Here is a 72,089-nt window from a genome sequence, read left to right on the forward strand (position 1 = left end):
TGGCGAATAGCAACAATTGTTCAAATCTAAACATAAACCATTCCTAAGCACTAAAGAATACACTCCAATCTTGGTCATAGGTGACGATCTTCTATTCCCCATGATTAGATTTATTCTTCCATGCTCCACATCCCTATTTCTTCTTAGTCCCTGCAATTCAGAACAAATATGGTAACCACAACCGGTATCAAGGACCCAAGAAATAGACTGAGATGAATCGTTAGATTTAATTGTATAAATACCTGCGAAAGACGGCTTGATCTTTCCTTCCCTTATAGCTTGCAGGTACTCTGGGCAGCTTCTCTTCCAATGTTCTATTTTGTGGCAGTGGTGGCACTCTGCCTCCTTTGGGTTAGGGTTAGGCTTAGCGGGATCAACTTTGGTCCCACTAGAAGAGGAACCATCTCGGGACTTTCCCTTGAGGTGGCTCTTAGATGGAGCCTTCCTCTTCTTGCCTCTTCCTTGCCCAATGGCCAAAACAGGAGCAGCGGGTGGATTGGGAGTGGGTGCAACAGACTTGTCCTTGAGGTTGCTCTCGGCAACCCTAAGGAGACCTTGGAGCTTTCTTATGGTGACCTCTTCCTTGTTCATGTGGTAGGTCATCCTAAATTGGTTGTAACACGGAGGCAAGGAGTGAAGCACCATGTCGATCGCCAAGTCTTCCCCAAAGTCAACATTCAACTTGCGAAGACGATCGACATACCTTTGCATCTTTTGCAGGTGCACGGTTAGAGATTCACTATGACCCATTTTGGTAGAGATCATGTTAGTGAAGATCTCGTAACGTTCCTGCCTTGCGTTTTGGTGGTATCTCTCCAACAAGTCTTGGTGCATTTCGTACGGATACATGTCCTCATAGGACTTTTGGAATTCGGCATTCATGGTGGCTATCATAATGCAATGTACCTTCGTTGAATTACGCTCGTGAGTTTCAAAAGCAGCCATTTCAGCCGGAGTGGCGATTTTTGGGTTGATCTTCTCGAGCTTCTCATCGAGTACATACTCCTTGTCCTCATAGTGAGCAATTGTGCGAATGTATCTTATCCATTCGCTAAATTTCGTCCCATCGAAAGTGACCTCTTGACAAAGGCTCATCAATGTGAACGAGCTAGCAGCAGCATTGCTCGCATTCGACATCTACAAATAGAAAGGACAAAGATAGATTAGAATTTGAATCCCTAATTATTACCCAATAAGAAAAATTAGGGCTAGGATCCAACAACAATATTTACATATTAGAAAAGGGATGCCGTAATCTAACATGCAAACAATTTGAAGGTAAGTGAATGACGATTCACTAATACTCCACCATAAAACATAACTTTAAGTCTAAATGTATTGAGAATTCCTAGGTTTAGATGAGATTCATTGAAACTTTTCAATGGCATGTTTAAATCTCGATATTCCCCTCTCGTTTGTGACTGGGATACCGAGGATCACAAAGTGGGTGTGAATTACCATGAAAATTCACATGGTGCCTTCATTGTAACAATCACCTATTCGACGTGCCGGTAAACCACACACGCTCCATCGAACTATGATAAACAATGAATCACCCTTTGCCTCCTTTGCTTAGAACCAATTAGTGTGCCGGTAAACCACACACGCTCCACTAACTTCTTAGCAAGGGTGCAAAGTGTAATTTCATGGGATTGCATCAATTCACTTTTCCTAAAGTAACTAGGATTGGGAATTTTTGAAAAAACATGTAGTTACTTTATAGGTTCATTATACTTATTAATGAGGAGAGAGAGTTGCCCTATCATACCCGTTCGGCTAACGACCCTCCACCAATCAAGCAAGCGGTGGGTGTGAGTGTACACCCATTAAGCGCCATTTTATAGGCGGCAACCTTATACCCACCTTATAGACCGGCTTCGTGAATGAGGCCTACTAACGGTAAGACTAGCATTTTAATCATACATACATACATACATATATATATATATATATATATATATATATATATATATATATATATATATTAATCTTGTAATATTATACTAGTATAGGATTGGATTTTAAACTTGTAAAATTCTAGGGTTTGAAATTTAAATTGTCTAAATTAAACTTTTAATCACAAAACATAAATTTCAAAACTTGAGGGCAAGTTTTAAACTTTTCAAAACATGGGGGATCAAATAACAAATAATCTAAATTAACATTTAATCACATAATTATCCATATTTGATTTATTTAATTATTTCTTGCAAAACAATTTACCAATCTAATTAAAATAATTATTCAATTATCACATAAGGAAATTAATATTTAATTAATTGATAAATATTTTCAATTAGGTCAAGAATATACTCAAATATATCTCAAAATCATATTTATATTGACCTAACATGATTAAGGTAAGTTTCCAATAGATAAACAGCAAGAAATCCTGAAATTAGCTCTTTCTGACACTCGAACTCGCCGAGTACCACAATGGACTCGCCGAGTTGAGCCTACTCGCCGAGTCCACTATGGGACTCGCCGTGTTCATCAGGCAGAATGACAAAACTCGAATTTTGCAAGCAACAAACAAGCAATCAATGCATCAATTCAATAGGAACCAATCTAGGCTCTGATACCACTGATGGGATTTAGCCATATGAACATTCCTATGTGCACATACAAACCCTAATGCTTGGATCTAGGTTTCTCTAATTGAACATGCATTGAATCCAAGACTTCTAATGGTAATTCTAGCATAATAACAATAAGAAATCAAAGTTATAAGTTTACCTTGAATCACTTGCTTGATCTTCTTATCCTTGGAGCTTTAGAGTCACAATTGTCACTCCTCTAATGGCTTACAAACACCAACTAGCAAGAGGATGATTATAGAGAGAGGAGAGGGGAGGAAGAAATCGGCCAGGGTTTCTTCTTAAGCATAGTTGCTGATTTTCCTTGACCCCTAGGGTCTATTTATACTAATGAGGCTCTCAGGGTTTCACCCTTAAACTCTAATTGGATAACTTAGGCCCTAAGCAATCCAATACCCTAATGATAAGCCTTGGACGAATTCTAGGCCTATCCTAAGTCCTCAAAACCATCCACCCCTTATCCATAAGGGATTATAGCCCAAAGTACAACTATCATACAATTGACAGTTTATGCCCTTCTATTTAATTAATCTCCTTAAGTCACCAAATTAATTCCTAATTAATTTATAACTTATATTAATCAAATAACAATATTATAATTCCTCATATTATTCTTATAATATATTAATAATATTCCTTCTCTCATTATAAATCATCCTATCAAGTTGCTATGGTGAAGGCAACCTAAAAGGACAATGCACAACCGGGTCAAATACTTGCCTAATATAGTTGCAGCCTTAGACACTATTCCAACAGTTGCGTGCATGTGTTATGGATTTCGGAGGAAGTTGGGACACTTATTTACGTTTGGATGAGTTTTCTTACAACAACAGCTATCATTCAAGTATTGGTATGCCTCCCTTTGAGCTTCTTTGTGGGAGAAAGTGTCGGAATTGCATTTGTTGGGGAGAAGTGGGGCAGCAATTGATAGGTGGCACTGAGATATTGCTGAAGACGATTGAGCAGATATAGCAGGTCAGACAGAGGTTACTAACGGTCCAGAGTCACCAGAAGAGTTATACAGATAGGGGACGATCCGAGCTAGAGTTCCAGGTCGGAGATTTTGTACTCCTGAAGGTATCCTCTTGGAAAGGGGTGATCTGATTCAGGAAACGGGGAAAGCTGGGGCCCCAATACATCGGTCCTTTCAGGGTAACCGCCAGAGTGGGTAAGGTAGTGTACCATTTGGAGCTACCTACGGAGTTGAGTCAGATTCATAACACCTTCCATGTGTCTCATATGAGGAAGTGTGTAGCCGGTGAGACAGCAGTGGTACCACTAGAGGACATTCAGGTGGATACGAGCCTTAAATACATTGAAAGACCGATTTCGATCATGGATTGAAAGGTGAAGGTTCAGAGGAACAATGAGGTACCCTTGGTTCTGGTCCAGTGGCAACATTGGAGAGGGTCCGAGTTGACGTGGGCGCCAGAGTCCAAGATGCGAGAGCAGTATCCAAAGTTATTTTCAGATCATGACTTCAGTAGCGAAGTCTGATACTAGTGTGGAAAATTGTAACATCCGAACTTCCATGTATTTTATTTTTTATTTATTTATTAATTTAACTCTTGAGCTACTCGACGAGTCAGTTCTCCAACTCGTCATGTAGAGTCGCGATATGCCAAGTGGGTTTAATGACCTACTCGACAAGTCCGAAGAGCTGACTCGCCAAGTAGGCTCTGGGATGAGAAACCCTAAATCCCCAGGTTTCGAGCCTATTTAAAGGCACTTATAGCCTCATTTGCGGGTACGCTTCCTTGAGAGAAAACCATAAATGGCCATTGAGCTTAGAGAGAGTGTGATTTGCTAATTGTGAGCGTTTGGTGCATCTTGTGAAGAGAAGAGAAGAATTCTGTGCCAAGGGACAAGAAGGTACTGCTAGATCTGAGGTTGTTTCACTTCAGAGCTTCTGGGAAAGGTATAAAGCTTGCACCTTTCTAATTATTTGGTATAGATCTCATGATTTTGTGAATCTAGGGTTTTTCCACCCAAATATGAGTACCTTGAGTGTTTTATGTTCATTGAGAGGGTTGAACTTCAGATGTGGACCATGTGAGGTCCGTAGATTCCGAAAGTCGCTGCTTTATCCAACCATAATAGTAATCTTGAGTGAAAAAACCCTTTTTGAGGTGTGGTTTGGCATTTTAAGATAAAAATGTCATGCATGAACGTAAAGCTTGTGACTTTACGTGATAGATGATCCTTGGGAGTGTAGATCTAGAGTTTGGGAAGGTTCTCTTCCTTGAAATCGACTGAATGAGATATGAGTCTAAATTGACTCGCCAAGTCAACGATCCGACTCGACGAATCGGATGGGGTTGGCCGGTGGTTTTGATCGTGCAGCAACTCAGCGAGTTGATGGGTCAACTCGATGAGTTGAGCCAGACTTTTGAGTGATTCTGTGGATGGCAAGCAGACTCGTCGAGTCCCATAAGTGCACTCGACGAGTAGGGTCAACATGGAATGTTGACTCGAGTTCGAATTCTGTTGACTTAGGGTCTGGTCAACCTTGTCTTTGGGAAACCATGGAGGTGACCCTGGTTCAGGTCTAGTGGCAACATCAGAAAGGGTCCGAGCTGACTTAGGAGCCGGAGGTGGAGATGCGGGAGCAGCACCCAGAGTTGTTTGCATAATGAGACTTCGATGGCGAAGTCTAATTCTAGTGGGGGAGAACTGTAAAATCCGGATTTCCATAAGGTGTTTCCAGCAAGAGAAGGTCAAGGGGATTGTGATTGTGTGGTTTTCAAGCTTAGGTCTTCATTGTTGAGATAGAAAATCGATCCCTTCTTCTGTTTTGTACAAATCCTTGAATCTAGGGTTTTCTATACCCCCTTTGTTGGCTTGAATTGATGCATATGTTGTCCCTTTTAGTGTTAGACTTTGGATCTGGACCTTTAGAGGTCCAAAGAGCATTATCTATCCAGCTTTATGTTGTTCCATGGAGGAAATGAACCTAGGATACCATTTTAGAAGCCATTTCACAAAAAGAAGCTTTGGATGCATTGCATAAGTGTCATTTGACCTGTATCTGATTATTGGACATGGGGAAGTCAGATCTATAGGTTAGAGAAGCAGATCTAACCTCAGAAGGTCGATTGGGTGATTGTCATGGAAGAAACTCATCAAGTCCATAAGGGGACTCGACGAGTCGAGTCGGGTTGCCCCGCGACTCGTGACCGGTTGTAGCCCATCGAGTGGAAGGTTCACTCGACAAGTCGAGTGATGTTTAGAAAGATCCAGAAGGCACGCTTGGACTCGCCGTGTCACTTATGTGCACTCGACGAGTCTGGTCAAATTTTGACCATTGACTTTTAGGGTTAGGTCAACACTTGGACTTTTGGGCCATTAGAAGGGTAAAATAGTCTTTTAGCCTTCTGAGAGAACATTGGAACGAACTAGTCTAGCCTGGAGAGCCGTTATTGATTTGAGATGATTGCTTATATGTTTAGGCGGGGTTAGGTCATTGTTACGAGGTTCTGGGATACCGAGCACGTGAGTTACTAGACAACATAGGAGGTGAGTCTTCTCACTATACTTTACCTAGAGTGGTAACTATGTGTGACCGTAAGGTCTTATATGCTATGCAGAGTATGTGATATGTTTTGCTATGTGATATGTATGTGCTATGCTATGTCATGAGTACCATGATATAGACTGGAAGGTCAACATTGTATGGACCGGAAGGTCAAGATGATGAGGACCGGAAGGTCAAGATGATGAGGACCGGAAGGTCAAGATGATGAGGACTGGAAGGTCATACGAGTAGGTCCGGATGGTCTACCAAAGTTGGGATGGAAGTCCCCTGAGACACATGGATCAGAAGATCCCATAGATTAATGGCCTTGAGTGGCGTATGTGTTGTATGTGGTATTTTGGGGAACTCACTAAGCATTTATGCTTACAATGTTATGTGTTATGTGTTTCAGGTACTAGCGATGATCGCAGGAAGGCACCGGCATGATCCATACACACTAGCAGGAGATTTATTTTATGATCTTGGGATATGTTTTTATCATAATGACATTTGTTAAACTTGAGAATTGAGAATATCGAATGAGTGTTATGTTATTTGAAAAACGAAAAATTGTTTTGATAATTCACGTTCTTATACATAAAGCCATTAATAGAGGATGTGTACAGTCATGCCTTCGCCTTCCGGTGATCATTAGAAGTACGTAAAACAATAAAGTAAAAATCGTAAGCCAATGCTTAGTGATTTCCCCCAATGTTCCACCAGATAGAACACATAACATAAATGAAGATGCATGTTGGGTCTAATAAGTCATCGAACTGGAATACCCCTGGGTCCATAGCCATCGGTCTGGATTACCCTTGGTTCAATCAGTCGTCTTACTGGAATGTCAATATACATCGGGTCCACTCAGTCATCAGACTGGAATACCCTCAGGCCCTCAGTACAATTTTGGCAAACCAACTGGGCCTCAGCCCGTATAAGTCTGGCATGCCAATCAATCCTCAACTCATATTCTGGAATGCTCCCGGATATGTTGACTACAACACAAAGCAGTACAACCTTAACCCCATACAATATGTCGACATGTAACAGATAACAATATAATCAATAGATAGATAATCATGCAATCAGAAATCACGCTTAGTCCAATAGGTCTATCGGTCCACGCATATTAGCAACCAGCATATAATCATATAGATATATCCCATACTCAACATATCAATGGATAGAAGGATATCAATCCAGTGGGTCGGCCTTGGTGCCTTCAACCCATAAATACAATGAGGAAAACTCACCTCACAGCCTGACGAAAAACTGGTTAATACTCTGATCCCAAGTACTAGCCCACTTAAATCCTAAATGTCCAAACGTTTACCATTAATAAAATAATCACAATTTCCTAAATTACTCTTGGTCAAACGTGGTAAAAGCTAACAAGTCAACTGAGTCAACCTATCCAAGTCGACATAGCCGAGTCGACACAAAACGCATACACGGGGCATACTCCAGAGGTACTCGGTGCATACACTAGCTTGAATATGATCAGGGTTGTTGACCGAGTATGCTCGGCGAACATATATGTATGCACGGCATACTCACAAAACTTCTCTTTTTCACATTAAGAGCTTAATACATCAACTTAATGCATCCAATTGAATATCCAAGGCCAAAATATCACTAAGAGTCATAAAGTTTCAACCTGTATGACTTTGCATGTCCAATAAGTGCTTAACTCAACATCTTAACGCATTAAGACCTTCTAAAGAATTCATGAAACAAAACCAACCATCAAGACCACATTTTTGTGACTTAATACACATCCTAAGATCTAAAAGGATGACTTAATGGGTCAAGAACAAGCCATGCTCAAGAATCATCATTTTTGGACAAATAGTGCCTTAAAGGAGTGAAATATCTGGATCTACGAGATGGAGTGCTCAAGATGGAAACTTAATACCTCCTGGAGGTTCCAAACAAGAAGGGAATCTCATATCCAAAGTGCTTTCAAGCTCCGGGTTCTTCTCGCCACCTTCTTCTTCTTCATATACACCTCCGAAACACTCCTATGGGCTAAAATATGGACTGGTATCACTTAGGGTTGCTTGAAGATGTTTTACATAGAGGGAGGCTACTGAGGATATGAAGCATGAAGTTATAATGGTGTTTATATATCGCCCAAACCCTAAAAATTAGGGTTTGGACATCGTGAGTGTGACATCCCCAAATTCACAGTCATTTTAAAATTTTGTTTATGCTTATGAAAAATCAGAGTATCCATTTTAAAGAAATACGTTGTGGAATTGTTCCCAGAAAATATTGATAAATATATTATCAAAGCATTTCCAAAGAAATATATTTTGTTTATATTAAAACTTTGGGATGTCATTGTCAATACAGAAACATAACCATAAACATAGTTTACATTTATATACACTAATGATTTACATCTCCTTTAATCTCTCAGTGTAATGTGTCCTCTTATCGATACCTATCATACAAATAATCTGAGTGGATCAGGTTAGGAAACTTGGTGAGTACATAGGGATTTCAATCCCACAATGTTATAATATATATATATATATATATATATATATATATATATATATATATATATATATATATATATTGTTGGATTAGTGTCTAAGTCCATAACTATAATTGGTATATACTTGACCTAACCCAACATTGTCCATTTGGGTTACATGGTATCGGAACATTTGGGTAGACCTTTTAATGAGAAGAAGATATTTGTGACATATTAATATATTATAAGTTCTAATATATTAATATGAAATCATATTATTTAATTAGTATTGATCAAGAATTAATTTGGAATTAATTTAGTGATCAAAAAGAGACTAATTAAATATATGGAGATTAATTTTGTAAATCACTTATTCTTATATATGTGGGCTTATGATCCATGATTCCTTTTGTTGGGTTTAACCCATGTGATGGCCCATGGATACTCCATGGAGGTTAAAACCCATGGAGCATAAGGAATGGGTAAAGTCATAGGTTACATGGTGTAACGCTAATGTGCACACTATATAAAGACCCCATTGGTTGGTGAAATTGGCACTAGTGCATAATATGGAGGACAAGAAAGTTTCTATGAACTCATATCTTCTCTCATGGTTATTCCAAATGTTCATGGTGTTATGTGAACCATTTGAGGTGTCACATTTGGGGCACTAGGCTCTTGAGCTCCATGGAATCAAGTACCAACCAAGAGGTATGTAATTCTACGAGAATTTATATTATGTGTACTTTATATTATGTTAGTTAGAACAATACCTTGGAAATTGATATTTTTCATGTATAATAGAGAAAACATAGATCCAAGGTATTTAGGGTTTCATGTACACCATAGGAGTGTTAGAATGCTCAAAACTCAATAATGGTATCAGAGCCTAGGCTTGTTTTCACTTTTATTTGATGCAAACTGCTTAAAATCAAAGTTTTGTGTTGTCTAGACAGGGGACTCGATGAGCCCATGAAGGGACTTGACGAGTCCAAGGAAAAATGCATCCAACACGTCGAGTTGGTTCATGCACTCGACGAGTTGGACTCCCAAACAGCATATCTTTGAGTTTTGGTGTTGGAATTGGTCTAGAATCATTACCTTTGACTTTTTTGGACTTATAAAACCTGTTTTTAATTTGGTAATGATTATGTTAAACCAATTTCAATGATATATTCAAAGTTTCAAGTTTTATATGTGTTTATGTAATTCTTAAAAATTGTTGATTATGAATGTTCATGCTTATGAGTTTTGGTAGATCATAGGAATTATGTGCAAATTGTTTTGTTAGTATAATTCTTGATTTTAATGAAACTGTATGAACTCCATAACTTGTCCTCAAGTTATGGATTACCAAAAGTTTTATGTTTCCTTGATTTATGAGTTAGTTTAGATTAATGAAAAAAATTGTGTTTTTGTTGTTTTCAATCCATATTGATCTAAAAGAAGTTCATAAAATATGTTTTTGTAACTTGTCTTCAAGTTATATGAAAAGTCATATTTATGAATCTTAAAACTCATAAAAGTTTCATAGGTAACATAAAAAATGAAGAGTCTTTTTCATTAAATAGTATTATGACTCCATAACTTGTCCTCAAGTTATGGATGTTAAAGAGTCAATTCTTTAAAAGATGTTATTAACGAATAAGGAGTTACATAAAATGAAGAGTCTTCATTTTAATGTACATTAAGCTCATAAGTTATGAATATGAAAGGTTTTGAATAGATTCAAAACTTGCCCTCAAGTTTTGGAATTTGTAAAGTCTTATATCCTAATACTTTAATTCTAAATTAAAACCTTAGAATTTTAAGGGTTTAAAATTCAACCCTTGTACTTTTATAATATTAAGAGTTTAATTATTAGATATATGAATAAGACAAAGTCAATCTTACCATTAGTGCGCCTCATTCACGAAGCCCGTCTATAAGGGCGGTATAAGGTTACTACCTATAAAATGGTAGTTTAATGGGTGTCCACTCTCACCCACCGCTTCCTTGACTGGTGGAGGGTCGTTAGCCGAACGGGTAGGAAAGGACTATAATTCTCCCTTCATTAAAAATATAATGATAAATACTAAGTAACTAAACACTTATAAATTCCCGATCTTAGTTACTTAGGAAAATGTGAAAAGGTGCTAACCCATGAAATTACACTTTGTACCTTACCATGTCGTTAGTGGAGCGTGTGTGGTTAACCGGCACACTAATAAGGACTAGTAAGAGTGGCAAAGGGTAACTTGACTTTATTATAGATCGGTGGAGCATGTATGGTTAACCGGCACATCGATTAGGTAATATAGTTAAGGGTACCAAGTCAATTTACATGGTTATTCACATTTTGTTTGTGATCCTCGACATCCCAGTCACAAACTTGAGAGGGAACATTCAAGATTCAAACATGCCATTGAAAGTTCAATGTATCTCAAAAGATCTAGGAGTTTCAACTCCATTTAAAACTTAATTATATTTCGTTTTTAATGGTGGAAATTGGTAAATCATCATTTACCTTCCTTTAACTATTTTATAACTCGGATTACAGCATCCCTGTTCCAGTTATAAGTAGGTTGTTGGGTCCTAGCCTTAATATTTCATATTGGGTGTTGTGACAACCCGAAATTTCTATTCTGAACAAACCATATCAAGCCAATAGATGTAGAACAGTTACAGTGAAAACTCAGATTTCGAGTATAAGTTTGGCAGTTTTCAGGATTTTACACATAAGGAGATATTAGGAGAGTGGATGCACTAGGGTTTTGTGCAACACTGTTATTCCAATACTCTAGGACATTAGAGTGCGTTCCAGGAATAAAAATATTTTCTGCCAAAAATATCTCAGGACTATAAATAGAATTCTGAACCAAATTGGTTCATTTATTGAATTCCATTTAGAGAAAAGTCAAAATTCTCTCTCACGGATCTTCGGGTTTTTATCCCAAATTGTGAGTACTTCGATCTAGTTATGTTAATAGCTTAGATTGTGTTTCGAAACACCAATTTCATACCAAATCTGTGAGATTCGGGAGTTTACCGCCCAAGAACGTTCTTGGAGAGTAAACTCCGATAAGTGGCTTAAATGCTACCTAGTCCTTTCCCCGTGATGTACAACTGCCTTAGACTTGTATGCTAGTGTGTATATGACTAGAAAACATCAAAATCGTATTAATAACCCAAGATTTGGGAGTTTACCGCCCAAGAACACTTGGGGAGTAAACTCCATTTTAAGGTCCTAAAGGGTTCCAATGACCCTCAAAGCTTTAGAACTCGAACTAGAAGCCTTCATTTCATATTTAGGACACCAAAATCATGTAGAAACAATGATGAAAGTGAGTTCACGGCCAAGGAGCTTCTTGGGCCGTGAACTCCATGTTTAAGTGCCCAAAATGCCCTAAATACCTTCATTTAGCCAAGAGACTAGCCTAGCACATTACCTTGATGTGTCTAATACCCAAAAAAATCAAAATACCAACACCTAGGGGTGTTCAAGGCCGCAAACACATGGCTAATTGGTTCATGGGCCGAAAACTCTAGATTAGGGGTGTTTTGATGCCACAAACACTACCTAAGGCTTAGACTTGATTTTAGACATGTACCCTAAAGTGTTTAAAGCCTAGAAAACACAAGGAATCACATGAGTTAAGGAGTTTACGGCCAAGACATGCTCTTGGGCCGTAAACACCTATAAAGGGGTCAAATGACACCCTAACTCCTTCCTTATGCCTAGAACCCAACATAGATCATTACCATGAAATGTTTGAGACTTGAAAACACCATAATCAGCCTCCCAAGGGATTTTACAGCCGTAAACTCCAAGGGAATATGGTCCCAAGGCCGTAAACTCCTTAAAGGAGTTAATATGGCACCCAAACACTTGATTTAGCCTTGAAACAATTCACCACATGAGTTGTAAAGTTGTTAGACTTCATTTAGAGGCTTTGTTGAGAGTTTACGGCTAGGAGTTTACTCCCCTGGGCCGTAAACTCCAAGACATATGGTCTTTAGACCATAAACTCCCATTAGGGGCATTGTACTCCTTTGTTGCAACCCATTAGCCTCCTAGCACTTGACCAAGAGTGTTTTCCTCGCGTTTAAATGTTTATACTTGTATAATTAGTGTGTTAATCACTAATTATTTATATACATATGTCTTCATATGTAATTACGATCATTGTGTGTGTCTAAAGCCTTCACTTGACACCAAGCACTTGTCCGATCCTTCCTTACGATAACAGTCCGTTCAATTCCAGTCACTTACTGCAGGTGAGTTCATACGCCTTAAATAATGTTTTAAACTATTTTTAAATGTTTTATGGGTGGGATATATGTAGAATCATGCTAGTTATTATACCAATCACATGTGATTAATAAGTAGATTTATGCTAGTTATTATATCAATCACATGTGATTAATATGCAGCATTCAAATGATTTACTACACATTAGTCGTTTTACCTAACAAGTTTCCTTCAAATGATTTTTATAAACATTTTATGTGTTTTAAACTCCTTATTACGCTGTTCATTTTACTCTGTATATTACATTTCAAACTTATTTACAATTGTGTTTCAAACAACTGTTTCCTTATACTTAAACTGTTTTATCAAACCCATGCCTTCAAACTGTTTTATAGATTGACATCAAGTCGATCTTTTATGAAGATAATAATTATGTTCAAATGTTTTTACAAAACTTATTTATGCTTTTATATTATAAATTGCATGCCTCTATATGTATGGTTATATAAGAAATGTTTAAAAGACTTAGGAAGGCTATCCACCCTATTTCCTTTTCGCGCTTGAGATGTGGTCTGGTGGGATATCGGGTACTCGTCCGAAAGTCGTTTAAATATTAGTTATATATCATGTGTACATATATAGTCATAAAAGGTCCTTCCAGTTCATCCCATGCCCTTGGGTAGCAAGGGTATATATACATGTCCATACGTACCAGTTAGATTACTAGTAAACTACCATATGGGTAGTTTAGGAAGATACTAGAACTATTACTAGAACGCGATATCATACTATGAGTCAGTTCATTCATGAGTCAATACTTACTACTAGAAGAACATATACAACTATACTAGAGAAGAACATATATAACTATACTAGAAAGAGAACATATACAACGATACTAGAACGATTACATTACTATACTTGCTAGGTAGAGAGCACGTACATTATAGCTAGAACAGTTCATTACATTACACTTACATGAATACGTCAATAATTGTGATCCACTGTATCGGAGCATGCCTTAAATATCATGGCCCGAGTTGTAGCCAGAATTCTCTTGTAGGGAGAGCGTGAGTTTGCGTATAAATCTATACTGGATTGACTATCCTACACCTTGCTGCTAGCTACAGCCGGACCTGCAGGTCTGCGGGTGCCAAATGTCATTCCGTTATTACGACCATTCGTATGTCGTTGTTACCAGTCGATAGTATGGTGAAATTTATCACATGATGCCTTAATATAAATCCAGTTTAAGGTAGTTAGTACAGCAGTAGTTCCTATAATACAACACTACAGTACTACATTTATTTTCCCTTGCATATATTTAGTGATTATTTCACTTAAACATTTAATATAAAAACTATATTTTGATAATGATAGTTACACTTGGGAAAATTACACACGTTTACAAGAAACGAACATTAGAACAGTTAAGTCTTGGTTAAAGGCTACATAGAGAATAGTTAAGTCTTGGTAGAAGACACCTTTATATAAGGTAGGAATCATAGGGATTTCTAGGTTTTTCAAACATTTACAGTTCATTTACAAACATTTTCATACTTACAGTTCATAAACATTTTCAATACTTACAATTCGTTTACATACAAATACCTACATTTCAAATACATATAAGTATTTACATACAAATTAAGACACTAAAATACTTATGATCTCACCAGCTTCAAAGCTGATACTCGCTTTCAAAATTACTTGTATCCTCAGGTCATCATAGACAGGTACCGATGCAAGGAGAAAGGAAGATGGAGCTTGTTCAAGACTCATCTTTCATTTTGATATATGCTTTAGTGTTTATCAAAATTTTACAGAACACATTTGTATAATAATTATATTATTAATGCAATGGATGATGTTGTTGCTTGTTTACTACTTTACATTGTTGTGATATTATACATGACGTCCTCCGCCCCAGAACGTTTCCGCCGTTCTTGGTTTTGGGGTGTGACAGGTGTTCTATTAAGGACTTTAAATAAACTAAACTTGAATTTCTCCCATTATAGATGTCTAGTTTAGACAGCTATGAGTTTCCCAAATCTTTAGGAACAAGCTTTCCTAATAAAGATGATATCCTATATGGCAATCAAAGTGAAAGATTAATCCCTTGATGAGCATTAATGGGACTGGAAATCATACTTCACTTCCTCCACCTCCTCCAATTATTCTCCCTATCCCACAAGTTCTTGAAAATTTCAAGTTCACTCAATCCCTATTAGCAAGTCGGGAGAGTCTGGTGTCGAAGTCTCGAGGTAGCTGGCTGTTGACTTGGTTCTTCAGTCACTCCCTGATGACAGATCAAGACATGACCCTTAGTGATCTTATCTATTTGCTTAATGATGCTAAATCAGCAACGATTTAGGGCATTGGTAAAGCAAATTAGATTGGAAGATTTACTTCCCAAACTTCCATGGACATTGGCAATGGTAACCTTAGAAGTCAAGAAAAGCTTTCTCTTCCCAATAGAAATAGATCGGCCATGGTCAAGTCGTTTGACTCGATGGTAAAGAGAAAGGCTAAGTCTAAGACAATCAAGTGTACCATTTGCAAAAAGTCCATATGATTCTTTTGCCAAAAGAAGGGGCATTGGTTGCGAAGCTGCCGAATTTACCTGAAAGTTCATAAGGATGGTAAAAGTCAAAAAGTTTCACTTTGCTTCAGGTTAACGTCCATTATCTAATTCTATTAAGCCTCTTTTGGAGATTCTTAATACATAATCTAATCTAATTACATTTTGATGTTTTGTAGAATCAAAGGAAGCTTAAGAAAAGGAGTATGCTGATTCTGATCACGAAGATGGATTTCGATCGCATGGTTCGATGATCAGAATTTTGAGTTGCTGCATAAGAGTTATGATATATATTGCTTAGGAATAGACAAAAAAAATGCTTTTCATATGTATTTGCATTGTAAGGATATGTTTTTCCGCAATTTTTAAAATAAAAGGAAAAATGTTGTTTTATTTATTTTTAATCATCCTTACAATGGCATTTGTGAAAAATTGTTGTTTATATGTTTCCATTGATAAGCAATATTGGAAAATGGATTTGATTATGTTATTTATGGTAGTGTCATAATTTACCGAATAAGGAAAGATTCGCATCTCCCAAGTTTTAGTTGGATAGAAACTTGGAATCATGCAAATTGTATTATAATATGAATGAGGTTTTTCATCTTTGGGAAATTAAGACTAAGTCCTTGTTCACATGTATGTGTGATTCAAGTAAAGGATTGTGTACACTTGGTTGTGTACTGGTCAGGTCCACCACAAAGGTTGATAAGATTATTCATTATGATTTACTAAAGTTTAGTAAACATGGTTATACTTACAAGCTTAAGTGTAATTCTGAAACATTGGAAAAGTTTCAATGTATTATAGAACGGATGAGAAGAATCAAATAAGGCAGAAAGATTAAAGTTTCTCCAATCTGAAGATATGGGAGAGTACTTGAGTATCTTGTTTTGTGATCATCTTATTGATTATGCAAAATCATATCACAATTGATCCTCTAAGGACACCTTAGTACATTTGTTTTCCTTAGGAGGGGAATCATGAATTTTTGAAATGGTTAAATCAAAAGATAAATCATACTTCGTTCCAAAGTTAAATCTTAGAGTCATACTCCAAGATTGAGCTTTGAGTGACATAATCTTAAGAAAGGTTTAAAACACTTGTCAAATGTAGAGTAAAATGTTTTCTTACTCTTGTACATTTGAAATTGGTAAGTTGTGATGTTTTGGATAAAACAAAGACCAACTAAGTCTAATTGTGTGAAGTGTTTAAACTGATAAGAATCTACACTAACTCCTAGATATTTGTTTTGTCAAGGATTGGTTCTTGAAAAAGAGAATCTTATATGTCAAGAGGACAGTGGGAGTCTTGAGATAGTTTCAAGAACTAATCAAGAGCATTAGTAATCACTAGCCCACGACTTGAGGCTTGTAACCTATCGTGTTGACATTTTCTTGTTTCTGGTCTATTCCAGTTTATGTTGACCATAAATGTGAGTTCTAAGAGTTCCCAGTTGTTTGCATAACAACCTAGAAGCAATGGTAGGCCCTTGAGCTACCAAGTGGCAAGAAGATAAGACTGCACAAGTTTAAGTCCATATGAGTCTGGATTTGTCACTAACCTTGTCTTGTGATTATGGTTATGACAAATTCACATAGATAGGAACACTTACACCATAAAATATACGTGTCATAAGGTTTCTCTCCGATTCATGAAAATGATGGTGAGGAAACTTTTTCACTACGTAGATTTTCAGTAGATAGCAAATATGATATTTGCATTCTCAAAGTCATTAGTGGAGCGTGTGTGTTTAACCGGCACACTAACTTGGACTAGTGAGAATGACAAAAGGTCTAAACATTATGATTACATCATCCCTCTTCATAATTGTTTAGACACACATGTGAGCTATCTAAGGAAAGGTGTATGATTTTGATAAAGTCTTATCAAAGCAATCTCGTATCATAAATCTAAACTTTGGTAGGAAAATCAATAAAATATTGATTTCTAGAAGTCCAGTTCATTTTTTTGATACATGTCAAAGCTAATGGGAGCATAAGTGTTATCCTAGTAAGATAATAATCATTATGCTAGTGGGAGCATGATTATTATGTTACATGTTGCAAGTTAGCAATGTTAATTATAGGATACAAAATTTTCTATTCACTTTGAAAAGTTGTTTTCCTATAATTAAGGGAGAGGATTTTAGACGTCATTCCAATTCTACAAGCTTACATTGAGATTTTAATCAACTTTAGTCAAGAATATATTTGAATGTTATGTTGGAATGGTTCAACATAAGGAAATTCTATATATGTTGCGTTCTCAAAATTCGATTATGATTACGGCATCCCTCTTCATAGTTCAAAATATGAGAACATGGAAAACAAAAATTTTATAGCATGAATCGTGTCCCATATGCTTTGGGTATAGGATCGATTACATGTGCTATAATATTTATCCATTCTAAATTTTTCCAAATGCATAGAAAATTAAGAGGGAAAAGAGAATAGAACTGGACATGACTAAATTGATTAAGCAATTGTCATGGACAATTGGAAGTATATAGTTAGGACCATATTGACATGTTCTGAAAAGAGGCATTTCTTGTTCAGAATTGATAGTCAAAATGGTAATATGGAATTGTTTCCATTGGTGGAAGTTATTATTTGAATCTGTATAAGATTAGAAAAACTTAATGCAAAGAAGGATATTCAAAGGAGTGTACTTTAAATTTGAGACTTCATTTTCATGAAATTGCTTTCCATTAGAGTACTCTGTAAGGTCTGTTGCCAAGTCTTTGTGACTTCTATGCATAGTCATTACAAGGGGATCATTGCATATAAGTTTAGAATCTAACAGATTATAGTAAATGCCAAGAGTTTGGTATTCTTACATTTACAAAAAGGATTTGGGATTGTGAAATGACAATCATTGAAATTATGTTTAAATTGGTCTATTTCACAAAGTAAAGACAAACATAGTGTGCATACTTGAAGTATGGCATAACTATTGTTTGGAAAACATAGTGTACATGCTTGGAGCATCGGACAACTAGTATTTGAATTTAAGTATAAAGTTGATAAATTGAAACAATGAATAATGAGTAATCAATATGGTGCTTAAATAAAAGGGTTTTTATTTACACTCAAGAGTTTGGGACAATATAGGATTAGTATTATTCTTGTGTTTCAATTTGCATGTTTTGACTTCCAGAATAGCTAGGTCGTTCTTCCTGAAAGACTAAGTAATTCAAACTCTCCACAGTCAATCATACTTTGGAAGTAGGTATTGATTTAAGACTGTCATGAATTCGGCTTGTATGATTTGTCTATGTGCATTAGACATAGCAATGGTTCCTGCAACATTCATGAGTACTCATAAGTTCTGAGTATTGGATTAAACCCACGCTTATTTGAATCACCTCATAGATATTATCACGAGTGAGTCATGAGATGATAATATCTTATATTCTTCAAACCTAGAGATATGAGTTATTGACTATGAGTTGGTTATACATTGATTGCACGAAAACGCATTGGTAACTTGATGTTACAAAACGTGCCTTTGTGTATGATTCGACAAGTAGTTAGTACAAGCATATGAGTCGAAGTTTTTCCATTCCCTTTACCTTCAGGATAAAAGCGATATCTGTGGGCTCCTTGATGATTTAGTGATGACACCCATAAGTGCTTGGCCAAGCCTGGACTGATTTGATTTATTCAACTAGTCGGTCATCATAAATCGGAAATTGGGAAACAACAAATGGACAGAGAGAATGATTATAATCCATGTCTCAGTCCATATGATATCTAGAATGGAGGAATATATTATCACTTATCTAATGGACGCGTCATTGATTTGTTCAAATTTCGGTAGCATCTTTTAAGAGTTACGATTGCTGGTTAGGTTGTGAAGTTATACTTTTAATAATAGTTATTAGACTTATCCAAGTGGGAGACTATTCGATTAGTGTCTAAGTCCATAACTATAATTGGTATATACTTGACCCGACCCGGCATGGTCCATTTGAGTTGCATGGCATCAGAACCTTTGGGTAGACCTTTTAATGAGAAAAAGATATTTGTGACATATTAATATATTATAAATTCTAATATATTAATATGAAATCATATTATTTAATTAGTATTGATCAAGAATTAATTTGGAATTAATTTAGTGATCAAAAAGAGACTAATTAAATATATGGGGATTGATTGTGTAAATCATTGATTCTTATATATGTGGGCTTATGATCCACAATTCCTTATGTTGGGTTTAACCCATGTGGTGGCCCATGGATACTCCATGGAGGTTAAAACCCATGGATCATAAGGAATGGGTAAAGTCATAGGTTACATGGTGTAACCCTAATGTGCACACTATATAAAGACCTCCTTGGTTGGTGAAATTGGCACTAGTGCATAATATGGAGGACAAGCCAATTTCTATGAACTCATATCTTCTCTCATGGTTATTCCAAATGTTCATGGTGTTGTGTGAACCATTTGAGGTGTCACATTTGGGGCACTAGGCTCTTGAACTCCATGGAATTAAGCACCAACCAAGAGGTATGTAATTCTACTAGAATTTTTATTATGTGTACTTTATATTATGTTAGTTAGAACAATACCTTGGAAATTGATATTTTGCATGTATAATAGAGAAAACATAGATCCAATGTATTTAGGGTTGCATGTACACCATAGGAGTGTTAGAATGCTCAAAACCCAACATATATGTGTGTGTGTGTGTTTTAGAACTCACAATATATATAATTTCACCTCATATAAGCAATTTTACCGCACCCCAACGATCCTCACGACAACACGATCTATAATCTCGGATCTAAAATTAACCTCTTTACCTAATACATACTCCCGGATCAGGTATTTCTAATCCATGCTCTCGAATCAATAACTATGCCCATTCCATAATCCCAGACTAAGGACAATTGACTATGTCTGATCCATACTCCTGGATTGATGACAAATATTTTTGTCCTCTCCATACTCTCAGAGTATGGACAAATTACTATCTATAATCCATGCTCTTGGATCAATGACAAATATTAAAGTTCGACCCTCCATGTCTATCGTACCCACACTAATAAGGAGATACTACCCGATATCCACCTCAATTAATTTAGGTTTGTTATGTATCGTAAATCATCATATATTATCAGATATGCTCTTAACACGTATCTCAGCTAATAAAAAAATATTTTCATACACAAACATATATTTAATACTTTAATCAATACTTACATTAAAATCATGTTCATGAAGGGGACTATGCACTCACTTGTTAAAGTAATGACTCAAAATTCGGACAATGCTTGGCTTCTAACAATCGTCTTTTCCTTCAACGAAACCTAACATTATTATTTCTAAGTTTTAGTCAAATATTTATTGCGAATAACTAACTCAAATTATACGAGCGTTTTTCTTTTATATGTTTTAAACAATACTTTTCAACTACTATGTACAGACAAGGGTTAGACATGAAACACCGGAGGGCATGACCATTTTGGCATTTAAGTTGTTCTGAAATCCAACAACTCTATGCAGCCTTTTAAACCAGATTCCCAGTACCACGAGCAGTTAAAAGGTATTTTAATAACACTTTTTTATAATATATACTTAACACAAATATTTCTTATAGGTTCATAATAAAAATAATAAACTTAAATATAAGTTATACTTAAAGAAATGTAAGCATAACTCACTTACTAGGAGGTTTGGCTAGGAACCGGGCACTATGGGGGCATAACTTCCAAGCCGAAAGCTCTTTTTCTCGGAGCCTTCTGGCGCTCTGGGACTCGCCTCTTAGAACTTGAGAAGTACTAGGGATTGGGAGGAGTTTAAAGAGATGTTTGAGAAAGAAAGAAAGGTTGTGGTGTGAAGAAATGGGAGAAACCTCGCAACTATTTATAGTAGCTGGCTTCGGACTACGTTGGGCATATTCCTCGGGGTATGCTACGCATACAAGGCTATGTTGCATGTACGAAGGGGCAGCTATTGGTCATCCGAAGCGAGGCCGTAGGGAGGAAGCATGGGCTGAGATTAAGCCACATCACCCTCCTTCACATAAGCCTATTCCTGACTTCTAAACTTCATAACTTTCGCATATGAGCTCTGTTTTTGATGTTAATTATATTCACACGTAGGTGGCGACATATTCTACAACTTTTTTTAGACTCCGTTGCCTAATTTTGACTTTATTTTTAAAGTTATATTTTTAACAGGCTTAGACATGTAAAGTCCATTAAAAATTCATAACTTTGCATCCGACTTCCTTTTCATCTGTCTTTATATCATTTAGATCCTATCAACGAGATCTTCAATTCTCGTTCAGATTGTGTTGGCTAAAAATCGATTGATCTAATATTCGAGTTTTAGGTTGTGCAATACTATGTTGAATCTTAGAAAAATCATAACTTCCTCATACGAAGTCAGATTTGGACATTCTTTTTATGTAAGTTATGGATTTAACATATACTACGACTTTCGTTTAGGTTGATAAGGCTAAAAAGTAATTTATCAAAAATTCACTTTTTACATTACGCGGTGTAGTGCTAGTTTAGCCGTAAAACTTCAACGAGTCATAACTTTTCATTATAACTCGGATTTCTGCGTTCTTTATATGTATGGAACCCTTGTGAAATATACTATATCTTGGTTATGATTATTTATTCTAAAGAATATTCTATGAAAAAGTCATTTTTGACATTTATTGTCTCTAAATTAACTAGCCCGAATCTGCGGGAGTTACAATTATCTCCTCCTTAGGATGATTACGTCCCAACGTCGTCAACGAAACATGGTTTTCATATTGAATCCATACATTATCTTTTCATCCTAGGTAATAACCGTAACTATGACGTCTTTTCTAACAAGTTTCCAACTCTTGGACTTCTTCACTGTTGGCGATGCTCAATCTTGCACCCGCTCTTTAACCTATGTTTGACTTTCAATTGTAACCTTCGTGTTACAAATCAATCCTTATTGGAGACTCCTTCTTCTTTTTCTTAACAGAATTAAGATAAGTCCTGAACTCTCATCGTATGATGCAATGCTTAGAATCGAGTCTTTTAGAGTTAAATTCCAGAATGGAAGTTTACTTCCTTCATGTTCTAATATGATATAATCATATTCTAGCATGTAGCACTTCTAGCTACAAGCTCTTACAACGATCACAATACTTCTATTTATCGCTTCGATTATCTTTCACTTCAATCATCTGGCTTAAGTCAGATGCTACATCATTCTTGGTTCTCTAAACCAAGTAACATACTCGTCTTAGTCGGAATCGATTTGATATGACCATTAGGGTCGGAATAAAAATCTTCTTCTTAGTCATTACCGAAATGATGGTAATGAAATACATGAATAAAACGTAATCTATTACTAGAGCCTTGGTAACCTTGTGACTTTTTCTGATCCAAGTATGAGTCCTATGCTTCTGGTAGTATAGGCCTCTACTACCTTTCATACCTACTCATACTCATCCCAAGTATTGTATTGCAGTTCTCCAAGTCACCATACAAGTATTTCACATAGTCATTTAACACATCGGGTAACATTACAAAGGTTTATATCATTTCTTGAAACGATTACATAGATGTTCAATTTCACCCTACACTAGGCCTCTTATAATAGGCTACACCACATGATACTATCAATATGGCTACTTCATATCCCAATCTTTGGATATATAGATCCTTACTCCTAAACTATTACATTGTCACCTGCTTCGTCAAGGATCATCTTGTGACATCCCCAAAATCTCGGCCAGAAAAGACCGATTTCATTTATGCTTTTTAAAACATTTTCAGAGTAAATCCGTTTGATTTTAAAAGAGATGCGGAATTTGTTCCCAAAAACAAAACATGATAAAATAGATATTTATCAAAACATTTCATATAGAAATATGATTTCATTTCATAATCAAAAGTCGGGATGTCATGTTCCGATATAGATCATAAAGCATAAACGATAACATTACAAGTCGTTCAACAAATATATACATATACAGACTTGTAAACAAAAACAACTTGATGATTCGCCCATCTTAAGCTCTTGCGCCACTTCCTGTAATACAAATCAACTGAGTGGGTCAGGCTTGGGAGCCTGGTGAGCATATAGGGTTTTCAAACCCACAATAATTATATTTAATTTCATCAATCAACAATAAACCCGATTACCCATTCCCGTTATCCTCACCTTACGTTCCTAAAAATAACGTCTATTATAAGGAACTTATATTCAGGATTTTCATCGGGACGGACATTACTGCAGAGGGGCTTCCTCAACAATAAGTGTCCTAAAGGCAACCATGTGGGGGATAGAGTACACCGGTGAACACGTCGTTCACAACACCTACAGGTAATGAGCCTGCTAGTGTTCCACAGGACAGTCTAGAATAGTCTGTGGTCGTCATCCATACTCTGCTGAATGACTAGAATAACACCAATAACACCGAGGCCTCTCATCTGTTTATTTCACACCAATTATCTACCCATGTTCTACCCAACATATTAGTAGACAAAAATATATACATTTTTATACATTATTTATAAAACCTGTATAGCATGCTTTAACCAATACATATTCCACATAACAGATGAGGCATACACACATAACACGTATTTCATAGAGAATATATCAGATCTATGAGATAGAAGAGAGTGAATATACATTCACACATATAACCACAAAATATATACACGTAGCACGTATTTTATATTAAATACTTCATAATATTGCGTATTGAAAAGGGACTATACACTCACTTGATCAGAAGATGATCCGACAGCACTACGGCTTATAGAAGTAGCGTCTCTCCGTAGATCTGGAAGATCTTCACAAAAACCGGCTCTTCGCGGGCAGGGCTTCGGCTCGGGAATAACGCTCTTCGGGATCCTCGGGGCTTCGGATCTTGCTTCGGGGCTCGGGAATGATACCGGGGCTTCGGGATATGATTGGCACGCAAATCGAGGCAAAACTTAGAGAGAGGGAAGAGTTTGAACAAGAGAAAATGGCTGATTTCGAGTTCTATTTATAGGCTGAGGGTCTGGGATTACGCGGGGCGTAATCTCAAATTACGCAGGGCGTACTCAGTACGCGGGGCATACTCGGTTACGCGGGGCGTACTTTGACATCACTGCATGCGTCGATCTGTGGCACTCGAGTATTGGTCAGACAAGTTGCATCCGACTGAGTACGCGGGGCGTACTCAATTACGCGGGGCGTAATTGACTCGTCGAACTTCTAAATTGCGTAACTTTCGCATACGAGCTCCGTTTTCGACGTTCTTTATATCCACGCGAAGGTCAGACCATACTCTACAACTTTCATTTAGACTCCATCGGCTAATTTTGACTTTTATTTTTATTATTTATTTTTAGAAGGCCGAGACAGAAAAACTTCGTTATAAATTCATAACTTCTTCATTTGACGTCCGTTCTCGCCTAACTTTTCATCGTTTCGCTACTAACAACGAGATCTTCGATTCTCATTCAGATTGTTTCGGCTAAAAACCGCTCGATCTCAAATCGAGTATTTGGGCTGCATACTGCTAAGTCGAAACTTAGAAAAATCATAACTTCCTCATTCGAAGACAGATTTGGGCGTTCCTTTTATGCACGCTCTCGGTTTAACGAAATCTATGACTTTCGTTTAGATCGCTAAGGCTAAATATCGCTCTATCTTAAATTCATATTTTACGTCACTCGACGTCGTGCCGGTTCCGTCACGAAACTTCGACAGGTCATAACTTCTTCGTTATAACTCGGATTTTGGCATTCCTTATATCTCCGGAATCCTTGTTTCAACCACTACAACTTTATGTAAAGATATCGAGCTTATCTCACACTTAAATTTTGACGCTTATTTTATTCTTAATTCATTAAATAAGAAAATAAACACATAAATCACATAATTCACAAATAATACATTTTATTATTTCAAATTGGGGTTACAATGGTTAACCTAGACTATTACATTGCTAAAATGGCAAGCCTAGAAACACGGGCGTTACACATCTGAGATGCTTTAGCCTTTGGAGGCGCATTCGCTCTTGCTGCTTCATTTTTCTTCGAGAAGTCCCTAGATATATGCCCTTCTCATTACATTCGTAACACACCTTCTTGTTAAATGTACACTCATTGGCGTAATGCCCAGTCTTCCTACACTTGAAACAAGTCACCTTGCTACCAATTTTCTAGAGTGTTCCTTTTTGCACTTCTCACACCATTTTTCTTTACCTCCTCCTCCTCCAGACTTTGAGAACAACTTGTTCTTGTTGGAACCTAAAGATCCCTCAGTTTTCCTCTTCTTGCCAACTTCAACCTTGTTGGTAGTTCTTCCTTTGATCATTTCTTCAACAGACTTAGAAACCTAGATGGTTGCCTTAAGAGTAAGTGTCTCGCGTATTGGCACAGTATGTTCGTCCTTATTTTGTTGAAGTAAACACCTTGTCTCTTCCATCTGACGATCTAACATCATCCGCATCATTGCTTGTACTCCTGTCATCGTGATTAGCTCGGGTGCAGCTGCTACTTCTAGTGCACGCTCAATCACTTGTGTCTCAGGCTGCAGCTTACCTCTTTCCAATCCGCTTCGAGTGCTCATCATGTCGATCTATACACCAAATCATATGTTCAGTGTGCAGCGACGATAATTAAAATATGAAAAGCTTTTTTTACGATAGACGTATAAATCCCCTTATCACTCTAAAAGTTTACATACCAGTTCTAATATCGTAATTAAATGTTTAGAAATCTGAACATATTATGTTTCCAGATCCTGTTAGCAACAGACCATAGGTCCAATCAATAAATAACATATAAGGCATCTTTATAGCTATAACACAATCCATTTAGAACATAAAAACATTTTAGGCATCTTTCCCAAAATAAGCTAGTGCTTATGTCTAAAATATAGTAGGCACTCATCTCACAATCATTGCTTAGCATTCTAAGTTTATGTCGAGAAATAAATCCTTATTCCTAGTTCGCTTAAACTAATGCTATGATACCAGCTGTGACATCCCCAAATTCACGATCATTTTAAAAATTTTATTTATGCTTATTAAAAACCAGAGTATCCATTTTAAAGAAATATGTTGCGGAATTTGTTCCCATAAAACATGATAAATATATTATCAAAACATTTCCGAAGAAAAATATTTTGTTTATATTAAAACTTTGGGATGTCATTGTCAATACATAAACATAAGCATATATAGAGCTTACATTCATTTACACTAATGATTTACATCTCCTTTAATCTCTCAGTGTAATATGTCCTCGTATCGATACCTGTGATACAAATAAGCTGAGTCGGTCAGGTTGGAATACCTTGTGAGTACATACGGATTTCAATCCTATAATATTACATCATATATATATATATATATATATATATATATATATATATATATATATATATATATATGTTCTAGATATCACAATATATAAAATTTCACCTCATATAAGCTATTTTACCCCACCCCGTCGATCCTCATGACAACAAGATCTATACTCTCGGATCTAAAATTAACCTCTTTACCTAATCCATACTCCCGGATAAGGTATATCTAATCCATGCTCTTAGATCAATAATTATGCTCATTCCATACTCTCGGACTAGGCACAATTGACTATGTCTAATCCGTGCTCCCGAATTGATGACAAATAATTATGTTCTCTCCATTCTCTCGGACTAAGGACACATGACTATGTATAATCCATGCTCTCGGATCAATGACAAATCTTAAAGTTCGACACTTCGTGTATATCTTAACTACACTCATAAGGAGATACTATCCGATATCCACCTCAATTAATTTCAGTTTGTTTTGTATCCTAAATCATCATATATTATAAGATATGCTCTTAACATAAATATCAAGTAATAAAAAATATTTCATAGACAAATATATATTTAATACTTTAATCAGTAATTGTATTAAATCATGTTCATGAAAGGGACTATGCACTCACTTCTTAAAGTGATAATTCGATATTCGGACAGCGCTTCGCTTCTAACAATCGTCTTTTCCTTCGACGAAACCTAGCATTAATATTGCTAAGTTTTAGTCTAAAATTTATTGCGAGTAATTAACTCAAGGTCTACGAGTGTTATTGTTTTATAAGTGTTAAACAATACTTTTCAATTACTATGTACATACAGGGGCCAAACATAAGACACTGGAGGGCAGGACCATTTTTTCATTTAAGTTGTTTTGAAATCAAAGAACTCTATGCGGCCCTTCAAACCAGATTCCCCGTACCGCGAGCAGTTAAAAGGTATTATAATAACACTTTTTATAATTTATAATTAGCACATATATTTCTTATAGGTTAATAATAATGATAATAAACTTAAATATAAGTTATACTAAAAGAAGGGTAATCATAACTCACTTACTAGGAGGCTTAACGAGGAACCGTGCTGCAGGGGCAGAACTTCTGACCTGAAAGCTCTTCTTTTCGGAGCCTTTTGGAACTCCGAGACTCACCTCTTAGCACTAGGGAAGTGCTAGGGATTGGGAGGCGTTCAGAGAGATGTTTAAGAGAGAAAGAAAGGCTATGGTGTGAAGAAATGGGATAAACCTCGCACCTATTTATAAGAGTTGGCTTCGAACTACGTTCGGTGTACTCCTCGAGGTATGTTGCACGTACTCAGTATGAAGCGCATACGACGCTATGTTGCGCATACGAGGATACGCTGTGCGTATAAGGTGGCAGTTGTTGGTCATCCGAAGCGAGGCCGTGGGGAGGAAGCAAGGGCTAAGATTAAGCCACGTCACCCTCTTTCGCATCAACCTATTCCTGATTTCTAAATTCCGTAACTTTCTCCTACAAGCTCTGTTTTTAACATTGATTTTATCCACGCGTAGGTAGAGGCATAATTTACAATTTTCATCGGGACTCCGTCAGCTATTTTTGACTTTATTTTTGAATTTATATTTTTAACAGGCTTAGATAGGTAATGTCCGTTAAAAATTCATAACTTTTTCATCCGTCATCCGTTTCGTCTGGATTTATACCATTGAGCTCCTATTAACGATATCTTCAATTCTCGTTTGGATTGTGTCAGCTAAAAACCGATCGATCTAAAATTCGAATTCTAGGGGCTATGCACTACTATGCTAAATCTTAGAAAAATCATAACTTCCTAATACGAAGTCAGATTTGGACATTTTTTATGTACGCTCTTAGTTTAACATATAATATGACTTTCTTTTAAGTTGCTAAGGCTAAAAAGTAATTTATCAAAAAAATCAATTTTTACGTTACGCGGTGCCGTTTCGGTTTAGCCATAAAACTTCGGTGGGTCATAATGTAACACTTATTCCAGGTATTGATTAGCTTATATGATTTTTTTAGGGTTTTATGCATGGACTCGGCGAGTTGGGATGCTCCAACTCTTCGAGTATAGATTATTTCGAAAACACGGATTCGGGATCTACTGGACGAACCGGAAGGCCCCGACTTGACGAATAGGAGGTGTAAAGAGAAACCTAGTTTTTTAGGGTTTGCATCCTATTTACAGAATACACTCCGCTACTTGTGTCCTCCCTTATCACCCTAGTAGCCAAAGAAACCCCTAATCCGGCCTTCTACCTTCTTGAGTGAGAGTAAGAGCTTTTGTTAGCAATTTTTGGGGTATTTGTGACGGATTGAATAGCTTGAAGAGGAAGGATCAAGGAGATAAGTAGTAGATCTGGCATCTACTCTATATTGATCATCTTGAGGTATAAAGTTGTTACCTTGATCATTAGTTTATTAGATCCCTCATCTTGCAAGTAAATGACCATTTTTGGGGCAAAATGGAGTCAAATTCGGATCTGGACCTATCACAAGGATGTGGTTCCAGATCTGGACCCCTCTAGGTCCCCAAATACATAAAGTTATTCACTTTATATAATCTAGCCCCTTTCCATGCACAAAAACCTTGTGAGAAGCCTATTTTCGATGTTATGAGCTTCAATGGCCTTGTATGCACATAAAGTTTGCAACTTTATGTGGTATTTGAACTATGGGAGGTTAGATCTGAAGTATGGGACCTTATATATCACTGGAAACGGCTGAACAAGAAAGGGACTGAAGGACTCATTGAGTCCCTTAGTTAACTCGACGAGTCAGGGTGGGGTTTGCGTGTTTTTGAGTTTCTGATTGATTGCAGTGAAGGATTAGCGTTTTGTCTGAGTGGACTTTAGGCTTTTTAGACATTTGATGGACTCGATGAGTCACAAAGGTGACTCGGTGAGTTGGCTTGTGATTTAGTGGAATGAACTTAGGAGGAACTCGACGAGTTGCTGGACGCACTCAGTGAGTTGATGTCAACATGGACTGTTGACCTTGACTGTGACAAGGGTTGACTAGGGTAGTACGCAAGGCGTACGCACAGCAGATGGATTTGGACTTACTTTGGGCTTGTAAGCTTTTGGGCCCTAATTAGTTTTTGGGCCTGAACATGTTTTAAAGTTAGTAGGCCAACTTATCTGTTTTGGGCCATGGATATCTTAGATGGGCCTTGGGCCTTGAGGCCTATTAATGAATTGGACATTGACTTGGGGCCCATTAGGAAAAGAAGACTTTTGGGGCCAGTGTGAAAGGAATTGGGGTTTTGGTTCTTCAATTAGATTGTGTTTAGTCCTAACCTTAAATTATGTCATTATTGTTCAGCACGGGTGGTTACTGACTGTTAGGAGAGCAGCTTTTGGATTCGTCATACATATGTGAGTCTCATCACCATATCAATGAGTCTAAGGCACCAAGGGCGGCCCATTTTATGATATGTGGTACACTAGCTGAATTTTTATTCAAGGCATGATAGGTGGTTATGCACTAGGAAGTATGCTAGTTGTATATGTGTTAGGCTTGTATGGAAGACCATGGGAGAGCACATGGCACCTGGATATAAGACCATGTGGAGAGCCCATGGTTTTCCTCTTAAAGACCATGGGAGGGTCTAATGCCCGTGTTTTGGGGCTAAGCATTAATAATGATGTAATAGTCTAGGTCAACCTTTGTAACTACTTTTGAAGTAATAAAGAGAAATTATGTGAATATTATGTGAATTATGTGCTTATTTTCTTAATTATTATGATTAATGAATTAAGGATTTAAATAAGCGTCGAAAATAAATATTAACTAAATCCGATATCTAAGGATAAAGTTGTAGTGGTTGAAACAAGGGTTCCGGATGTATAAAGAATACCGAAATCCGAGTTCTAACGAAGAAGTTATGACTTGTCGAAGTTTCGTGGTAGAACTGGCACAACGGTATATGATGTAAAAAGTAAATTTTCGTTAAAGTGATTTTTAGCCTTAGTGATCTAAACGAAAATCTTAGTATTCGTTAAACGGAGAGCGTGCATAAAAAAGAATGTCCAAATCTGACTTCGTATGAGGATGTTATGATTTTTCTAAGTTTCAGCTTAGTAGTATGCAACCCGAAACTCGAAATTTAGATCAAGTGATTTTTAGCCAGAACAACCTAAACGACAATCAAAGATTTCGTTGATACTAGTTCAACGGTAAAAAGACAGACGAAATCGGACGTCAAATGAAGAGGTTGTGTATTTTTACGGACTTTTCCTGTCCCGACATGTTAAAAATATAACTTTAAAAATAAACTCAAAATTAGCCGACTGAGTCTAAACAAAAGTTATAGAGCTTAATTTGACCTACGCGTGGATATAAAGAAAGTCAAAAACGGAGTTCGTAAGTGAAAGTTACGAATCTTTGAAGTTTTGGGCACAAACTTCAAGGTTGGTTCGGAGGAGTACGCCCAGCGTACTCTTGTGAGTGTTCACGACCGGAGATTAGCCACGTAGCCCTACTTCGTCGCATTAATGCCATGTATCGTAGCCTTGATGATTCCAAGCTGATCCACCCAGTATATCCAGCGTACGAGCGTACACCAATTGTACTCGTTGAAAAAGCCTTACGCCCCGCGTACCTGAGCATTACGCCCAACGTACTAAGGAGATTCAGCCTCCTATAAATAGGAATCGAGGCCATCTAGATTTGTGTTACAATTTTTGCTTCTTTCACCCTATACTTTCTTCAATATTGCAAGAAATACCCCTCAAAGTCCTAGTACCATTCCTGACACCAGAAGCAAGTTCTGAAGCCCCGAAGATCCTAAGAAAAAGAGTTTTCAAGACGAAACTCTGCCCCGCGTGAAGCCCAGTTTCTAGTTTTTGGGAAAACATCCCGGTTTTTATCGGAAACTATTATTTCAAGAGACGAGGTGTTGTCCAATCATAGTCTTATCATGTGACTGTGTAGTAACTTTCATCTTACACATAGATATGAAGTATTTTATATACAAAATACGTGCTATGTGTATATATGTTGTTTGTTTATTTGAGATTGATGTTGAAAGAATGTTTTATACAGGTTTTAAACTGTATATGTATTTTATATCTACAACTATGTTGGGTAAAACATTGGTAGATAAAGAGTGAGGGATGAAAGATGATATAGATGTTATTTGCATATGCGCCTAATAAATAACATTTGCAGTTGTGCCCAATAGAAAATAAAAGATGTAATTTACAGTTGTGCCTAATAAATGACATTTTCAACTGTGCCTAATAGAGAATAAATGATGTTATTGGTAGCTGCGCCTAATATATAACATTGGCAGCTGCGCCATAGGCAAAGATGAATTCGTGTCTACTCCTTAGGTTAATCCTTAGGAATAAATGAACGAGGAAAAGCTGATTTCATAGGGTGGATCCTTAAGAATAAATAGGATTTATGGGAAAGGAGAATTGGGTTGATTGTTTGATGTTTAAACATAATAAATTTATTTATTGTGGGTTGATAAGTTTATTGTTGGTTGATGAAAATTAATAAATTTATTATTTGTGTGTTGAAAACCCTATATGCTCACCAGGCTCCTAAGCCTGATCCAATCAGTTTATTTGTATCACAAGTATCGATAGGAAACTATTTTACACTGAGAGATTAAAGGAGATGTAAATCACTAGTGTAAATAAATGTAAGTTCTGTTTATGCTTTTGGTCTGTATTGAAGTGGACATCCCGAGTTTTGTAATGAAATGAAAATAGGATTCTTTAAGAAATAATTTGATAAATATTTATTACATTTTGTTTTGGGGACAAATTACGCAACACCTTTTGTAAAATTACTCTGATTTTATTTTTAAAAGCATAAACGAAATCGGTCTTTTCTGGCTGTGAAAATGGGGATGTCATAGAGGGCCCATGACATTTAGATGTAAGACCATGTGGGGAGCCCATGGCATCCTGGAGTAAGACCCTGTGGACGAGCCCACGACATCCCTATATGTTGTATGCATGGCTTATGTGATATATGTAGCTTTTATAGCTAATATGATATGTGTTATGTGGATTGTATGTGGGGTATGCTTTGGGGGACTCCCTAAGAATTAGCTTATAGTTTGTGGATTTGTTTTAGGTACATCTGATCCCAAGGGCAAGGGCAAAGCTTGATAGTGTGGCGTACAATCTATCGGGCAATTTTTTATGGGACACTCTGATGTTTGGAAATAATATTGTTATGGATATGAATTTGAAAACAATTGTATTGAGATTTCATGGGTTATAGAAAAGTGTTTTGACTATTTAAAAATGAAACTATTCTTTTGAAAATTGGGTCGTTACACATAACTTCTTCATTATAACTCGGATTTCAGTGTTTTTTATATGTACGGAATCCTTGTGACATATACTATAACTTGGTTAAGATTATTTATTCTAAATAATCTTCTATGAAAAACTCATTTTTGACGTTTATTGTCTCTAAATTTCATAACTTTCTCATACAAGCTTTGTTTTTAACGTTTTTTATATCCATGCATAGGTGGAGACGTGATTTACAACTTTCGTCTAGACTTTGTCGACTAATTGTGACTTTATTTTTAAAATTATTTTTACCAGGCTTAGACAGGTAAAGTCTGTTAAAAATTAATAACTTTGTCATTCGTCGTCCATTTTCATCGGTATTTATATCGTTGAGCTCTTATTAATGAGATCTTCAATTCTCATTTTGTCGGCTAAAAATCGATCGATATAAAATTTGAATTTCGGAGGTTATGTACTATTGTGCTAAATCTTAGAAAAACCATAAATTCCTCATACGAAGTCAGATTTGGACATTGTTTTTAAGTATGTTCTCAGGTTAACGTATACTATGACTTTGTTTTATGTTGCTAAGGCCGAAAAGTAATTTATCAAAAAATCACTTTTTACATTATGCGGTGTCGTGTCGGTTTAGCCGTAAAACTTCGACGTGTTTCAGAGTTATTTATATGCACTTTACCCTTGTGACATATACAATAACTTGGTTAAGATTATTTATTCTAAATAATATTCTGTCAAAAACTCATTTTTGACGTTTATTGTCTCTAAATTGACTAACCCGAATATATGGGCGTTACACTGCGCGTATGACCTTCGTACGAGATGTATGCCCAACGTACTAAGGTACTCCCTAGTCTGCTCAGCATACACATCGTATGCCAAGCGTACAAACCTCCTATCCAAAATTACCACAATGCTACTATGGGCCAATCTTGCAATCTTTTCAACTTCAGGGGGTCAAAACGCAATATTATTCAAGTAGATGGTCAAATTTAGATGTACCTCATCATTGGAATGTTACATCTATTTAAGTTGACATCTTTTGAAAAAGATGCATACAAATATGTTTCCCTTCTTAGAATTTAAAGAAGAGGAAACAGATGTCGAGTGTCACAAATGTGAATACTTAGTTTCATCTGATGAATGTTTGAGTGACACATATAGAGTTGGACAAGAAAAGATTGAGGTATTCTTGAAACCAAAAGAAAATAAATCCATGATGAAACATGTGTTAACGGAAGAAGATAAAGAACAAATTAAAAAGAACTCAATTGAGAAATATAACTTGTTAAGCAAGAAATTGAACTCATAAGAAAATCTTGATTCTAAGACTGATTCTAAATTTGATGAAAGCAAAATTAGTGAAATTTCAGTTGAGGATGAAGTTGATTGTTCTTCTTTTATGAAATCGGTTGATGAACCAAAAAGAAAATTGATTTTTAAAGACTCTATTGAATTTGAGATGTTTGTTGAAAATGGAGGAGTAACAAATTTGAAAGAAAAGGCAGGTGTTTTTTCAAAAGTCAAATGTATATCTAATTAGGTGTTTGTTACGAAAGGACTTGACAAATTAGACACTAATGACTTGACATCTATAGTGAAAACTGATAATGATGCTTCTTGAGAAAATCATTTTTGGTCTAAACCTATAGATAATCACGACGAGAAAAAAAGGGCTTTATAAGAATACTTCATGGAGAGTGAAGACCAGATATATGTCTGAATCTTTGAATGTAACCTCTTTTCAACAAAGTGTAGTTGATAATGAGAAATCAATTATAAAGAAACAATGTGTGGCAAATGATGTGAAAGGAAAAATCAAAAATAAATGTTGATTTTGATCACAAAAATGAAGTAAGAAAATAAAAGCTCAAAGAAAGAAAAGCAATATTTAAAAAGATGATGAAAGAAAGAAAGAATTTTTGGAAGCAAAGAATAAATCATTAAATAAATCTCAAGATGTTTCTCATAAAAGTACCAGTTCGGCATCTTATGTTCAAAATCATAAACCTAACAAACTATTACGACCTCTTAATCAGAAGGATTATTCACAACATGTTACAAATTCAAAATCTAACTTATGTCCAAATTCATTTTATTCAAAAAGTGAGAAACCAACCAAGTTTGTTGAAAAATCAAGTTCTTTTTCAAACAAAAATTGATCAAAACTAACATATGTTAAAAAAAATATGTTAGATACCGATGTTGACTTAAAAGAATGTATGGCGATTTTTTTTTGAAAAGCTTAATTCCAAAAGCAAACGTTTTTTTTTCAAAAGAAAACACCATTGTTGAGATAAATTTATGTGAAAAAAGACTCAAGTTTTCAAAAGGTGCAAAATGTGAATAATTATTTTGTTATGAAATCATTTTGGGTTGATAAGATCAATAATTTCTCTGTTGTTATTTTCAAAAGAAAATATTCATATGGACCCAAGATTATTTGGGTTCCTGAATTAACTTAGTCGTGTAGGTGACTTGTGACGAGCAATACGATTCATAGTGGTATATTGATAGTAGTTGTTTTCGTCATTTAAATGGGAGGAAATCACAACTGAGAGAATTTAGAAGCTAGAATGATACAGGGAGAGTAATGTATGGAAATAATGCAACTGGAAAAATAAAAGGATATGACATGATAACTAATGGAGAATTCATGATTCACAAGGTAGCATATGTTGAATGCTTACAACATAATCTAATTGGTTTTTCTAAATTGGTTGTATTTACTAGATTAAAAGTGTCATTTTATGAGGAAGGTTCAGCAATAACAAATAAAGAATCAAAGAAAGAAATTTTGAAATCCAAAAGATTAGGAGAAATGTTTCTCTTGGGTATGAAGTATAACGCCCGCAAGTTCGGGCTAGACATTAAAATCTAATAAGTGACGATATTTATAATTAAAATCCTCGAATCGGATAATTATTCGTCGGATAATTATTCGTCGTATGCGTTACGAGCAATAAATAAAGTTTTAAATTAAAATATTATCTAGACTAAATAGTCATAACTAAAGTTGTAGTAGTCGTAATAGCGATCTCGGTGATATAAGGAACCCTTAAATCTGACTTCATATGAAGAAATTATGATTCCTCGAAGTTTCACGTTTAGCCCATATAGCAGAGTGCATCGTAAAAAGGTGAAAGTGAGTACATATATGTAAAAGTGATCTAAACAAAAGGCGTAGTAATCTTAAAAGTGAGTGCATACATGTAAAGAACATTAAAATATTACTTCGTATGAGGAAGTTAGTATGATTTTTTGAAGTTTCAGTACAATAGTGCACGGAATTGAAATCGAAATTAAGACCGGTTGGTGGTTAGCCAAACAATGTAAACGAGAGTTTAAGATCTCGTAAATAAAAAATCATCGATATAAAGACAGTTGAGAACAAAATTTATATGAAAGAGTGGTGATTTTATATATATTTTAACAGTCTAAGCTTATAAAAATATAATAAAAATAAATTAAGAATTAACCGATAGAGTCTAAATGAAAGTTATAGTACTCGTCAATACCGACATGTATATATAAATAACATCAAAAATAGAGCTCAAATGTGAAAGATACAATTGGTAGAAAAATTGAAATTCATATACGTAACGTGCAAGGCGTGACACGGCTTGCAACTTTTAAAAGGACGGCGCGTACTTGCACAATACCGACACGTGGCACGATTTGACAGGATCTTCATAGCCAAAATATGCAATGCACCTATCTATAGGGCATTGCATGCTCCCAATAATATCTATATATACCAACAAAAGTTAGCTCATTTTCCTCATATCTCAATCTACAAACTTTCTGGATGCCTCCAACCTCTGAGTCCGGAATTTCTTATCCTTTGTAGTATTTTAATTGTTAGATTAACGTGTCTTAACTTTCATATGAGGAAGTTATGATTTTACTAAGATTTCGCATAACGGTATGTAGCCCGGGATTCGAATTTTAGATCGACCAATTTTTAGCTGACACAACCTAAATGAGAATTGAAGATCTCATTAATAAGAGTTCAACAACAAAAGGACAGTCGAAAACGGGGCATGTATGCAGAAGTTATGAATTTTACACCGTCATTAAACAGTGTAATTTTCTTATAAATAAACGTCGAGAACTAGCTGATGGAGTCAAAAGGAGAGTTGTAGATCTTGTCAATACCTATGTGTGGATATAAAGAACGTCAAAAATGGAGCTCGTATGCAAAAGTTACAGAATTTAACAGTCAAAACGGTACTGCTGCGATGGGGATGATGATGCACGATCTGAGCCCTTGTATTCTCCCCATGCCTTGCCACCAGATGGTGACATGTGACACTCTAACTCGAAGAGTTGGAGGCTCAAAACTCACCGAGTTAAGCCATTTTTTAGCCTATAAATACAATGCAATGCTCACTTATTTTCCTCACACCTCAACCTCTCTCTCTCTCTCTCTCTATCTCTCTCTCTCTAACTTCTCTCTAAACCTCTCCCAAAGCCCTAGTAACTTCTAATTTCTAGAGGAAAGCCCCGTAGTGCATGAAGGCTCCAAAAAGAAGAGCTATTTGGCTCGAAATTTTTGCTCCCATAGAGCCCGGTTCCTAGCCAAACCTCCCGGTAAGTAAGTTATGCTTACCCTACTTCAAGTATAGTTTATGTTTAAGTTCAATATTGTTATTATGAACTTATAAACAATAAATATATTATAAAATATAATATACAAAGTTTTTTTATAATATCTTTTAACTACTTGCGGTATGGGGAATCTGGTGTGAAGTGCTGCATAGGGTTGTTGGATTTCAGAAGTGTTATAATGCGCAAATGGTCCCGCCCTCCGATGTTTCATGTCTTCCCCTGTTTGTACATAGTGGTTGAAAATTATTTTTTAACACTTATAAAATAATATCGCTCGTAAATAGTCGCAATAAATATTAGACTGAAATCTAGTGGTGATGATACTAAGTTTCGTTGAAGGAAAATATAATTATTAAAAGCACAGTGTTTCCCTAGTTGGGATCATCACTTTAACAAGTGAGTGCATAGTTACATTCATCTTGCACATAGATATGAAGTATTTAATATAAATTATGTACTATGTGTGCATATTATTTGTGTTCTTGATATCTATATTGGATGAAAAAAATTTATATGTTCTATGTGATTTAGACTGTATATGTATTTTATACCTATAAAAATATTGGGTAAAGATGGATAGATGAATGATGAGAGATGAAAGATGATATAGATGAACATTGGTAGCTATGGACTTAGTTCTTGATAAATAAACCCTGGCAGCTATGGACTTAGTGCCAATTAGATAAACCCTGGCAGCTAAGGACTTAGTTCCTTAGAAATGAACATTGGCAGTGATGGAATTAGTGCCCTATAAATGGATATTGGCGGCTATGGACTTAGTGCCTAACAAATAACATCGGTAGCTATGGACTTAGTACCTGTTAAATAAACCTTGGTAGCGATGGACTTCGTGTCTATTCCTTAGGAATGAATAAGTGAATGATTCATAATTCTTAGGGTAGATCCTTAAGAAATAAAGAAGATAATGGGGTTGGGTAATTAGGTTAATTATTTGATGATGAAACATAATAACTTTATTATTGTAGGTTGAAAAGCCTATGTACTCACCAGTTTTCCCAACTTGACCCACTTAGTTTATTTGTATCATAGGTATCGATACAAGGCTAGTTTACACTGAGAGATTAAAGGAAATATAGATCACTAGTGTAAATGAAGGTAAGGTCTGTTTATACATATGTTTTTGATTTAACAATGACATCCCAAAGTTTTAATATAAATAAAATACATTTCTTTGGAAATGCTTTGATAATATATTTATCATGTTTTTTTTAGAAACAAATTCCGCAATATTATTCTTTAAAAAAGATACTCTGGTTTTCAAATAACCATAAGTAAAATTTTTAAAAAGACCTTGAATTTGTGGATGTCACATTTCGATTGTAATCATTTGGAAACATTTGTCTTTGGATTTGAAAGACTCGTATGCATATTATTTCATCTTTTATATTCTTGTTGATTGTTTTAGCCGTCTGTGGCTAGAACCCTGGTTGCTCTAACTTCATGTTTTGGCATTTTAGTTGTGATTTCAATCAGATGATTTGATGTTTGCTTTCAATTTCTATATAGTGAATTTAATTTTGTGTTAATCGAATGTTTGATTCTAATTGTAATTCTTATTGGTCATTTGAATTAGGGATAGATCATTCTAGTCATCTAATTGAAAAATCCGTAATTGTTTTGCAAATTAGACCAAGTAAAAAATGCAAAATCGAATTCTTTTGAATAAATCTAGCATAAAGGAAAGTTGCAAACATAAATATTATATATGTATAAAAGGTTTAACTATTTTAGCATAGTTAATTATTAGTTAACAGACGTCTCTTTAATTTTGTTTTGAATAATTTAAGTATTAGTTAAAAAATATATTAAAATTTTGATAAAACTAAATAACTTTTTAAAATTTAAATAACAAAAGTTTATATCAGATCAATATAAACTATATCGTACTTAAAGATAAAAATATATTTATGTTTTGGTTTCATAATATAAGCACGGTAAAATTTATATTGGACTGATATAAACATTTGATAGTTAAATTTTAAAAATTATTTAGTTTTATCAAAACTTGAATATATATTTATATTTTATATGTTTATAATATTAAAGGGATTTTCAAAATAATATTTTATGGTAATCTGGGAACCTATAATAAAAGGGCAAACAAAAAAAAAAGTGACAAATTTGCTGTATAAACAAACCAAGAATCTGGCAAAGAGTATAAACAACATTGTCGACCAAACTAAAAACTTTTTATGGCATTATCCCTACAAACATACTCATAATATGCAAAAATTGAATATTTTATTTCAGGATATCTATGTACGTATTTGCCATATAGATCTTCACAACGATATTAGATATTGGATAATGACATTAGATATTGGACAAAGAATTCAATGGATATTTAGTTAAATAACTATTAAGACATAAATGATACTCTTTTTCAAATGTAAAATACTAAGAGTAACAAATAAATAGTTTTTTCTAATATGCATTTAATTGGTTCAGCTTTCTACAAGTGTCTTTTTAATATATTCCTCTGTTCTAAAAGGAAAAAATATATACTTTTTGACAAGTGTGACGTTGGATCATCACAACTGATATATGAACTTTCACTTCATGAGTCATTTATGATTCAATATAGTGTGAATATAACGGATCAAAATATTGGTTCGTTAGAGAGAATATTTGAACAACAAAAACAATATGAAGACATTTTTGGTATTTTATTTATAACAGAAAAGTTGATGTCACTGAATACTTGTGAGTTGAATGAAAGTTGTAAAAAATTTTAAAAAAAGTTGCGACATGGTCATATTACAGACATCAATGTTGATGATTTATTCAACAAACATAAATTATTATAAAAATTTAGTAGTTCAATATAACAAAGTTAAAAAAATATTAAATTTCCTAAAACTAATAAACACTTATCTATTTTTTTGTCTAGCATATAAAATATTGTTGATTGTTCTCGTTACAGTTGCATCATTAAAAAGAACTTTTCTAAATTAAAGCTTTTAAAAAGAATTATACTCGGCAATGTCTTAAGAGAAATTAAACACTTTGACTTTAATTTCAAATGAAAACGAATTTCTTGATAATATTAATTACGAAAATACAATAAATGAATTTTCTTATAAAAATGTTAGAAGATTAATGCTTAGAAAATAATAATCCACTGTTTTTTTTTTTTTTTTTTTGAAAAGGTGTTCGTAACAATTACAACTTATAATTAATGACTGAAGGTATGATGTTGTAGTAGTGAATTTACAAGATATTATCTTAGCAACTTTAACTTTTAAATTTAACAGTGACAAAGTAACTTAATAATTTTCTACAAAATAAAAATTATGGGGCCTCACTTTGATATTCGCATAAAGCCTCCGAAATGTAGCTTTTCACCTTATGAGTTCAATGTTCATAACCAAGGCCATTGAGTTCTCTCATAAATTTAGCCTTATATCTATTGATTTTTAGCCAATTTATGTTACAGAAACCGTTGTAGAAGGACATGCAACATCTATAAAAAAAACGAAAAAAAACGTGGTTCTTTTAGTAATAAGTTGGTGCCGACACAACATTTACTTCCTTTTAGTAAATAAATTTTAAACTATCGTGTTTTGGTAAATAGCTTTATAATCACTTGATATGGTAAAAATACTCTTTTATGGATAGGAAATAGCAATATCTCATCCCAAAGACAAAGCAAGATCCAATGTTTTCCTTCACAAACATAAAAATAACACCATAAAAAACCTTAAATTTGACCGAAAATATCGGTTTTACCCTGCGATAAATTTTTGGTTCATTTATGCCGCAAACTTGTTATTTCTTTTTGTTTGTTTTACATTTTTTACCTATAATAGCAGGTTTCAGGTTAGCATGAAATATTATTTGCCAAAAAAATTTTAACTGTACAAATATTTCGCAAAGAAACCCTTAAGATTATAAATCTTAATAATTGTATGAAATATCTTATAAAGGATTCTCAAAGTGACATAGCTCTATATAAATACCAAATAGAATAAAATCATTCTTAATAAAGTTAATATATTTCGATAGGGAGCTGCCTTAGACCATTTTCCTACCAAAATAAAATTATCTATATGTGGTATTAATATTCCTTGTTACTTATATCCGATTTGTAACAACTCTACCAAAAGATATTCAACATATGTTCATAATGAGAGAACCCCTTCTCTAAACTTTACCATATTACTAGAAAAATGCTACATGCATATTCATAATATGATTAACAAAAGTCTGTATACAAACCAACTATTAAGATTTTCACAAAGCTTTATATATTACATAACTTCCCATGAATTTTTACACTAAGTACAAAAGTGATAATATTAACTATTTTAAATATTCCAACAGTACATGACTATACTGGATGCTTATCACCTGCAATAGTTAAACACTGAGAGGGATAAGTGGATGACGCTTAGTGAGTTTAAAAATAGATACAATATAACGCTATGCCATATATATTACAATATGACAGAAGCAAAGATGGACAAATAACAACAAAGGCATATGTGTATCATATCATAGGTTTTCCGTATCAACTAATAATTTGATTCAAAGATTTAAATCAATGAGATACAAAAATTTCAACATGATATACATCAGTAAGACTTCAACCCAAGTGGCACAGAAAATAAACAATTTTTTTATTATGATTCTGCTAAAATATACAGGCTTTCAACCCTACCTAGCCCGATGCCAATACCGAAAGTGATACGATTCATGTTCTACATGGCCAAAGGCATAAAGCCAATACCAGAAGTGATACGAGAAATGCTCTATATGGCCAAATGCATAAAACCAATACCAGAATAATACGAGACATGCTATACATGGCCAATCGCTCAAAGCCAATACCAAAAGAGCTACAAGACATGCTCTACATGATCAAAAGTATAAAAACGAGAATAACACAGGAAAGCACATTGAACATATAACACATAACATACAATTGTCCCTATATTGAACTCACCTTAAAATAACCAAATGATAAAATGATAATTTAGGCAGCACATCGTGCCTAAAAATGACTTTATTTGACGAAATCGGGAGTTTTTGCTGAAAACAGGGCTTTGTGTGGGCAGAGTTTCAACTGAAAATATTATTTCTCGAGTCTTCGGGTGTTCCGAGGCTTACTTCGGGTGTTGGGGTGGTTCCCTAGGCTTCGTGGGGGGGGGGGGGTGTTAGGGTAGTTTGTGAGAAAGTAGAGGGTGTAAAAGTGTGAAAATTGTAAACTTAAATTAGGCAGCCTCGTATTTATAGTATCCGAAGCTCTGAGTTACGCTGGCGTAATTTTTCTGTTCGCAGGGCGTTTTGCCTTGAGAACTTCTACGCTAAGCGTAATCTTGTACGTTGGGTGTAGGAGTTAACATGGAGTGTGCTCGGTTCTAATGCCTTGGACGTGTCAATGATAAGAGATTACTGTCCTTCGTCTGAAGAAAGTGTCGACGTGATTTATCTTGGACCTTTCTTTTGAGTATGCGGGGCTTAGTTTGAGTACGTTGGGATTACTGCTTCGGATAAGCCTCGATGTTTGTATCTAAAACTTCCAAAATTCATATCTTTCGCATACGCGCTCCGTTTTTTATTTTCTTTATATTCACGCGTGGGTGAAACTATACTCTACAACTTTCATTTAGACTCTGTCGACTAATTTTCAATTTATTTTTAATATTATATTTTTAACAGGCCGGGACAGGAAAAGTCCGTTAAAAATTCATAACTTCTTCATCCGACGTCCGTTTTTGTCTATCGTTTTACCATTGAACTACAATCGACAAGATCTTCGATTCTCGTTTAGATTGTGTCGGCTAAAAATCGCTCGGTCAATAATTCAAATTTCAAGTTGTACATTGCTATGCCGAATCTTTGAAAAATCTTAATTTCCTCATACGAAGTCAGATTTAGACGTTCTTTTTATGAAAGTTCTCGGTTTAATGAATACTACTACTTTCATTTGGATCACTAAAGATAAAAAGTAGTTTATCGTAAACTCACTTTTTACGTCATACGACGTCGTGCCGGTTTTGTCGCGAAACTTTGATAAGTCATAACTTATTCGTTATAACTCAGATTTCGATGAGGTTTTCACCTAAACGTTTCTAACAAGATAATTTACAACTTTCTATGACATTAGTTTTACTTATTTCCAACTTAAATGTTATATGTTCGTTAATTTCAATAATTGACTTTTTGATCAGAATCTCATAAGACTTCCCATCACTTCCAATATTTTCCAAATGATTCTAAACATAGTATTACTTCAAATCTCATAAAACTATCCTGTTAGAATTCAACGTTCAAAATCATATATATTATTTAATAATATTCACTTTTAAGTTATGAAGCTTAAAACATGATAATTATACAAGGTTATTAATGTGTATGTTACAATTACCTCATCCTTTTGAGGATTTTATCCCCAAAATTACAACGATTTAAACAAATTGGGATATTTCACTCTTATCTCATTCTTATTTTACTAATAATAATTTGGGCCCCGATGGTGTTTCCACTTGACAAGCACCAACTTCATTTCTTTATTACACAATTCAGTTGTTTTCTCGTTTATAATCTCTTCAGGCTCTTCTACATATATTAATTTATTATCCAATTTCACCTCGGATAATGGAACTATTTCATCATATATGCTCAAACATTTGCGCAGATAACTCACATGAAATACATCATGAATATCTGCCAGATCTTCAGGCAATTCCAACCGGTATGCTTGCTTACCAATTCTCAGGATGATTTTGAAAGGACTAACAAATCTAGGACTCAATTTTCCTTTCTTCCCAAATCGTATAGTGTCTTCCCATGGAGATACCTTCAACATTACGAAATCACCCACCTGGAATTCTATTGGTCGTCTCCTCTTTTTTGCATAGGACTTTTGTCGATCCTGGACCGCTTTCATTCTTTCTCGTACAATTTGAAATTTTTTTAGTGGTGTCTTGAAGCATTTCAGGGCCTCCAAGGATTTCATGTCCTACATCACGCCAACATATTGGAGTACGACATTTACGACCATATAATGCTTCATATGGTGGCATTTTGATTGAAGTGTGGTAACTGTTATTATATTAAAATTCAACAATATGTAAGTACTTGTCCCACTTACCACCAAATTCCAAGACACATGCACGAAACATATCTTCCACTGCTTGGATTGTTCTCTCCGTCTGACCATCTATCTGGGGATGATAAGTTGTGCTGAGAGCAACCCAAGATCCTAATTTATGTTGCATACTCGCCCAAAAATGGGAAGTGAAGTAAGTATCACGATCGTAAATAATCTTTAGTGGCAGGCCATGTCTCGCAACAATTTCATCCAAGTATACTTGTGCATATTTCTCCATTGGATTTGTTTCATGCATGGCAAGAAAATGTGATCTTTTAGTTAGTCAGTCGACAATTACGCAAGTGTTATCATTCTGTCTCGCAGTCTTTGGCAATTTGATAATAAAATCCATGGACAGCTCCTCCCATTTCCACATAGGGACATTAATACCTTCTAGGCTACCGTATGGCTTTTGGTGTTTCGCTTTGACTTGTAAGCATACTAAGCATTCCTGCACATATCTTCCAATGTCTCTCTTTAATCCATGCCACCAATAATCAGCTTGTACATCATAGTACATTTTACTTGTACCAAGATGTATTGACATATTAGACTTATAGGCTTCATCCAAAATCTTCTGTCTTAATCCACTAATCTTTGGAATCCATATCCGATTCTTAAATACTTTCAGTCCACATGGATCATCAAGTAAAATATCAACATAATGTACCATCCCTTCCTTCTTCATATTTTCTGGCTTTAAGGTCTCTACTTGCCATTTTTCTAGTTCATCAAAAATAGTGAACTTTACTGTAGTGTGAGTAATAACATAACATACACTATTATGATAAACCTTTCTATCAAGTACATCAGCAGCTACATTGGCCTTTCCAGGATGATACAGGATTTCACAGTCATAGTCGCTCCATGGCTCGTTGTTGTCTCATATTCAAAGTTTGATGTCTGAATATATACTTGAGACTTTTCTGGTCAGTAAACAATTGACATTTTGTACATAAAAAAAGATAATGCCTCCAGAGGTTTAAGGCAAATACTACTGCAGTGAGTTCGAGGTCATGGGTGGGATAATTCTTTTCATACTCTTTCAGTTCTCTTAAGGCATAGGCTATTACTCTACCACGTTGCATCAACACACAACCGAGCCCCAATCTTGAAGCATCGCTATATACGGAAAAATCATTATCATCTTTTGGGAGTGATAAGATCGGAGCACGAGTCAAAAGGTATTTTAGAGTTGATAAAGCTTTTTCTTGGGCTTCACCCCATTCAAACTTTGCTTCCTTTCGTGTAAGGCTTGTGAGAGGTACAAAAATCTTTAATGAATCTACGGTAATACCCTGCGAGACCCAAGAAACTGCAAATTTCAAAAGCATTACGGGGCGCTTCCCAATTCTGAATGGCTTCAATTTTGGTAGGATCTACTAATATACTGTCACTAGAAATCACATGGTCGAGAAATTGAATTTGGCGAAGCCAAAATTCACATTTTGAGAATTTAGCATATAGTTTCTCCTTTTGAAGAAGTTCTAATATTTCACGAATATGAATGACATGATTAGCTTCAGACTTGGAATAGATTAGAATGTCATAAATGAATACGATGACAGATTTATCAAGCATTGGACGACATACCTGATTCATCATATCCATGAATACGGCAGGAGCATTTGACAACCGAATCGTATGACAACCAATTGGAAAAGCCCATAACGAGTACGAAAAGCAGTATTCGGTACATCTTGTTCTTTTAGTTTCAATTGATGATATCCAGACCTCAAATCAATCTTCGAGAAATAGCTAACACACTGAAGTTGATCAAACAGATCGTCTATGCGAGGTAGTGGATACTTGTTCTTGATAGTTACCTTATTTAGCTCACGATAATCAATACACAATTGCATTGATCCATCCTTCTTCTTGACAAACAATGCTAGAGCACCCCAAGGAGAGGTACTCGGTCGAATAAAGCCTTTCTCAAGTAATTCCTGCAGTTGAATCATCATTTCCTTCATCTCAGCTAGTGCAAGACGATAAAGTGTCTTTGTAATCGGAGCAGCACCATGCATAAGATCAATTTGGAAATCTGCTTGCCTATCCGAAGGAAGTCCAGACAAATCATCGGGGAAATCATCAGGATATTCATTAACAACGGGAATATCATTTACAATTTTCTTCCCCTCTTTTGAGATATCAACTGTATATGCTAGATAAGTAGAACACCCATTCGATTTGAATTTGTGAGCTTTTAGGAAAGAGATTATTTTAAAGATTTTAAGTCTTTGTTCACCATAGACATAAATAGGATTCTCCCCTTCAATAGGAATGTGTACTATCTTTTTGTAACACAAAAGTTATGCATGGTTCTTTGACAACCAATCCATGTCAAGAATAATATCAAAGTTGGGTAAGGAGATAAGAATCAAGTTATCAAGAAAACTATAACATTCAATTTCTATGACATAATCTCTATAGAATTTATCAGCAAGTAATGATACGCTTCCCGTTGTATCAACATGAAATGGTTTGGTGACTGTATAGCAAGCAATTTGAAAAGAATGTACAAATTCATCAGACATAAAAGAATCTGAGGCGCCAGAATCAAATAAGATTTGAGCAGGTCTAGAGTTGACGAGAAATGTACTAGTTACAACATTCAGATCTCTGTGTGCCTCCTCTGTGGTAATCTGAAATGCACGATCTTTAGCTTTTGGCACCTCCTCCTTTTTAGTTGCAGTATTTACCGGTTGTTGAACAGAAGCTTGACTTCCCGCCATTTGACTAGTAAAAGTAGTGCAGAAACGCTTCCTGTGGCCTGTAACACCATAAGCAAAACATGTAACATTCTTCATTGGGAAAATGGGCTTCATGTGACCCATTTCTCCACATCCATAAGATATCACCAATTTTTCTGTTCTGCATTGACCCTAGTGATTCTTTCCACATTTTTGACATGATGGCGACTGAAGAGAAAAAGATTGTGACCTACCACGACCACGAGAGGTATTATGAGATTGTACTTGTTGGCTAGGTTAAGATCAAACGGATTGAGCTGGTGGAATAGAGGAAACAGGAACAGTTCGATCAATACATGGATGCTTCGGAACAGAAAGAGTGGCACCACGTATCTCAAAGTCATGCTCGCGCTTTCGGGCATACTCAATAGCTTAATGACAGTATATCTCGATTGACCATGAAATTGAGTTTCATAATCATTCATGGTCATTCCTCACTGTTTAAGCTCGAGGAATTCTTTCTCTAATCTTCTCCTCAGGTCTAGAGGATAGTACTTTTGTAGCAAGCGATTTTTGAACATTTCCCAAGATAAATTCTCCTGGTCATATTCGTTGAGAGCTTCAAATATTGCTTCCCACCAGACCAATGCTTCTCCGATGAGCATTGTAGATGCATAATTAGCTTTGTCTTCATTAACGACATGAGAGATACGAAATACTTTTTCTGTGTTCTGGATCCATGTAAGAACAACAATGGGATTAAGAACATCTGAAAACTCCGTAGCACCATTACTCTTGAAAGTTTTGAATGAGGGACATTTCGCCTCCCTTTTTAAAGATTCTCCGGTGGCTTTCTCTTTACATTTACCACTATCCTTTTTGTGTTCTTCGAGAGTCTGCCGAATAACACCAATAAGTTTATACACAAGTCACTCCTCATGAGGGGATACTGGAGTATTTACTTCATCAGCATTAGGATCTCCACCCACATCTGGTGTATGACTACACACCTGTTCAGCCATTGTTCTGAAAATTTTGAGTAACATAGTATTCTAGAATATTAGGATTTATCATTACCTAATACTTTACTTAAGTGTTTCCTATGGTTTGTATCAATATACTTATTATGAATCCGTTTATATATTGAACTTCCAATAGTTTAAGTCTAAATAACAATCCGTGGGATTTATTTCACTTAAACTACTGCTCTGATACCATGATTGAGAGAACCCCTTCTCTAAACTTTACCATATTACTCCAAACATGTTACATGCATATTCATAATATGATTTACAAAAGTCTGGATACAAACCAACTATTAAGATTTTTACAAAGTTTTATATATTACATAACTTCCCAGGAATTTATACACTAAGTACAAAAGTGATAATATTAACTATTCTAAATCTTCCTATAATATCCATAAATTTTACGCCAAAATTTAAACTTTTTAAATCTAAATTAAAATCAAAAAGCGGTTGTTTACAAAAATGTTTTCAAATCATTATCCATTAGAGTGTCCCAAAAAGCATAACATAAGGATAAGGAGCGGTACCTTCATGCCTTCGCATTTCCATGATCTCCTAAAGTACCTGAAACAATAAACTGAAAAATGTAAGCCCAAGGGCTTAGTGACCTACCCCCAAAATACCAATACCACACTGACAATACCATATTATTCAAATAAACATGCATACTGGGCCATCGGCCTGACTGGACCGCGCTACAGGGACTACAGTCTATCTGGATCTATCCTGAGCCTTCGGCATGACTAATCCGCCACATGGGCCTACAGTCTCCCAGGACCGCTCATAGGGTGTGTTGGCCTACAGCACAAAGTAGGTCCGCCTCAACCCAACCAACAAGCAAATACCATGTGCTCATAACTATCATATACTGGCATATATAAACATCAAGCATATTTATCATTGGTCATCAATCATAGAATTCTCTCGTAACGCGAGTACCGACCTAGCAGGTCACTAATATACCAATCCCTACGGATCATAAGAGCATAGCATACTGTCTACCTTGATTCCGATCTAACGGATCATAACCACATATAGCATACCATAACAATAACAACTAAAGGGTCGGCCTTGGTGTCGTAGACCCTATCGATATAGTGAGGATAACTCAGCTCGCAAATGTTGACTCGGAAGGTAATCTCCAACTCTCGGATCACTTGACACGGGCTCCATCACCTGTAGCACAACATGCTCGTAAGTCTTTAACCATATAAGGTACTCCATAACCCACTAGTCAACCCATGATCAACGTCAAAGCCCTCAGTCAAGGTCAACAGTCCATGTTGACCTCGACTCGCCGATTACCCTCGGCTACTCGTCGAGTTCCTTGAATCACATTCCAACTCGCTGAGTCATTAGGGTGACTCGTCGAGTTCCTTTGATTCTCGGTCAAATTTTAAGGCCACCCGTCGAGTTCCCTCCTTGCAACTCGACGGATACACCCGTATACATATCCAGGAGAAAACTCATCCGACTCGCCGAGTTGTTCTTCAACTCGTCGAGTTTATGGCAATCATTATCGGACTCACCGAGTTGTTCAATTAACTCGTCGAGTTCACGGTCATCTTCATGTGACTCGCCGAGTCGACTTTGCGACTCGCAGATTCCATTTAGTCCTTTTTCCATACAGACCTATTTTGAGCCATGCAGTGGCTCCAACTCACAGATCCAAGCTTCTAGGGCATTCTTATCACGTAAAGTTGTAAACTTTACGTGCATGAATGGCTTTAAATGCTCCAAATGCCAAATCTAAGCTCTTAATGGGGCTTCATGCCCAAGAGGGACCTCAATCACGACCAAAACTGCAACTTTATGCTTCTAGAATCTGAAGAGGGTCCAGATCTGAAGTTACAACTTCAGATCTAGCCCATAGCTCATCATACCAACTTGATATACCAAGAAAACCCTAAAACTCAACCAATAGAGAAGATCTATAAGGAAAATGACGGTTTAGGTACCTCTGGAAGATGATATCTGAGATGAATGTTGATTTCCACACTCTAATTGCTCCAACCTCCTTCTCCTCCAAGTCTTCTCCTTCCAAAAATCCTCTTTTGAAGCTTCAAAACATACACAAGGCACACACACACGAAAAAGGGCTCTCAAGGACTCTTTAGAACTGTAAAGAGTTCCAAGGGAGGCTAAGGTCCCTTTAAATAGGGGTACAAACCTCGGGATTTAGGGTTTCATCTGCCAGCTCCTACTCGCCGAGTCCCAATACGGACTCGTCGAGTAGGTCACTTAGCACGCGATCCGACCCCCGTTGCTACTCGACGAGTAGGGCAATCAACTCGTCGAGTAGAGCTTAACCCAATACATCTTGTTTAAAATAATACCTGAGAATCGAGGCATTACAACTCTCCCCCACTTGAACTAGACTTCTCCCTCGAAGTCCACTGGAATAAACAAGGTCGGGTAATGCTCGAGCATCTCCGCCTCCGGCTCTCATGTCCACTCGGATCCCCTCCGATGTTCCCACTGTACCTTTACCAAGGGTATTTCCTTGTTTCGTAGAATCTTCGCCTTCCTTTCTAAAATAGCCACATGCCTCTCCACATAGTTCAGGCGCTCATCGACCTGAATGTCATCCAACGATACCACTACCTCCTGATCCATAATGCATTCTCGCAATTGCAAAACATGAAACGTGTTGTGGATCCGGCTGAGCTCCTCCGGAAGCTCTAGTCTATAAGCTACCCTGCCGACCCTGACAACAATCCTGAACGGCCCAATGTAACGGGGACCCAATTTTCCCCTCTTCCTGAAGCGGATCACACCCATACAGGGTGAGACTTTGAGGAGGACCTTGTCAACCACCTGAAATTCCAGCTCAGATCAGCGTCGGTCAGCATAACTTTTCTGCCGGCTCTGAGCGGTCTGCAGTTGCTGTCTAATCTATTGTATCATCTCGGTAGCTTGCAGGACTACCTCTGTCCGAGTCATTACCCTATGCCCAACCTCACCCCATCAGACTGGGGTCCTACACTTCCGCCCATACAACAACTTGAAAGACGGGGCGCCAATACTGGAATGATAGTTGTTGTTGTAGGCGAACTCTGCAAGCGGTAGGTGGGAATCCCAACTCCCACTGAAATCAATGACGCACGCCCTCAACATGCGGATGGAACGCCATGCTAAAATGCAGTCTCGTACCTATTTCCTCGTGAAACTTCTGCCAAAAATGGGAAGTAAATCTGACATCCTGATCGGACACAATGGAAACTGGGACCCCATGGCGAGAGACAATGTCGCGGACGTACAGGTCGGCCAACTTCTCTGCCGACGAACCTTCCCGAATGGCTAGGAAATGGGAACTCTTGGTCAATAGATCCATGATGACCCATATAGCATCAAACCCCTTTACCGTCTTCGGCAACTTCGTGATGAAATCCATCACGATCCATTCCCATTTCCACATGGGAATCTCCAGAGGTTGCAGCTTACCGTGCGGCCTCTGATGTTCGGCCTTGACCATCCTACAAGTCAAGCACCTCTCAAAAAACCCAGCAATATCTAGCTTCATACCAGACCACCAATAACTCGAACTCAAATCATAGTACATCTTGGTGGCTCCCGGGTGAATAAAAAACAAAGACTTATGAGCCTCATCCATCACGGTCTGTCGGACCCCTCCGGACATCAAAACCCAAACCCGACCGTAACGGGTCAACAATCCGCGGCTATCCTGAACAAACCAGGCGCTTTCGCCCTTAATCCTTTCTAACTTCCAGTTCTCCGGCCTCATACCCTCAATCTAAGCATCCCTGACTAAACCCACCAGCGAGGAATCCACCGTTATCCTCATACACTTGGCTGGGGTAGAGGACCCAGCCGACTTGCAGCTCAGAGCATCCATAAACAACGTTCGCTTTACCAGGATGGTAAAGGATCTCACAATCATAGTCCTTGACTTCATCCAGCCACCTGCGCTGCCTCATGTTCAGGTTCGGCTGATCCGTGTATATAGTACAAAGGACCTCGTATAGATAGTGCCTCCAAATCTTGAGAGTGAAGACCACCGCTCCCAACTCAAGATCATGCGTGGGGTATCTCGTCTTGTGCAGCTTCAGCTGCCTTGATGCATAAGCTATCACTCGTCTCCTCTGCATGAGTACTGTCCCCAAACCTGTGATGGATGCATCACAAAACACCATAAAATCCTCAACTCCCTCAGGGAGTGTCAACACCAGAGCCTCGCATAAACATCGCCGTAGGGTCTCAAATCCCCTTTGCTACTCAGGGCCCTACCAGAAATCTACCCCCTTCCTCGTTAGACGAGTGAGGGGTACGACAATCTTGGAGAAATCACGAATGAATCTCCGATAATACCCAGCTAAACCCAAGAAATTCCTGATGTCTGAGGGAGCTTTCGGAGTCTCCCACTACATAACTGCCTCCACCTTGGTCGGATCGACCAAAATCCCTCCTGGTTAACGAGATGTCCGAGGAACTAGACCTCTCGCAATAGAAACTCACACTTCGAGAACTTGGCATACAGCCGTTCTCATCGCAGAACCTCCAGCAGCTCCCTGAGATGCTCCTCATGCTACTCTCGGGTCTTGGAATACACCAAGATATCATCTATAAACACAATGACCGAGCGATCGAGCATTAGTCTGCAGACTCGGTTCATTAGATCCATGAACACTGCCGGCGCGTTGGTGAGCCCAAACGGCATCACCACGAACTCGTAATGACCATAACGAGTCTGAAACACGGTCTTCTCCACGTCTTCCTCCCTCACCCTTACCCGGTGATATCCTAATCTCAAGTCAATCTTGGAAAACCAAGATGCACCCTGCAACTGATCGAAAAGATCTTCTATCCTCGGGAGTGGATAAAAATTCTTCACCGTTAATTTGTTTAGCTCCCTGTAGTCAATGCACATCATGTACGAACCGTCCTTCTTCCTGACGAAAAGGATCGGTGCTCCCCAGGGTGAACTACTTGAACGAATAAACTGCTTACCCAACAGCTCCTGCAACTGAGATGAAAGCTCCTGCTTCTCAGGCGGTGCCAACTGGTACGGCGCCTTGGTGATCGGGGCCACATCTGGCGCTAGGTCAATCTTGAACTCAACCTGCCTCTCCGGACGCACTCCGGGTAGCTCCTCCGGAAACACATCAACAAACTCCGTCACCCCCGGGACCTCAGAAACTGAGAACTGCTCTCTAACCCGCATATCTACTACATACGCCAAATAACTGGCACACCCGTGCTGAATATACTGTCGAGCCCTGGCTGCCGAACAAAACTGTGATCCCAACCTGGTGCCCTCACCATATACTACAAGTTCTCCCCCACTTGGGGTTCGAACCACCACTCGCTGTCCCTCACAGTCGATCATGGCACCAAAACGGCTAAGCCAATCCATCCTTACAATCACGCATACATCCCCCATGGGGATAGGAACCAAATCTATCAGGAAGGACACCCCGAAAATCTCCAACTCGCATCCCCGGTAAACCGAAGAAGCAGAAACCCCGTGCTTGTTGGCGATCAAAACTCGCAACGGGCACTCAAGATCATCCATCGGCACACTGAACCCTCTAGAGAAGGCCTGAGATACAAACGATCGACTCGCCCCCGAGTCAAATAATACCAAAGCGGGAAAAGAATTTACTAAAAATGTACCTAATCACAGGTACAATCAATAAGCATAACACAAATACAATAACTGAGACAGAGAATAGAAACATACCAGCAACCACATCCGGTGTTGAATTGGCCTCCTCGGTCCTGAGCTGGAAGGTGCGACCTTGAGCCTTCGGAGGCTCCACCTTGACTGGCCTCCCATCTCCAATCTTTATAGTAGCTGGCGCGGAACCCTGCACCGGCTTGACAACGAGCTGCAGACAGTTGGTCTTCACATGACCAACCTGATGACACTGGTAACAAATCCTCATATCTGATGGAGGGGCGGACTGACGGCAGTCCCTAGCATAGTGCCCCTCCTTGCCACATTTGTGGCACCCACCTCCTGCTCGACAAACCCCCGAATGAGCCTTGCCACACTTTCCACAAGTGCGGCTCTGATGGCCCCTAGACCGTGTATCAGCGGTCTTAGACTGCTTAGGCGCCGACTGAGACTGTGTCGGTGCCTGACGCTGCTCCTTCAGTTGCAACTCTATCTCCAACTCACGCCGCCTCGCGGCTTCCTGAAGGTCCAGGAGGGTATCACAATGGTCTATAGCCACAAACTTCTGTATATCCATCTTGAGCATACACATATAACGAGTCATCTGAGACTACTCTGACACAAACTCTGGGAGAAATATAGCCCTCTCAATGAACATCCGGGTGATCTCCATCACAGACTCCCCATCCTGTCTCAATGTCAAGAACTCCTGAGCAAGCCGCTCCTGTTCCATGCGCGGAACGTAGCGGGTGCGAAACATATCCCGGAACTGCTCCCAAGTAATAACAGTTTGCTGATCATCAGAATATGAACCTGTCGTCAATCTCCACCAGTCCTTTGCCCCCAGCCTAAGCAAGTTCAGAGCACACCTGACCTTCTAGTCAGCAGGACATGAACACGTGAAGAAACATCCCTCCACGTCAGACAATCACCGTAAAGCCCTGATCGCATCCTGTGTACCATCAAATGTCGGGGGCTTCGTATTATCGAAGTCCCGGTACTGGAAAGCCATGTCGGCTCCTCCTCCAACCCCTGTCGCAGTTACATCCAAAGTGGCTATAGCGGCAGTTGTCTCTGCTAGAGCTGCATATCGCTCATCAAAGTACTCCACCATCGTGGTCTTTATCGACCCAAACATCTCTGGCAGTTGCGCTCGAAACGTAACAACAATCTCGTCATGCATGATCTCCCAGATCCTGGCATCCAACTCCTCGGTCCCTATCTGAACCACGGGCTCAGGTGCTACCGGCACCTCCAACCCTTCGTCTCCCGACCCCGATTCTGATCCTGATCCGGATCCCGAAGCAACACGTCTCATCACCACCATACTGAAATATATACAAGTCATCAGATAAATAACATAATGTTGGGAGACCAAAACCCACAAACTCTAGGGGTTGTGATTTCCTTGCTACGCGTATAGGTCTTATGCTTTCAATAGTACGGGCCCATACTACCTTCCACACCTACCCATATTGTCTCAAGTATCACCACAACGCCCTAATAATATCATCAACATAGGAAATGCGCTCAACCCCCACTTCTAGAGGAATACAAAATATCTCACATCTAGTCTCACCACTTATCACGACTCACACATCCATGAAACTTCCATCATCCCCTATGGCGTCAGTGCAAGCTAACTGCACATAATGCTGGACCCAATACACTTTCGAATATCCAATCCTACCCGAAGGCCGAATCAACATTCTCAGGCTATAAGGTCTTTATTATGCACAGCCGTGATGCATACACTAAACATCTACAGTTATGATGTCAATTTCACATACAAGAAACCCTAGGCTAATAGGCATCATGTAATCAAGCAAATCTATCATGCGATTCCTAAAGATCGCTAGCCTAGCACTAGCATGTTGTTCTAACATATCAGAATATCAAATAACTGCATGGTATTTTGGGGTTTACTTACAGGCTCCGGCTGATCGTACCCTCTGCATCCTCCATCCTTTATTTTGAAAACCATTTTAAAACTTACTTTCCAAAAATCTACTTAATTTGAGACTAGATTCACACGAGTGTTCCTCCAATTCACTCAAACCGAGGCACTGATACCAACTTGTAACATCCATAAATTTTACGCCAAAATTTAAACTTTTTAAATCATAATTAAAATCAAACAGCATTTGTTTACAAAAATGTTTTCAAATCATTATCCATCAGATTGTCCCAAAAATCATAACATAAGTTTGAGGAGCAGTAAGGTCACGCCTTCGCCTTTCCATGATCTCCTGAAGTATCTAAAACAATAAACTGAAAACTGTAAGCCCGAGGGCTTAGTGACCTACCCCCAAAATACCAATACCACACTGACAATACCATATTATTACAATCAACATGCATACTGGGCCATCGGCCTGACTGGACCGCCCTACAGGGACTACAGTCTATCTGGATCTATCCCGAGCCTTCGGTATGACTAATCCGCCACATGGGCCTACAGTCTCCCCGGACCGCTCATAGGGTGTGCTGGCCTACAGCATAAAGCAAGTCCGCCTCAACCCAACTAACAAGAAAATACTATGTGCGCATAACTATCATATACTGGAATATATAAACATCAAGCATATTTATCATTGGTCAACAATCATAGAATTCTCTCGTAACTAGAGTACCGACCTAGCAGGTCACTAATATACCAATCCCTACGGATCATAAGAGCATAGCATACTGTCTACCCTGATTCCGATCTAACGAATCATAACCACATATAGCATACCATAACAATAACAACTAAAGGGTTGGCCTTGGTGTCGTAGACCCTATCGATATAGTGAGGATAACTCACCTCGCAAATGTCGACTCGGAAGGTGATCTCCAACTCTCGGATCACTTGACACAGGCTCCACCACCTATAGGACAACATGCTCGTAAATCTTTTACCTTATAAGGTACTCCATAATCCACTAGTCAACCCCTGATCAAAGTTAAAGCCCTCAGTCAAGGTCAACAATCCATGTTGACCTCGACTCGCCGAGTACCCTCGGCTACTCGCCGAGTTCCTTGAAGCATATTCCAACTCGCTGAGTCATTAGGTTGACTCGTCGAGTTCCTTCGATTCTCGGTCAAACTTTAAGGCCACCCGTCGAGTTCCCTCCTTGCAACTCGACAGATACACCCGCATACATATCCAAGAGAATACTCATCCGACTCGCCGAGTTGTTCTTCAGCTCGTCGAGTCTATGGCAATCATTATCGGACTCGCCGAGTTGTTTATCCAACTCGTCGAGTTCACGGTCATCTTCATGTCACTCGCCGAGTCGACCTTGCGACTCGCTGAGTCCATTCAGTTCTTTTTCCATACTGACCTATTTTAAGCCATGCAGCGGCTCCAACTCATAGATCCAAGCTTCTGGGGCATGCTTATCACCTAAAGTTGCAAACTTTACGTGCATGCATGGCTTTAAATGCTCCAAATGCCAAATATAAGCTCTTAATGAGGCTTCATGCCAAAGAGGGACCTCAATCACGACCAAAGCTGCAACTTTATGCTTCTAGAATCCGAAGAGGGTCCAGATCTAAAGTTACAACTTCAGATCTAGCCCATAGATCATCATACCAACTTGATATTCCAACAAAACCCTAAAACTCAACCAATAGAGGAGATTTATAAGGAAAATGACGGTTTTGGTACCTCTAGAAGATGATATCTGAGATGAATGTTGATTTCCACACTCTAATTGCTCCAACCTCCTTCTCCTCCAAGTCTTCTCCTTCCCAAAATCCTCTTTTCAAGCTTCAACACATACACAAGGCACACACACACAAAAAAGGGCTCTCAAGGACTTTTTAGAACTGTAAAGAGGTCCAAGGGAGGCTAAGGTCCCTTTAAATAGGGGTACAAACCCTGGGATTTAGGGTTTCATCTGCCAGCTCCTACTCGCCGAGTGCCAATATGGACTCGTTGAGTAGGTCACTTAACACGTGATCCCACCCCGTTGCTACTCGACAAGTAGGGCAATCAACTCGTCGAGTAGAGCTTAACACAATACATCTTGTTTAATACAATACCTGAGAATCGGGGCGTTACAACTCTCCCCGACTTAAACTAGACTTCGCCCTCAAAGTCCGCTGGAATAAACAAGGCCGAGTAATGCTCGCGCATCTCCGCCTCCGGCTCCCATGTCCACTCGGATCCCCTCTAATGTTCCCACTGTACCTTTACCAAAGGTATTTCCTTGTTCCACAGAATCTTCTTTTTCTTTTCTAAAATAGCCACAGGCCTCTCCACATAGTTCAGGCGCTTATCAACCTGAATGTCATCCAATGATACCACTGCCTCCTGATCCATAATGCATTTTCACAATTGCGAAACATGAAACGTGTTGTGGATCCAGCTGAGCTCCTCCGGAAGCTCTAGCCTATAAGCCACCCTGCCGACCTTGGCAACAATCCTGAATGGCCCAATGTAATGGGGACCCAATTTTCCCCTCTTCCTGAAGCGGATCAGACCTTTCCAGGGTGAGACTTTCAGGAGGACCATGTCACCCACCTTAAATTCCAGCTCAGATCGGCGTCGGTCGGCATAACTTTTCTGCTGGCTCTGAGCGGTTTGCAGTTGCTGTCTAATCTGCTATATCATCTTGGTAGCTTGCAGAACTACCTCTATCCGACCCATTACCATGTGCCCAACCTCACCTAGCAGACTGACGTCCTACACTTCCGCCCATACAACAGCTTGAAAGGCAAGGCGCCAATACTGGAATGATAGCTGTTGTTGTAAACTCACTTTTTATGTCATACGACATCGTGCCGATTTTGTTGCGAAACTTTGATAAGTCATAACTTCTTCATTATAACTCGGATTTCGATGAGGTTTTCGCCTAAACGTCTCTAACGAGATAATTTACAACTTTATATAGCATTAGTTTTACTTATTTCCAACTTAAATGTTATGTGTTCGTTAATTTCGATAATTGAGTTTTTGATCGGAATCTCATAAGATTTCCCATCACTTCCAATATTTTCCAAATGATTTTAAACGTAGTTTTACTTCAAATCTCATAAAACTATTTTGTTATAATTCAACGTTCAAAATCATATATATTATTCAATAATATTCTCTTTTAAGCTATCAAACTTAAAACACGATAATTATACAATGTTATTTACATGTATGTTACACATAAAGTGTTAAGTAATGTCCAAAATTACTCTCAAGATAAGTCGGTGTGTTCTATGCTTGTTTAATCTTATTCTTATACGTGATTTACGTGATTTTTTTTAATTCTTTGTATATATCCATGGGTCGTAAAGCAATTTTAAAGATTAGTTACTAAGTGGTGGGCATTATTTCCGTGTACTTATTTTTTAAAGGAAATTAAAAATATTTTATATGTTTAAAAGATTTGTATTTCAGAAATAATAATATATCATATTAATTTCATAAAAATAAATATATAAGTTATTATTTAGAAATACAAACATAAATATTTATATGTATAAAATCTTTAACTATTGTAGCATAGTTAATTATTAGTTAATAGATGTCACTTTGATTTTATGTTGAAAAATTTAAGTATTAATTAAGAAATATATTGAAATTTTGATAAAACTAAATAACTTTTTAAAATTTAAAGATCAAAAATTTATATCAAACTAATATAAAACTTATCGTACACTTAAAGATAAAAATATATTTAGGTTTTGGTTTCGTAATATAAGTACGGTAAAATTTATATTGGTTTGATATAAACTTTTGTTATTTAAAATTTAAAAACTATTTAGTTTTATCAAATTTTGAATATATATTTATATTTTATATGTTTATAATCTTAATGGTTTTGTTGCAAAATATTTGTAATCTTAAGGTTTTTTTTTTTTTTTTTTTTTTTTTTTTTTTTTTTTTTTGCAAATAATATTTTATGGAAACCTAAGAACCTATAATAAAAGGGAAACCCGACAAAACTGACAAGTTTGTAGTATAAAAAAACCAAAAATCTTTCAAAGAGTAAAACCGACATTTTCGACCAATCTACAGACTTTTTATGGCATTATCCGCACAATCATACTCATAATATGCCAAAATTTGAATATTTTATTTCGAAATATCTATGTATGTATTTGGCATGTAGATCGTAACAACGATATTAGATATTGGACAATGACATCAGACATTGGACGTAGAATTCAATTGATATTTAGTTAAATGATTATTAAGTTGAGATAAATGTCACTCTTTTTCTAATGCAAAATGCTAAAAGTAACAAATAAATGTTTTTTCTAATATACATTTAATTGATCCAGCTTCCAAAATGTATTTTACTGTTCAAAAAGAAAAAAGAAATACATTTTGATGAGTGTGATGTTGGGTCATCAGAAACGATACATGCACTTTCACTTCATGTGTCATTTATGATTGAATATAGTGTGAAGATAGTCCATCAAACTATTGGTTCATTAAATGGAATGTTTGAACAACACAAACAATATAAAGACATTTTGGTTTTTTATTTATAACAGAAAAGTTGATGTCACTGAATACTAGATTTGAATAAAAGTTGCAAAAAAAAAAAAAAAAAAAGGTTATGACATGGTCATATCACAGATATCAATATTGATGATTTATTCAACAAACATAAATTCTTATAAAAAAATTTAATAGTTGAATATAACACAGTTAATGGAATACTAAATTTCCTAAAATTGATAAACACTTATCTAATTTTTTTTGTCTTGTATACAAAATATTGTTGATTATTCTCATTACAATTGCATCAATAAAAAAAACTTTTTAAAATTCAAGTTTTAAAAAAAAAAAATTAGACTCAACCATGTCTTAAGAGAAATTAAACACTTTGACTTTAATTTCACATGAAAACGAATTTTATGATAATATTAATTATGAAAATACAATAAATGAATTTGCTTATAGAAATATATGAAGATTAATGCTTAGAAAATAATAATGAACTGGTTTTTTTGAAAAGGTGTTTATAACAATTACAACTTATCTTACTAATAAATGAAGGTTTTTTTTACCACTTGTCAAACTCTCATTCAATTTGCCACATGTAATTTTTCTAAGATTTTTAAAATTATTATTTTCCTTGTCATTTTTTGAGGATTTCACATTTCTTAAAATAAAATTTTAATAAATTCTAATGGTTTATATATGTAAGGTTATCATTCTATTAATTTGATAATATATTCTCATAAATGCTCCATACGATTTGATTTTTTTTCATAAATGCTCCAAAAGATTACATTTTGTATGGACAAGCATTATTTTATAAAATATTTAATGTTTATATATTTTCATATTAAAATTTTACTTTTAATAAACCCGTATAATATACGGGTCTTACACCTAGTAATTAATGATTGAAAGCATGATGTGCGGTAGTGAATTTACGAGATATTATCTTAGCAACTTTAAGTTTTAAATTTAATAGTAACAAATGAACTTAATAATGTTTTACAAAATAAAAATTATGGGACATCACATTCATATTCGCACAAAGCCTCCGAAATATAGATTCTCACCTTATGAGTTCTATGTTCATAACCAACACTATTGAGTTCTCCGATATATTTCGCCTTGTATCTATTGATTTTTAGCATATTTATGTTACAAATAGAAACCGTTGTAGAAGGACATGCAACATTAAAAAAAAAAAAAGCATCAGAAACCAGGTTTGGGGGGGGGGGGGGGGGGGGGGGGGTGGTGGTTAGGGCCCGGGACATTAGTTGGTTTGGCTTTAATTGTTTTTCTTTCATTTATTTCAACGAAAAAAACATGGGTTTATTTTATTTTTTAGTAATAAGTTGGTACCGATAACTTTTACTTCCTTTCCTTTTAGTAAACAAATTTTAAACTAAGGCGTTTTGGTAATTAAGACTTGATATGGTAAAAAAAAACCTTTTATGGATAGGAAATCACAATATCTCATCCTAAATACAAAGCAAGAACCAATGTTTTCCTTCACAAACATAAAGATAATGTCATAAAAAACTTTAAATTCGACCGAAAAATATCGGTTTTACCCTGCTATGGATTTTTGCTTTGCTTATGCCGCAAATTTGTTATTTCTATTTGTCTGTTTTACCTTTTTTTATTTAAAATAGCATGTTTCCAGGTGAGCATGAAATATTATTTGCCAAAAAACTCTTGACTTTACTAATATTTCGCAAAGAAACCCTTAAATTTAAAATTTTTAATAACTATATGAAATATGTTATAGAGGATTCTCAAAGTGACATAGCTCTATATAAAAACCAAATAGAATAAAATCATTCTTAATAAAGTTAATATATTTCGTTAGGCAGCTTCCTTAGACCGTTTTCCTACAAAAATAAAATTATCTATGTGTGGTATTAACATTCTTTATTACTTATACCCGATTGTAACAACTCTATGAAAAGATATTCAACATATGCTCATAAAGTGTTAAGTAACATCCCAAATTACTCTCAAGATAAGTCGGTGTGATATGTGCTTGTTTAATCTTATTCTTATCCGTGATTTACGTGATTTTTTGGATTCGTTGTATACAGTGGTGAATCTATAACAAAAAAACACATTGTTCTTAAATTAAGTGAAGCCAATAAAAAAAATCAACAACACTTTTTGGGTCGATCGGGTCGGCTCATGTACCTTAAAAGAACCGAACTAGTTCAATCGGCTCATGTACCTTGTGCCACCGATTAAAATTAAAAAAAAAAACCGATTAAAATATAATTGAAAAGTGCATACGGTTTAACGAAAAACTAGTTGATTATTAGTCCATTGATAAAACGACGAACGGAGAGTGAGAATCTTTGGCATGTGGACTTTCATTTTATTAGAACAACTTATTTATTTATTAATATTTTGAGAGCGCCGATTAAGAGTGATTAACTTTTTGTTATCAATCCCATAAATTAAAATAACAAATTGCGTCTAATAACTTATATTTTTCTCTTTTTAAAATAGTTTTTTAAGATTTTTTTTTAAAAACAAACTCAAGTTAGCTCCTCTATTTTTTCTAAAGTATTTTCTAATTTATCTACTATATACATTGTAAATGAAATTAAAAACTTAGGTAGGTCCTATGACCTATCTAAGCACATGGTGGATATGCTCCTGGTTGTATATATTTGTGGCTCGTAAAGAAGTTTTAGAGATTAGTAACTAAGTGGTCGCATTATTACCGTGTAATTATTTTTTAAAGGAAACTAAAATTATTTTATATATTTAAAAGATTTGTATTTCAAAAATAATAATATATCATATAATTTTTATAAAAATAAATATAATTGTATAAGTTATTATTCTGAAACAAAAACATAAATATTTCATATGTATAAAAGGTTTAACTATTGTAACATAGTTAATTATTAGTTAACAGATGTCATTTTAATTTTACATTGAAAATTTTAAGTATTAATTAAGAAATATATTTAAAATTTTATCACTAAATAACTTTTTAAAATTTAAAGATCAAATATTTATATCAAATCGGTATAAAAGTTATCGTACTTAAAGATAAAAATATTTAGGTTTTGGTTTCGTAATATAAGTACGGTGAAATTTATATTTGTTTGATATAAATTTTTGTTATTCAAATTTTAAAAACTATTTAATTTTATCAAAATTTGAATACATACTTATATTTTATATGTTTATAATCTTAAGAGTTTTTTTTTTTGCAAAATATTTGTAAGCTTAAAGGGTTTTGTTTTGCAAATAATATTTTATTATAACTTGAGAACCTGTAATAAATGGGCAAACCGACAAAACTGACAAGTTTGCTTCATAAGCAAACCAAAAATCTGTTAAAGAGTAAAACCGATATTTCCGATCAATCTAAAGACTTTTATGGCATTATCCCCACAATCATACTCATAATATGCCAAATTTTAATATTTTATTTCAAAATATATATGTACGTATTTGGCATATAGATCATCACAACGATATTAGATATTGGATATTGGATGCAGAATTCAATGGATATTTAGTTAAATGACTATTAAGATGAGATAAATGACACTCTTTTTCTAATGTAAAATAATAAAAGTAACAAATAAATGTTTTTTCTAATATACATTTAATTGGTCCAGCTTCCCAAATATATTTCCCTGTTCAAAAAGAAAAGAAAATACATTTTGACGAGTGTGACGTTGGGTCATCCAAACCGATACATGAACTTTTACTTCATGGGTTTTTCATGATTCAATGTATTGTGAAGATAGTGGATCAAACTATTGGTTCATTAGAGGGAATGTTTGAACAACACAAAAAATATGAAGACATTTTTAGTTTTTTTATTTATAATAGAAAAGTTGATGTCACTAAATATAGTGAGTTGAAAGAAAGTTGCAAAAATTTTAAAAGAAGGTTATGAAATTGTTATATCCCAGACATCAATGTTGATTATTTATTCAACAAACATAAATTGTTATAAAAAATCTAGCATACAGGTATTGTTGATCGTTCCTGTTATAGTTACATCAATAAAAAAAAAATTATGCCCAGTCATGTCTTAAGAAAAATTAAACACTTTGACTTTAATTTCACATGAAAACGAATTTCTTGATAATATTAATTATGAAAATGTAATAAATGATTTTGCTTATAAATGTTAGAAGATTCATGCTATGAAAATAATAATCCATTGATTTTTTTTTTTTTTGAAAAATAGTTTGTAACAATTACAACTTATAATTAATGACTGAAGGCATGATATTATGGTAATGAATTACGGGATATTATTTTAGCAACTTTAAATTTTAAATTTAACGATAACAAATTAACTTATTAGTTTTTTTACAAGATAAAAATTATGGATCCTCACTTTGTTATTCGTAAAAAGTCTCTGAAATGTAGCTTTGATCACCTTAAGAGTTCTATGTTCATAACCAACGCCATTGAGTTCTCCAAATATACTTCGCCTTATAGCTATTGATTTTTAGTCTATTTATGTTGAGGACAGAGACTCTTGTACAAGGACAGTCAACATAAATAAATAATAAAAAAGAAGAGGAGCAAGGACAAGCAACATAAATAAAAAAAAAAGGAGAGGAGCATCAGAGACAAACATGAGAGGTGCGGGTGGTGGATGTGAAAGAACATTAATTGGTATGGCTTTACTTGTTTTCCTTTCATTTGTTTCAATGATAAAAACGTGGTTCTTTTTATTATTTTCACTTTTTAGTATGATACCTACATGACTTTTACTTCCTTTTAGTAAATAAATTTTAAACTACCGTGTTTTGGTAAATAAGCTTTATAATCACTTGATATGGTAAAAAAACACTTTTATAGATAAAGAAGTCACAATATCTCATCCCAAAGACAAAACAAGAGCCAATGTTTTTCTTCACAGACATAAAGATAATGCCATAAAAAACCTTAAATTTAACCGAAAATGACGGTTTTACCCTGCAACGGATTTATGATTCGTTTATGCCGCAAAATTATTATTTGTTTTTGTCGCTTTTACCTTTTTTTACCTATATAATAGCAGGTTTCTAGGTTAGAATGAAATATTATTTGCCAAAAAACCTTAAGTTTACAAATATTTCGTAAAGAAACCCTTAAAATTATAAATCTTAATAACTGTATGAAATATGTTATTAAGGATTCTCTAAGTGACATAGCTTTATATAAATCCTAAATAGAAAAAAAAAAAAAACACTATCAGTAAAGTTAATATATTTCGATAGGGAACTACCTTAGACCGTTTTCCCACCAAAACAAACATGTATATATGTGGTATTAACATTCATTGTTACTTATATCCGATTTTTAACAACTCTACAAAAAGATATTGAGCATGTGCTCGTATGGTGTTAACTAACGTCCCAAATTACTCTCAAGATAAGTCGGTGTGATATATGCTTATTTAATCTTATTCTTATCCGTGATTAATGTGGTTTTTGGATTCGTTGTGTATTTCTATCGCTCATAAAACAGTTTTAGAGATTAGTCACTAAATGGTGACCTTATTTCCATGTAATTATTTTTAAAGGAAACTAAAAATATTTTATATGTTTAAAAGATTTGTATTTCAAAAATAATAATATATCATATTTTTTTTATAAAAATAAATATAATTGTATAAGTTATTATTCTAAACACAAACATAAATATTATATATTATAAAAGTTTTAACTATTTTAACATAGTTAATTATTAGTTAACATATGTCTCTTTAATTTTGCTTTGAAATGTTTAAGTATTAATTAAGAAATATATTTAAAATTTGATAAAACTAAATAACTTTTTAAAATTTAAATATCAAACCAATATAAAATTTATTAAACTTAAAGATAAAAATATATTTAGGTTTTGGTTTTATAATATAAGTATAGTAAAATTTATATTGGTTTGATATAAACTTTTAATATTTAAAATTTAAAAAACTATTTAGTTTTATCAAATTTTGAATATATATTTATATTTTATATGTTTATAATCTTAAGTGTTTTTTTTTCTTTTGCAAATTATTTTTAAGCTTAAGGGTTTTTTTTGTAAATAGTATTTTATGGCAACCTAGGAACCTGTAATAAAAGAGAAAACTGACAAAAAAAAGTGATAAGTTTGCTGCATAAACAAACCAAAAATATGTCAAAAAGTAAAACCGTCATTTTCGACCAATCTAAAGACTTTTTATGACATTATCCCCACTAACATTCTTATAATATGCCAAAATGAATATTTTATTTCAAAGTATCTATGTACGTATTTGACATATAGATCTTCACAACAATATTAGGTATTGAACAATGACATCATATATTGGATGCAGAATTCAGTGGATATTTAGTTAAATAACTATTAAGATAAGATAAAGGATACTCTTTTTCTAATGTAAAATACTAAAACTAACTAATAAATGTTTTTTTCTAATAAACATTTAATTGGTCAGCTACCCAAATATATTTCCCTATTCAAAAAGAAAAAAAATACATTCTGACGTGTGTGACGTCGGGTTATCAGAACTGATACATGAACTTTCACTTCATTAGTCATTCATGATTCAATATATTGCGAAGATAGTTGATCAAACTATTGGTTCATTTGACTGAATGTTTGAACAATACAAACAATATGAAGAGATTTTTGGTTTTTTATTTATAACAGAAAGGTTGATGTCAATGAATATAGTTAGTGGAAGGAAAGTAGCAAAAATTTAAAAAAAATGGTTGCGATATAGTCATATCCCAGACATCAATGTTGACGATTTATTCAACAAAAATAAATTGTTATAAAAAATTTAGTAGTTGAATATAACACAGTTAACAGAATACTAAGTTTCCTAAACCTGATAAACATCTATCTATTTTTTTTGTCTAACATACAAAATATTATTGATTGTTCTCATTACAGTTGCATCAACAATTTTTTTTTCAGAACTAAAGCTTTTAAAATGAATTTATGCTCGACCAAGTCTTAAGAGAAATTAAACACTTTGACTTTAATTTCACATGAAAACAAACTTCTTGATAATATTAATTATGAAAATGTAATAAATGAATTTGTATATGAAAATGTTAGAAGATTAATGCTTAGAAAATAATAATTCATTGATTTTTTTTTTTGAAAAGTTGTTTGTGACAATTGTAATTTATAATTAATGACTGAATGCATGATATTGTGGTAGTGAATTTACAAGATATTATCTTAGCAACTTTAAGTTTTAAATTTAACAATAACAAATTAACTTAATAATTTTTTAAAAAAATAAAAATTATGGGGCCTCACTTTGATATTCACACAAGGCCTCACAAATGTAGCTTCTCGTCTTATGAGTTCTATGTTCATAACCAACGCCATTAAGTTCACCGATATATTTCACATTATATCTATTGATTTTTAGCCCATTTATGTTAAGGACAGAAAGCGTTTTAGAAGGACATGCAACCAGTGTTTTAAAAACCGGTTCGAATCGGCCGGTTGAACCGGTCGAACCGGGAACCGGAGGTGAGGACGGTTCGATTTGGACCGGTTTGATAATGATTTTCTGACCGGATTGAACCGACCGGTTTTGGAAAAAACCGGTTCAACCGGCTGAATTGAATCGGAATGGACCAGGTTGAACCGGTCATTCTTGAATTTTTGTGTTTGTTTTGGGCTTCTTTGATTGATTTTGACTTCTATAATGATTGTTTTTATATGTTGCATTCTATTTACGTTTGTAAAACTAAAAAGATGACAAATTTTGTAATCAATATATGTAGGATAATTAAAAACATATAAAAATATAGAACCGGTTTAACCATCCGGTTGAACCAGTTAAACTGGTTGAACCGAAAAACATCATCCGACCGATTCAATTAAAAAACTAGTTTTTAAAACATTGGATCCAACATAAATCAAAAAAGGATTGGAACATCAGAAACCTGGGGAGGGGGTGGTGGGGGGACCGGGGAACAACATTAATTGGTATGACTTCAATTGTTTTGCTTTCATTTATTTCAATAGAAAAAGCTTTTTTTTTTTTTTTTTTTTTTTACCTTTTAGTAATAAGTTGTTACCGAGTCCTTTTAGTAGATAAATTTTAAAGTATTGTGTTTTGGTAAATATGCTTTATAATCATTTGATATGGTAAAAAAAAGTCTTTTATGGATAGGAAATCACAATATCATCACAAAGACAACGCAAGAGCCAATATTTTCCTTCACAAACATAAAGATAATGCCATAAAAAAAACCTTAAATTTAATCGAAAATGTTGGTCTTACTTAGCAACAGATTTTTGGTTCGTTTATGCTGCAAACTTGCTATTTATTTTAGTCAGTTTTGAGGGTTTTTTTGTACATATAATAACAAGTTTCCAGGTTAGCATGGAATGTTATTTGTCAAAAACCTTAAGTTTACAAATACTTCGCAAGAAACCCTTAAAATTATAAATCTTAATAATGATATGAAATATGTCATTAAGGATTCTCAAAGTGACATACCTTTATATAAAAACCAAATAGAATAAAATCATTCTTAGTAAAGTTAATATATTTCGAAAGGGAACTGCCCTAGACTGTTTTCCTACCAAAACAAACTTGTTTATATGTGTTATTAACATTCCCTGTTACTTATATCCGGTTTTTAACAACTCTACAAATATATATTCGACATGTGCTCATAAAGTGTTAACTAACATCCCAAATTACTCTCAAGATAAGTCGGTGTGATATATATATATTCTTATTTAATTTTATTCTTATCTATGATTTATGTGGTTTTTTGGATTCGTTGTATATTTCTATGGTTCCTAAAGCAGTTTTAGAGATTAGTCACTAAATGGTGGCCTTATTTCCATGTAAATATTTTTAAAGGAAACTAAATTTTTTTATATGTTTAAAAGATTTGTATTTCAAAAATAATAATATATCATATTTTTTTATGAAAATAAATATAACTGTATAAATTATTATTCTGAAACACAAATTTTAAATGTATAAAAAGTTTAACTATTTTAACATAGTTAATTATTAGTTAACAGATGTCTCTTTAATTTTGTTTTGAAAAGTTTAAGTATTAATTATGATATATATTTAAAATTTGATAAAACTAAATAACTTTTTAAAATTTAAATATCAAAAGTTTATATCAAACCAATATAAAATTTATCATACTTAAAGATAAAAATATATTTAGGTTTTGGTTTTATGACATAAGTAAAGTAATATTTATTTTGGTTTGATATAAACTTTTAATATTTAAATTTTAAAAACTATTTAGATTTATTAAACTTTGAATATATTTTTATATTTTATATGTTTATAATCTTAATGGTTTTTTTTTGTTTTTTTTTTTTTTTATTGCAAATTATTTGTAAGCTTAAAGGTTTTTTTCGCAAATAATATTTTGTGGTACCCTGAGAACCTGTAATAAAAAGGCAAACCGACAAAAAAAAGTGTGAAGTTTGTTGCATAAACAAACCAAAAATATATAAAAAATTAAAACCGACAATTTCGATCATACTAAATACTTTTTGTGATATTATCCCCACAAACATACACATAATATGCCAAAATTTGAATATTTTATTTCAAAATATCTATGTCCGTATTTTGCATATAGATCTTCACAATGATATTGGATATTGGACAATAATATGGATATTGGACAGAGAATTCAATGAATATTTTGTTAAATGACTATTAAGAAGAGGTAAATGATACTCATTTTTAATGTAAATTAACATATTAAAAAATAAATGTTTTTTTTTGTAAGCATTTAATTGGTACAGCTAGCCTGGTTCCTTTTTAACATTTGGCTGTAGTAATAATAATAATAATAATAATAATAATAATAATAATAATAATAATAATAATAAAATGCTCGGCTACAACTGCAAGGGAAGTTTGGATGTTGGAGATGAGAAAGAAAGTGCAAAAGAAGTAAAGAACCAGCCATTCAGCCAAAGGTGCCAATCATGCAAATGGCGATTATTATTATAGATATTTAAAATTGACAACCATGCAATTTCCGATTATTTAATAGCTAAATATGAAATTGCGCAAATGCGATTACATTCCTATTCAGTCGTCAAGAGGAACTAACTCGACCTTGATCTCACCAACGGTAACTTCCTCGCACCCTGCCTTTGGCACCAATGTGACCAAAATAAGCTCATCGTCCTCAGCCTGAATGTCCTCCAAAAGCTCAGTTAACCCGAACCTTGCACCACTCGTCATTAACATGTCGTCACCAGGGCCATGTGGCAACTGTGCGAAACTACCTGCAAACTCACTCTCTTCTGCAGAGCTTGCCCTGACATCATCCTGATCATTCACAAACACATCAAACTTGACAAACTTTCCACCATTATACTTGACGTCTTTAATCAACAACAGCTCAACTGCTTTCTCCTTCTCCTCTTGGCTTCGGTTGGTAGCTGGCCTCTTCACCAGGACCTTGGTGATTTTGTCTAGCTTCAATGGGAACTTCGTGTCCTCCACTTGTTTTACAGTTCCCACCGATTTCAAGGCGATCTTTGATTTCAAAGTACGTGGAGTGGGTCGATTATTGAGCCATGGGAGTGGGGAAAATTCGTAAGCGTATCTTAGCTTATCATTACGGACACAGTCTTTGTTGTAGACACGAACAAGTTCTTCGTTTTCATCATAAAACACGTACGATGCATTAAGCCAGTCCTCATCTTTAGGTTCTTTGTTTCTTTTGTCCAAACCCTTCCATTCCACCCACATACGGTCGACATTAGCATGATGGACATAGAACAAAGGGTCGTACCCAGCTGAGTAGAAATTCCCCATGTCCTCGTTGTTAAATGTTCTTGAGTCACCCACCCATCTATGGATAGCGGTGTGACAACCAGCTTCGATTGACCCAACACACCGGTCACCATTCGGTATGGGATCACTCCCAGCGACATACTTGCCACCAAAGAAGCTTCGTGTGTCATGGGCGTTACGGATCATCTGACTATTCATTTGAGTAAGATTGATGTTTATCTGTTTAGCAGAAGGAGCGCCACTATCTTCACCTTGGTAGTCGAGCTCGACAATTGTTGGCGCGAAATGGCTGGTGTTGCGGAAAGCGTCAAAGGCAGGGTTTTCTAACTTTTCTTTTCTGTTGTTTCCTTCTTCGAAGAATGCCGGAAGAGTCATCCCGGCAGGATTGTCCCAGTTCCAGTAAGGTATAGCGAAAGTGGGATCGTTAATTAACTTCCCGAGGATTCTCTCGTAGAAATACAAGTACCAACGATGGAAAGGAAAGAAGAGCCATGAGTTGTGAATCTGAATAATCTTATCAGAGTCACCAGTCGCGATTTGAGTGTATCCGCCGTTACAGTAAGCGCAATGAATTTTAGCTTGTGAAACGAAGCTATGTGGGTGGTCGTCTGGTAGAGCTCTCATGGCTTTGAGTGCTGCTTTGTACTTGGTAATGTAGTCTTCGGGGGCTTTATGTGCCGCTCTTCTAATCCGAAGACTTTTGTCATTAGGGAACACAAAATCTTTAACCTTTTTTGACAAATTAGGTGGACAACATGCATTGGTTCTTATGGCGTTCTTTAGGTCTAAACCATCGGT

General features: G+C 35.6%; 1 protein-coding gene across 1 annotated transcript in view; it reads right to left on the bottom strand.

Moving 5' to 3' along the window:
- Positions 1 to 70,451: 70,451 nt before the first annotated feature.
- Positions 70,452 to 72,089, bottom strand: part of LOC111914289 (polyphenol oxidase I, chloroplastic) — a 1,974-nt gene continuing 336 nt past the window's right edge. Inside the window, exon 1 of the mRNA XM_023910066.2 lies at positions 70,452 to 72,089. This exon is cut by the window's right edge and continues 336 nt beyond it. Coding sequence (XP_023765834.1) covers positions 70,578 to 72,089 — 1,512 coding nt within the window. The 3' untranslated portion in view covers positions 70,452 to 70,577.

This window comes from Lactuca sativa, chromosome 7 (assembly GCF_002870075.4).
Source record: "Lactuca sativa cultivar Salinas chromosome 7, Lsat_Salinas_v11, whole genome shotgun sequence".
Classification (NCBI taxonomy): domain Eukaryota; kingdom Viridiplantae; phylum Streptophyta; class Magnoliopsida; order Asterales; family Asteraceae; genus Lactuca; species Lactuca sativa.